This window comes from Bidens hawaiensis, unplaced genomic scaffold, assembly GCF_021521415.1.
Source record: "Bidens hawaiensis isolate Kalapana, Puna unplaced genomic scaffold, B.hawaiensis_p1.1 tig00039960_1, whole genome shotgun sequence".
Classification (NCBI taxonomy): domain Eukaryota; kingdom Viridiplantae; phylum Streptophyta; class Magnoliopsida; order Asterales; family Asteraceae; genus Bidens; species Bidens hawaiensis.
Genome location: NW_027497028.1, coordinates 1 through 71,862, shown reverse-complemented (window position 1 = coordinate 71,862; position 71,862 = coordinate 1). Strand labels below are relative to the sequence as shown.

General features: G+C 35.9%; 6 protein-coding genes and 1 pseudogene across 8 annotated transcripts; 2 read left to right on the top strand and 5 right to left on the bottom strand.

The window, feature by feature from the left end:
• The first annotated feature begins 536 nt into the window (after positions 1–536).
• Positions 537–3,465, top strand: LOC143591633 (uncharacterized). The gene is made up of 3 exons (XM_077071784.1): positions 537–2,002; positions 2,131–2,344; positions 2,734–3,465. The coding sequence occupies exons 1-3, from the start codon at positions 581–583 to the stop codon at positions 3,312–3,314; spliced, it is 2,217 nt and encodes a 738-aa protein (XP_076927899.1). The 5' UTR covers positions 537–580; the 3' UTR covers positions 3,315–3,465.
• Positions 3,466–32,724: 29,259 nt separating this feature from the next.
• LOC143591641 (putative histone H2A variant 2) lies at positions 32,725–34,778 on the bottom strand. The gene is made up of 3 exons (XM_077071793.1): positions 34,620–34,778; positions 34,394–34,526; positions 32,725–33,186 (listed from the first exon to the last, which is right to left on the bottom strand). Exons 2-3 carry the CDS (start codon positions 34,511–34,513, stop codon positions 32,890–32,892), a joined length of 417 nt encoding a protein of 138 aa, XP_076927908.1. The 5' UTR covers positions 34,514–34,526; positions 34,620–34,778; the 3' UTR covers positions 32,725–32,889.
• Positions 34,779–36,325: 1,547 nt separating this feature from the next.
• On the bottom strand, positions 36,326–37,676 carry LOC143591643 (uncharacterized). The gene is made up of 2 exons (XM_077071795.1): positions 37,300–37,676; positions 36,326–36,785 (listed from the first exon to the last, which is right to left on the bottom strand). The coding sequence occupies exons 1-2, from the start codon at positions 37,674–37,676 to the stop codon at positions 36,326–36,328; spliced, it is 837 nt and encodes a 278-aa protein (XP_076927910.1).
• Positions 37,677–41,151: 3,475 nt separating this feature from the next.
• On the bottom strand, positions 41,152–43,598 carry LOC143591640 (3-ketoacyl-CoA synthase 11-like). The gene is made up of 2 exons (XM_077071792.1): positions 42,837–43,598; positions 41,152–42,023 (listed from the first exon to the last, which is right to left on the bottom strand). Exons 1-2 carry the CDS (start codon positions 43,440–43,442, stop codon positions 41,232–41,234), a joined length of 1,398 nt encoding a protein of 465 aa, XP_076927907.1. The 5' UTR covers positions 43,443–43,598; the 3' UTR covers positions 41,152–41,231.
• A 4,103-nt stretch (positions 43,599–47,701) lies between these two features.
• On the top strand, positions 47,702–55,215 carry LOC143591632 (uncharacterized; annotated as a pseudogene). Its single transcript, XR_013145728.1, has 16 exons — positions 47,702–48,126; positions 48,811–48,913; positions 49,007–49,076; positions 49,170–49,208; positions 49,870–49,987; positions 50,072–50,129; positions 50,227–50,338; positions 50,443–50,559; positions 51,168–51,227; positions 51,355–51,374; positions 51,465–51,530; positions 52,366–52,533; positions 52,947–53,204; positions 53,273–53,485; positions 54,211–54,482; positions 54,702–55,215. The product of XR_013145728.1 is annotated as an uncharacterized LOC143591632 (transcript).
• A 696-nt stretch (positions 55,216–55,911) lies between these two features.
• On the bottom strand, positions 55,912–59,425 carry LOC143591639 (tryptophan synthase alpha chain-like). The gene is made up of 9 exons (XM_077071791.1): positions 59,167–59,425; positions 58,197–58,343; positions 58,035–58,100; positions 57,854–57,962; positions 57,675–57,751; positions 57,499–57,576; positions 57,314–57,391; positions 57,137–57,196; positions 55,912–56,181 (listed from the first exon to the last, which is right to left on the bottom strand). Exons 1-9 carry the CDS (start codon positions 59,377–59,379, stop codon positions 56,047–56,049), a joined length of 963 nt encoding a protein of 320 aa, XP_076927906.1. The 5' UTR covers positions 59,380–59,425; the 3' UTR covers positions 55,912–56,046.
• Positions 59,426–67,036: 7,611 nt separating this feature from the next.
• Positions 67,037–69,741, bottom strand: LOC143591638 (NADH dehydrogenase [ubiquinone] flavoprotein 2, mitochondrial-like). 2 transcript variants are annotated; one of them, XM_077071789.1, is made up of 10 exons: positions 69,576–69,741; positions 69,465–69,497; positions 69,318–69,383; positions 68,442–68,558; positions 68,267–68,344; positions 68,083–68,188; positions 67,898–67,944; positions 67,573–67,650; positions 67,425–67,490; positions 67,037–67,329 (listed from the first exon to the last, which is right to left on the bottom strand). In XM_077071789.1, the coding sequence occupies exons 1-10, from the start codon at positions 69,639–69,641 to the stop codon at positions 67,222–67,224; spliced, it is 765 nt and encodes a 254-aa protein (XP_076927904.1). In that variant the 5' UTR covers positions 69,642–69,741; the 3' UTR covers positions 67,037–67,221. The 2 variants fall into 2 exon arrangements, with proteins under 2 accessions (XP_076927904.1, XP_076927905.1); XM_077071790.1 differs by having other exon boundaries at positions 69,465–69,501; positions 69,589–69,656.
• Positions 69,742–71,862: the final 2,121 nt, after the last annotated feature.

Genomic DNA, 71,862 nt, shown 5'->3' with positions numbered 1-71,862 from the left:
AAATGGTTGCGGATATAAAATCTTTGGGTTTTCTTTGGTACAAAAATAGATCTAAGATAGGGGTAGTGGATTGGAAAAGATGGTGTTTATTTGATGTAACGTGATTGTTGTTTTTGGTTTTTGAATTTCAGCGTCTTTCTCCGTCTTGGTGATAGTCGTTGGTTGTGTTTGTTTTTAATGAAAGTCAATTTTCAAAAAAAAAAAAAAAGGACAAAAGAAGTCTAACTTAAGCATTAAAGTAAAACCACTTATTTTGGTTTGTTTAACAAAATTGTAAAATAGATAATAATAGTAGTAGAATTTATAAATATAGAAGATAACAAATCTGAACATTACCCCACCCCCGTGTCTCCCCTCACTTCCGTTGCTCTCCCTCTAAATGAGCAGAAAGCGGGAGTTACAGATAAAGCATTAAAACAAAAATAAAAACAATAAAATCTTCTTATTCATTCATCAAGTTCTCTGCAGCATCAATGTAAAAGCAGTAAAGTTAATATCACAGTGTGTGTGTGCGTGAAGATACATTACAATATTCACAATTTACAATATTACCTCACCGGCGTCGGAATCTCGTCGGAAAATGATGACGGGGTTAATCCAAGACCAGAATCTCGAGAAACAAATAGAGAAACAAATTGGCTGCATGTCTGGCTTCCTTCACATCTTTGACCGTCAACAGATTCTGGCCGGAAAACGTGTTTACTCCACCAAACGCCTCACTTCCTCACCGGAATCCGTTAAATCCGTACAGTCTACAGCAAGTAGTAGAGAAATCGAGAATCCAAAACCAAAGCCAAAGCCGGTGCCGGTAGAGCCGCCGTCAACGCCACCGAGGTCACCACTGCCGCCGAGATCGCTACTGCCGCTGCCGATATTCGAGCTGAAAGACGGATCGTATAAGAATTCGTGGAAATTTTGTAAAGAGATGCCGAGGCTGTCGCTTGACAGCCGAGCAACGGTTGATTCGAAAGGGAGTTTGTGTGCGAAAGAGATCCGAACGGAGAGTCTATCAAATAAAAGCTACGATAAGCAGCAACGCTCACCGAGTGTCATTGCGAGACTAATGGGACTCGGTGAGCTGCCAAGCTCACAACAAGCAAGTGAAGAAGAATCTATTAAGAAACCCGAGCTGCGAAGATCAGCTTCGGAGTCTCGGGTTTCACGAGAGTTGTTTAACTCAAGGTTCATTGATGGGAACAATGTTAATCAAACTAAACCGTCTAGTGAAACTAACAAGGTTATTGAAAGTAATAGTAATAGCAATAATTTGCTACGAGCTCAAGCTCAGAAGAATGAAGGTGTGGTTAAAACGTCTCAACGGAGGTTGTCTCAGCAGAGGCGAAGCTTCTTCGATTCAGGCGATGTGTTCCCTGAGACGGTTTATGATACCGAGAAGAGCTTGAAGCTTAGAGGAATTGACGAACAAACGAAAGATCTTGAAACATTGAAGCATATTCTCGAAGCGTTGCAGTTTAAAGGTTTGTTACATTCTAACAGACCTGTTACTAGAGACAGCCAACGGAACTTCGTTTATGATGATTCAAATTTGGTTAACACGAAGCCGTGGCGGTCGGGTGCACCGAATCGGGGATTTGGAAGTGTGAATAGATATTCCGGCGAGATATCACCGTCGGTCAGTCCAAGAAAGGATCGTGGAGTAGTATTTGATCGGAGCGGAAGGAGTCCGGTGAGAGGTAGAAACTCTCCTGAACGGAGCGGTAATTCGATTGTAAAGAGAAAATCGTTGAGTATCGAAACGGAGAGGCGAATGTACGCATCGTCTGATTCGCGAAGAAATTCGCCTATTAATTCTCCGAAACTTACACCTAAACGCAGCGGATCGGATATGTATTCTGGTACAAATCGCTCTCCGAGAAACAACCGATCGACAGAATCCGCTTATTCGAAGCAGCAGAAGGTTACTAGAAACATCCTTTTGGACGATGAATCATCATCTATTTCGGAAAGCTCAGGCAGCACAACTTCTCATTCCGATCTAGAGGTACACAAACATTTCATAATAAATGTAAACTTTCATTAATTCAAATATATCGGATTACAATAGAGAATCAGGTAACCGGACAACAAGCCGCACAACGCGTTACTAATTCAATTTAACGTTTATCGCAGAGATCGAAAACAGAGGAAAACCGCGAAGGAAAGAGTCTATTAGCAAGATGTGACAAACTACTACACAGCATAGCCGAAATGAACAGCATCAACGAGTCACACACGAGTTTCAATTCAGTCATACCGAGTCCAGTATCTGTCCTCGACTCAGCGTTTGACAAGGATGAAACGTCATCTCCGTCCCCTGTCATGAAACGCACCGTTGATTTCAAAGGTACGCACACACAAATCTACCATGACGTGGCACGATCTCATGGCTAATCATATCACTTCTTTTATTCCTTACTTTGATAACAGTGTCAGTACACTAAACAGTAAATACATAGGTCTATTTTAGCAGAATAATAATAATAATAAGTTAACATGTGCCAACGGCTGCCGTCACGTGACCAACGCAGTCTAACTGGTGGCTTACGACGGCGTCGTAAAGTCAAATTTTCATTGAATGTGCGTCAGTGTTTAAATTTTGGACAGAGACTGATACCAGTTTTTTCAAAATCAGTAATTGTGTACTTTTAGGTTTTCAGTTTTCACATATACTGTGGATTATGCATTTGTTGTTGGTAGAGTCGACTAACTAATTCTTTGTTTATTACGTGACAGATCTTACCGTTGATACGGAAGATGACATCTGGCGCTCGATTATTTCGAGTGTAAATTCAACCAAAGACGACGAGTTTGAGTTTATGGTCGGATTAATATCTGATGATTATGATTTCAAATACATTTCGAGAATACTCCGTGTGTCAAAACATTTTTCGGACTCTTCAAGCGCCTTTTATTTTCTCGAAAAACAATATTATCGCAACGAAAATGGCGCAAAACTCAAACGAAAGCTCGTGTTTGACGTGGTCAACGAAATCATCAACGAAAAGCAAGAATTACCGCCGTGGAAAACAACAGAATCGAACGGGTTCGATTCCGCTAAGCGAATTTGTTCGGAGTTCGAGAAGATCCGTGAGGTGGAAGCCGCGGATAATTTGTTAGATTTGATATGTAATGTGCTCAAAAAGGACCTTGCGGGAAGCAATGGGTGGGTGGATCAGCCCGTGGAGGTATCCGAAGCCGTACTGTACATCGAACGGCTGATATTCAAGGATTTGGTTAGTGAAACCATCCGAGATCTCGCTGACTTTGCCGGGAAAGCTATGTTGTTCGCGCCAAGAAGGAAATTAGTTTTTTAGATTTTAAAATAAGTGGGATTAATGCAGGCAGGAAAGAAGGAAGAGAGTAATCCGTTTAGTTTAATTTTAGTTTTAATTTTCGCGCTCTTTTTTTATTGTTATCATTTTATAAAGTCGGTATGTTTTTAATATATTTGTTTTTATTTATGTTTATGTTATGTTTGGATGGATTTTAAAATAATGATTTTAGTGAAGTATAAAAAGGAAAAGAAAAGATGCATGAGTGGGGCAAATTGGACCCGTGATATAACGGTCGCTGTTGGAATCTCTCTGTAAACAGAGGGACTGAAAATGATAAATAAAGGAATTGTATAACATGGGAGGCAGTGGTCTCGACAAGACTTTGGAAAAATATGATGTTTATGTAACTTAATATATTTTTTTATGTTTGGTATATATTTCAGACAATGTGAATTTCTTATAATAACAACAATTTAGTTTTAGTTGGTTAAAAAAATATTAGAACCACTCCAACATGTTATGTACTGATGTTTATGGTCAGTGTTGATGTTAGGATGTCGTTGTATTTTAAAGGTCCTAACCCTTGTTGAGTAGAATGTGTGGCCAAACAACATACGTATAACTATACATGTCTTGTCGTAAGCATTTGACAAGTCATCTTTGACTCGGGAGGTTTAGCCGATAAGATCTTGTAAATTGTAATACAACTTCAACAATAATAAATTGGGTATTCATCTTGTTGTCTATAAGGATGTGTGTGTGTGTCTTGTATATATTGTTAATTCATTCACAAGTAGTTTACTAACAAACATTACACGTTTATAGTTAATTTATAAATAGTTAATGAGACTTGAGCAACGATGTAGAAGATGAGATAATTACATTTGAAAAATATTTCGGTGGTATTCCTAGGCCAAAGCAATTGTAAGCACCATAAGCTACACATTAGAAGGTACATAAGGCCGATGCATGCTAATACTTGGGTTGTTAACTCAGTCACGTATATGAGAAGTATAAGCATACATATAACATATAACATATGCAAATACAACACGTATAAAATATAGTGAGGACTAGAATTCTACTCGCAAAGAAGTGGTATCAAAAGTATGAAGAAGCAAGAATAAACCCAAACCTCAATGAGCCAACCAAAAATTGGTTTTGTCTGGTAGACCAAGTCTATACGAGTATCGTCATGATTAAATATAATAATCATGTTCGATCAACAAAGTTACTTTTTATTGTTATTTGGCATTTAAAATTCAAACATAGCTACGGGTATTCGGGGGTGAAGCTCAGCTTCACCTTGGGTTCATTTGGTTTGGTCGGTTACATCGTCGTCGATAGAATTGGGTTAATTCTACATGCCGAAAGCGGTCCCATGAAGCTGAAGTGAAGGAGCCATCAACCAATCAAATCTTTTCCTTTTTATTGTTTTATATTAATTTTTATTTCTTTCATCTATAAATCTTCATACACCCCTAATAAATCTTTAAAAATCTCCACAAACTCTCTATTTTTTACATTGTAATGTATCATTGGTTGATCTTTCTCCATAATTCTTCATAGCATTCACATCTTATCCCCTTACATAATAACTTGATTTGCATAACCCAAAATCGATTTGATAAACACAGTATCTAAAGCAAGATATTGCTTTGAAATTTGTATCTATCTTAACTTAAATACCTACTAAAAAAACTATATCTTATAATGTTGTATTATACCATTAAATGGGTTTATATTTTACAAGTACTTTATGTATTATCTAGTCAAAGAAAAGAAATTAAATATACAATAATAACTATAAGGGGACCCGGGGTGGTTCATTTCTCATCACACACCACCACCAATGGTGGTGTGCCACATCACCAACCCCAAATCCATCACATGTGATGAATTTTACAAGGGGTGGTGTTCATTTCTCATCACACACATCTCAACGGCCCCCTCCCATTTCCAAGGGATACATTTCCTCGATAAACACCCATCACTTGCATGATGGCCATCACGCAACACTCCCCCTCACGCTTGACAAAAGGACCGGCGGCGGTGTGCTAAGAGCCCTCACGCGTAATGGGTGGCTTATCACGCGGTGCCCCATCCCCCTAGGGTGAAACAAAAATGTACCATGTAGACAAGTACAAGGAATGCCTGAGAGTTATAACTGTGGGCCTGAAAAGCCCATTGACTGAGCCCATCACTTAGGACTAGGGGTTTCTAGACTTGTGTGGCGGGCCATGCAATTTATATCATGATTTGGGTAACAAGGACAAAGAGAGTAACATGTAATGTTGGGAAATACAATGTAAGGTGACTTTTCATCATACATGAAAACAACACCACTATCTTCAGAGTTAATGAAACATACGATTAATGTCCTGTCTTTTTACCAACCCTTAACAAATTTCTTTTTCTTGTCAAGTCAGAATAAAAATAATAATATGTATTATATTATATATAATTTTAGTGGCCAATGGTTGTTTTAGTTGTGTGTTATTATTGAAGTATTGATTTGGTAAAATAAAGTAATCATCTAAACTCTCTTAAATAGTATCTAATAAGCGAACAATGTAAAATGCAGTAAATAAATTAGTTCATCATGTTTAAAACTTGGGGCGTAAATGAGACAAACTAGATGCCACTCTTAAGCTAATCGCGATTGACTCGATAATAGCTCGAATGCAGATTAGTCTAGCATGCTTGGACTTAAATTGAAGGTTTTTAAAGAATAACTCAAGCCATATAATTTCTTACGTGTAAACATTATAAGTATGATATATATAACTATAACTATACATGCATAAAAGTAAAAACAATTACATATTTCATAAATAATAATTGAGTCGAGTAAAAGTTGTGTGCTGAAATCAAGATTTAGAAAACTGAACTAAACTCTAAACTCTCTTAAATTAAGTGAGCCAAGCTTCGGCTTAGACGTTTCACCCTTACTTCTAAACTCAATCTAATTTTACAAAAGTATGTAACATTTTACATGTGAGTTAAGTACACTCTCTCCTTGTTTGTTTCTTTGGACTTTTCATGTATCATTTCTAGACATACTTTTTTTTGTTGTTATTTTAAACATATGCATTACTACTCATAAATCATAATATATCAGGTTTTGTATGCCTCTTAGACCGTCCGTAGTCGGCACGTTTTGTAGGCGTTGCAGCCTATAACGCCGAGGGCACACCCCCCCCCCCCCCCCACCCCGCAGTTTTGGCTTTTTTTTAATCGTTATACATATAACGCGTAGAATGGCACCAATATCAAGAAACTAGCTGTTGGAAATAAAATAAATATTATCTATATATTAACTCATACCAAATCAAAACTTATCAAACTTATTAAAAATCACTTTCAATATATTTTCTCACAAAAAATTCACTATATAAATGGATCCTCCATCTATATATAAACGGTTTTTCAGGCCTGACCAACAAGCTGACGACGAGGCGGAGGAATAGGCGGTTACGAGTGCGATTATGCTCGCGACAACTTATTTGAGTTCCGTTACGAGTGCGATTAGCTCTCCACCACCCCCCGTTTCAAAAAGAGCATATATCGAACGAGATCGTACCGAAGCCAACAACTGGTTGATGGCGGATTACTTCTGCGATTCGTCGAGATACAAGAACCCGAAGACCTTTAGGCGTCGTTTTCGGATGTCTAAAAATTTATTTATGCGCATCACTAGTGATTTGGAGCGTGAGCTTGATTACGTTAAGCAAAAGACGGACGATCGAGGGACGATAGGATTCACGGCTATTCAGAAGGTTACGTCAGCCGTACGCGTGCTCGCCTACGGAAACACGACTAACATCAACGACGAGTATTTAAAGATGGCCGATAAAACAACTCGGGACAGCTTGAAGTATTTTTGTTACGGTACGTTTTGTATTTTTTTAAATAATTATATCACTTGTTTACTTTAATCAATTATTTTATAAAAGTTGTGTAAATATAGGAATATTGAAACTATATGGAACACATTATCTGAGAGAGCCAAACTGTAACGATCTACAACGTCTTTACGAGACACATACAAGAGTGCATGGTTTCCCCGCATGATAGGGAGTGTAGATTGCAGGCATTGGGAATGAGCTAATTGTCCAACTGCATGGCGAGTTCAATTCACACGAGGTGACCAAAAGAGACCAACGGTCAGCCTTAAAGCGATTGCTTCATACAACCTTTGGATTTGGTCGGCATTCTTTGGTGTTCCCGGTCCCAACAATGACATAACCGTCTTAGAGCAGTCTCTTGCGATGGAGAGTTACATATCTGGGACCGTTCCCGTCGCTTCGTTTTGGGCTAACGATAACTTCACTTCTACCATCATGGGTACTATCTGGGTGATGGAATATATCCAAAGTATGCGATAATCGTTAAAACATTCAGAGACCCGATGGATGAAAAAAGACATTATTTTAAGAAAGTGTAAGAGTCTGCGAGAAAGGATATCGATAGGTGTTTTGGTGTTCTTCAACAACGATGGAATTTTGTTAAAATCCTTGTCGTATATGGTCTTTAGAAAGAATGAAATGTGCTATGTATGCGTGTATCATAATGCATAACATGATCATCGAGGACGAGGAAAGAGCAATATGTCCAACTTTCATACCGGATCCGGATCCATCACGGACTCCGGCAAGTATGGAGCAAAGACTCGAAAACTCGGATTCCGTTGCGGTCAAGAGAGATACTTAACGCACTAAAGGAGGATTTGGTCCAACATCTTTGGATGTATCGGCCTTTGCCTGGTGAAAACGATGATCAAAACGAGGGCAACAATGAAGACGATGATGAAGACGACGACGACGATGACGAAGACGATGAAGACGAAGAGGGCGACGGCGACGAGGACGAAGAGGGCGAAGACGACGAGGACGACAACGACGACGAGTAGTTTTTTTTTATTTTAATGTAATATTTATTTAATAAAATATTATTGTTATTTGATTATTTTTATTAAAAAATTAAAAAAAAAACAAAAGGTGTAAAAGTGATTGTGCGTCACATGACGTATAACGTATGGGGGTGGAGAGTTATAACTACACCCTTTTTTTTTATAAAAAATCATAACTCTATAACACGTGTCAAATATGTATGTATATCATTAAAAAGTTGTTTATGTATTATCTTAATTTAGATGTAGTTAGACATGAGACTGGTTATTGGCTTATATGTTTAAAGAGTAGCGTCCCCACAAAACTTTTCTAAATATAACCGATTGATGGACAGTTATATATCAAGTGAAAGATGGCATACCTAGTTAAAATTCAACCAAACTTTTAATTGTACCTTCTGTAATGCAGCTTGTACGATTGTCTATAGTGTAACATCGTGAAAATTTCGAGTTCAAAGTATCAACATTTCAAAATCTAGGGACTAAAAATTGCAAAATTCTAAAGTTGAGGGTTAAAATGAAAATTCTGATTTTTCTACCCATCGTGCTACGCGATAGGTCATCAGAGAGACCCATCGCGTACCGCGATGGGTTGTCTGACAACGAGACGCGTGGCAATCCACGTGTCAACACGTGACACACCAGTCGCCACGTGTCCCGACACGTGTCCACACGTGGCACGACGTCCACCACGTGTCAACACGTGGCACAACCACGTGGCGACACGTGGCAGACCTACGTTGTGACTCACGTGGGATACGTCGCGGTACACGACGGGTGCCCAGGAGCCCATCGCGTACCGCGATGCGACACCAGATTTTGCCTATAAATAGCAAGGTCGGGATCTCACTCTTGGCACACCAAAACCTGCTCTCCTTTCTCTCTCTAACATCTCTCTACAATGCCACAATCATATACTCGATTTGCCTAGATAAACTTGCCTTGTTTCCTCGTAAAACGTGTCCCGAACCTTCAATTGTGTATCAACGATTCCTTGAAGTTTGTGCCGCCTTCCACCCTCATTCATCAAGAAGGCGTTGTTGTAATGGCAAAAAGTCCCAAAAGACGTGTCGACGAGTGTTGAAGTTGGCATATCAAAGTTGATCGAGAAAAGTAAAGCGGCGTCGGAGTGCTGCTCATTTCTCTAGAGTTTCTATACGCCACTTAAGGTTAGGCGTAATATCGAATTTCAATATAATTGAATATTATATTCAAGGCTTAAGCCTTAAGTCGAGGTTATACTCGATGCCTCGATAAAAGAAAATGAAAACATAACAAAGAAATGAATGAATAAATGATTATAGAATATTGTGATAACATATATATGTGTGTAAGTATATATGTATATTCTTTGTTATGAAATATTATTTAATGAATAAAGAGTATTCATAAATAATAAAAGAAAAGAATTACGTTTCTTGGAGAAGAAGAAACGTCGGGTTTTTATATAAACTAAAGGTTTATAATTTACTTTTAAACAAGAGGTTTTCAAGTAAATAAGAATTGAACTAAAGGTTCAATCGAGGATTGAGATAAAAGACTAAAGGTCTTAAGCCGGATCGTGTATCCGACTAACAAATATTTATACTCGTACTATAGGTGCGAGATAAAGAAAGAGAAAGACCCTTGGACGGTGAGTGAAGCCGATCCTAAAGAGACAAGGTGAATACGCCCCCAAACTTTTAAAACTTGTTTTCAAAATAAGTCAACTTGTTATATGAAATTGTTTACAAGGAACTTTGTGTTCCTAAAACCGTTATGACTATGGGTATAAACCTAGCCCTCAGGATGTGGTATACATATGTCTGGATCCTTACAAAGGTGGTACTATGCGATGAATGGGCATGATCGCACCACCCTTGGTCGTAGGACGCTCTCCTGCAGGGAGTACGACCGTTGTGTGTATTTACGAGTACTTAATGAAGTCGAACGCTGCGGTGTTTGTGAGGTGACCTAGTGTAGAGGCTCTAGTTTATAATGTGTTATTTGACTTTGTTATTCCTAAGCCACGTTGGGCCGAGGCAGGCGTAGTCTCGTGGGGTAATAAAGTAAAAGAGTTATTTTTGTGTCAGCGTGTTCACCAGCATTCTTTGCTGACGTATTTTCTTACATTTTGCAGGTGAACAAGTTTAGCACTTGGAGTGTCGAAGTGCTACTAATGTCCGATGGCTCGGATTATTTTGTAATAACTTAATATGGTGGTTTGTAATCATAAACACATAAATATTTTTTAATAACTTAAACTGGTATTTTATAATCCCGTCTTTTGAATGTATATATAAAAGTTACATTTTCGATCCTTAAAGTTTATGAGTCTTCCGCAAACTAAACGCAACTCTGACTTATTTACAACTATGATACCAACTGTTGGGTCACACTCCTAGGCCTTAGACGGGGGTGTGACAGGTTGGTATCAGAGCCATCGATCTTAGCAAATTGGGTATCGTAAAACAATACCCAAGCTTCGATCCAAGTTTAGGAAATAATTGTTTATGTGTTTAGGGATAAGATAGGCTGGTAACCTTTCTTTCCCACTCTACATTCTAAACCACCCCTAATATAGATGTCGTTTAAAGCTCACATCGAAGACTTTATGCGCAAGACAAAGGAAGCTGGAATTGCCGAACCCTACCCCGAAAACAACATGAGCGAAGGGTACTATGAGGCGTACTTTAATTAAAATGTGGAACATGACCTGACCAAACCAGTGTACTACCCCGGAAGTCGACACTACCCAATAGATGTTCCCGATAGTCCACCAAAACAAGGAATGGAGCCACCAAGACATTCAAACTACCACCCACCGACATTACCGATGTATCAACCTTCCGAAGTACCGACATACCATCCAACAGAAATCTTCACTTACCAACCCTCGGAGACACCACAATGCTATCCAGCCGGATACCTACCAAATTCTCAACCATCCTCCGAGTGGATGAAATATCTCTCTGAACAACAAGAGTGGCATGCCAGAAGCTCCACTCTCAATGAAGTCAATTCCCAACCAACCAATAATGAAGGACCGTCTCGTAGACCCAAGATGAGGGTAATGATGCCTACTGAGACTTTCCAGAGGATCTCAATAAACGATGAAACCACACAACCCATGGAGGAAGATGAACCGGAAGAAAAGGAACCAGAAGAAGAAGAGGAATCCGAAGAAGAGGATCCTAAAGAAGAGGACCATGAGGAAGAGATTGAGGAAGAATCGGAAGAAGAGCATCATGAGAATCCAACGAAATGGCAAGCCCAATGGAAGGATCAATCACTTCCCAAATTGCAAGCTATGGTTCTGTGGATCCATATGTTCAGCATCTTGAGAAACTTAGGAATCAAGCTTCATCAAGCTTTCCACCATTTCAAGGTGAGATTCCGTCAATCCAAGAACAAGCGGATGAGATCCGTGAGCAGAATCAAGCTGCCAAGACCTACCTCTACCTTTCATCCACCATGGATTATGTTCCGTATCCAGAACCAAGGAACCTTTACGAAATGGTGACGTTGGGTTACCGTGACCCACCTCCGCAGTATGGATACCCCAACATAATCCCACAGTCATATGAAGAACACCTGGATCGCGCATTACACGAGACCGATGACTGGAGGAAGAAGGTAGACGAAGAGGAGAAGAAAAAGAAGAAAGTCGGAGAAACAATCATTCGTAAATGCAACAAGATATCGAAGGTTGTGAAGAAGTTCTTGAAGAACTGAAGATGGTGGCCATATGAAGACTGTGTGTAAAATAGTCTTGTCTGTTATGTGTAATATAAGTACGAATAAATAAAGAACGTTTGAAACGTTCTCTTGTAATGATAGGACTAGTTATATATATCGTTGGAACGATATATATACTTATGTGTATATGAAATATACATATCCTTTTGTGATATGTAAATATGAAATAAAATGTGTGTTTAATATGAGAAATTGCTAAATTTCAGTTAAAAAGGCATATTAAGAAAATATGTCTGAACAAAGTAACAACAATAACGCTCGAAATGAGAGAGATATGAGAAATAAAGGGAAAGGTCCTGAGAACGAGCGAGAGGAAGAAATTCCTGAGAAATACATGAATAGAATCCAAAAGATGATTAAAGATGCGGTTAGGGAAGAATCCGCGTTTAAATCTCAATCTAAACAATCTAGACATTCTCGAACTGTTAATCCTTCTGTTCATCCCTCTCGAAAATCTGAAAAATCTCATTCAAACCCATCTCGTGTTGAAGAGAGTGTTCATGAGTCTAACGCCGATGGCGGAATTAGACGTGAGTTCAAGAAACTCAAGATTAGTGGTTGTACATTCGAAGATTTTAAGTACTATGGACCGAAAGAGTTCCATGGTGACAAGGGAGCCATCACAACCGTGAGGTGGCTCGAGGAGATAGAAACTCTTGTTATCACAAGCAAGTGTTCTGAGGAGGAAAAGATCCAATACTCCGCTCTCATGTTCAAGGGTGAAGCGCACGAGTGGTGGAATGCGCTATTGTTGAGTAAGGGAAGAGAAGTGATGTACGGCCTGACGTGGGAAGAGTTTAAGGCCATGGTAATAGGGAAGTTTTGTCCGATGCACGAAACTGATCAAATCCAAACTAAGTTCCTTAACCATAAGGTCGTAGGGACAAGCCTTCGAGAATACAATACCAAATTCCTTGAATACTGTCGCCTAGTTCCCCAGCTGGTTAACCCTGAGTCCAGCAAAGTCACTCGATACATATGGGGACTGCCGCGGGAAATCCGCGACATGGTAAGGTCTCACCTACCTCAAACCGCTGACTCTGCTATGGAGTTGGCTGGGTACTTGATGGGCGGCATGGTCCGCAACAAGGAAGAGGACAATAAGGTGATTCCAACGACTGCACAAGGAAGGACTGGTGGAAGTTCCAACTTTAGAGGCAAGGGCGTAAACCGAAACAACTCTACGCCGTGCAAAACATGTAGGAGATACCATAAAGACCGATGCAAGTTTTCCCCGTCTCCTAAATTCTGTGAGTCCTGTAATCGTACGGGACATGATGCTGCTAATTGTTGGAAGAAGAAGATGACTTGCTTTAATTGCAAGGAGATGGGCCATCTGAGTTTTGAGTGCCCAAAGAACAAGCCTACTACTGGTGGTGAAGGTGGAAGTGGCCAGAACAAAGAGGGAAACGCTCGAGTCTTCGTACTCGACACAAAAAGGGCCGCTGATGTGCCGGAAACCATAACCGGTACGTTTCTAGTCAACGACACCTATGCTAGAGTTTTGTTTGATTTGGGTGCCAATTTAAGTTTTATAGATTATAGTTTCTGTAGTCTATTAAACAAACCTTTAAAAAAAATTAGATAAAACTCTAAGCATCGAGACTGCTAGTGGCGAAATCGTTAAGATCTCCGAAGCCCTTGAAAACAGAAAAATACTTTTAGCTGGTTATATTCTGCCTATCTGTTTATTACCTATGAGTCTGGCTGGTTTTGATATTGTACTTGGTATGGATAGGTTATCCGATAACCATGCTCGTATCATCTGCAATAGCAAAACTGTTGAACTTCAAGCCCCTGATAAACGAACAATTCGAATTGAAGAGGGCAAAGACGCTGGCCAAGTTAGCATAATCTCCATGATTAGGGCTAACAAATGTTTGAATCAAGGATGCCTCGCATTCATGGCCTACGTCACTAAAGAATCAAAGCCAAAAGAAATCAAAGACGTTCCTATTGTTTCTGACTTTTCTGACGTCTTTCCTGATGAACTTCCTGGAATCCCTCCCGATCGTGAAGTAGAATTTAGGATCGATCTCATTCCCGGTACTGCTCCGATCGCCAAAGCTCCGTATCGCTTAGGGCCAACTGAAATGAAGGAGTTGAAGAAACAACTCGATGAGCTTCTTGAGAAAGGTTTCATCCGACCGAGTTCGTCGCCTTGGGGAGCGCCAATTCTATTCGTCAAAAAGAAGGATGGTTCTATGCGAATGTGTATCGATTATCATGCGTTGAACAAAGTTACAATTAAGAATCGTGATCCACTCCCATACGATGATCTTTTCGACCAACTCCAAGGTGCTAGCTATTTTTCTAAAATCGATCTTCGTTCCGGCTATCACCAACTCAAGGTTCAAACCGAAGATATTCCGAAAACCGCATTTCGAACAAGGTATGGACATTATGAGTTCACGGTCATGCCGTTTGGACTCACTAATGCCCCAGCTGCGTTCATGGATATGATGAACCGTATTTGCAAGCCATACTTGGATAAGTTTGTTATCGTATTCATCGACGATATACTTATTTACTCTAAGTCTAAGGTTGATCATGAAATTCATCTCCAAACTTTGCTTGAGATCCTTAGAACCGAGAAGTTGTACGCCAAGTTCTCGAATTGCGAATTTTGGTTACACGAGGTGCAATTTCTTGGTCATATCATTAATGTCAACGGTATTCAAGTGGACCCCGCTAAGATTGAAGCTATCTCTAAGTGGGAGGTCCCGAAATCGCCAACCGAGATCCGAAGTTTCTTAGGTTTGGCCGGTTATTACCGTAGGTTCATCGAGAACTTTTCTCGAATCGCCGTTCCCTTAACTTCCTTAACTCGTAAAAATATCAAATATGAATGGGGAACGAAGCAACAAGAGGCGTTCGATATACTTAAACAAAAACTCACCCAAGCACCTATCTTGGCTTTGCCAGAAGGTACTGAGGATTTTGTAGTCTTTTGTGACGCATCTCACTCGGGTTTGGGATGTGTACTAATGCAACGCAAGAAAGTAACGCCTATGCCTCTCGTCAACTCAAAGTACACGAGAAGAACTACACGACTCACGATCTAGAGTTAGGTGCCATAATATTTACACTTAAGATATGGAGGCACTATCTCTATGGAGTAAGATTTACCGTGTATACTGATCATAAGAGTTTAAAACACATATTCGAACAAAAAGAGCTTAATATGCGCCAACGACACTAGATGGAAACGCTCAACGACTATGATTGCGAGATTGTATATCATGAAGGCAAAGCCAACGTTGTGGCTGACGTCTTAAGTCGTAAAGAGCACGAAAAGCCAAAAAGAGTTCGAGCATTGTGGCTAGAACTTCAAATTGATCTTTTCGAACAAATAAAATCCGCGCAAACACAAGCGATCAATGAAAACCAAATCTCCAACGAAAAACGTAACGGCACCATTGACTCATTAGTCAAGGGTGACGATGGTATCCTTAGAATGGGAAACCGAATTTGGGTACCAATCGTTGAAAGTTTGCGTGAGAAAATCTTGAATAAAGCTCACAAGTCAAAATACATGATGCATCCCGGAAGTGATAAGATGTACCACAATCTAAAGGCGAACTATTGGTGGAATGGAATGAAAAGGGATGTCGCTTCGCATGTTGCGAAATGTTTAACTTGTTTAAAAGTTAAGACTGAACACCAAAAGCCTTCGGGATTGCTGCAGCAACCCGAACTTCCCGTTGGAAGTGGGAGTTAATTACTATGGACTTCATTACCAAACTCCCGAAGACGACTCGACAACACAATTCTATTTGGGTGATTGTGGATCGATTGACGAAATCCGCACACTTTATACCCATCAATGAGTCGTACTCTATGGATAGACTAGCGCATATCTATGTAAACACCATTGTCGCTTTGCATGGAGTATCGTTGTCTATAATATCTGATCGAGACAGTCGTTTTACGTCTCATTTCTGGAAAAGCTTCCAACAAGCTCTTGGTACGAAATTGAATCTTAGCACTGCCTATCATCCGCAAACTGATGGGCAAAGCGAAAGGACAATTCAAACGTTGGAAGATATGCTCCGCGCTTGTGTGATATATTTAGGCGGAAGTTGGGACGACCACTAACCCCTAATGGAATTTTCATATAATAATAGTTATCACGCAAGTATTCGAGCCGCACCATTTGAGTCGTTATATGGTCGAAAGTGTAGAACGCCCGTGTGTTGGACTAAAACTGGAGACAACCAATTGTCTGGACCTGAGATTGTCCAAGAAACAACCGACAAAGTTCTCCAAATCCGAGAACGACTTAAGACGGCGCGTGATCGCCAAAAGAGCTACGCCGATGTTCGTCGTAAGCCGTTAGAATTTCAAGTCGGTGACAAAGTGTTATTAAAAGTCTCGCCTTGGAAAGGAGTTGTTCGCTTCGACAAGAAAGGAAAATTGAGTCCTCGATTCGTTGGACCTTTCGAGGTACTTGAACGAATCGGCACTGTTGCATACCGATTGCGACTGCCCGAGGAAATGCAAGGAATACATGACGTATTCCATGTTTCGAATCTGCGTAAGTGTTTGACCGACGAATCTTTGGCTATGCCATTGAAAGACGTAGAAATAAACGAAAATTTAAAATTCGTAGAACGTCCAATTAAAATTGAAGATTTGAAAACAAAGAAATTGAAAAGAAAAACTTTGAAAATTGTGAAAGTTAAATGTGACTCGCGTAGAAGGCCCGAATATACTTGGGAACTCGAATCAGAAATGAAAAGAAAATACCCACACTTGTTCGAGTAAAGCAATCTCGAGGACGAGATTTGTTTCAAAGTGGGGAGGATGTAACATCGTGAAAATTTCGAGTTCAAAGCATCAACTTTCCAAAATCTAGGGACGACATGGCACGACGTCCGCCACGTGTCAACACGTGGCAGACCTACGTTGTGACTCACGTGGGATACGTCGCGGTACGCGACGGGTGCCCAGGAGCCCATCGCGTACCGCGATGGGACACCAGATTTTGCTTATAAATAGCAAGGTCGGGATCTCACTCTTGGCACACCAAAACCTGCTCTCCTTTCTCTCTCTAACATCTCTCTACAACGCCATAATCATATACTCGATTTGCCTCGATAAACATGCCTTGTTTCCTCGTAAAACGTGTCCCGAACCTTCAATTGTGTATCAACGATTCCTTGAAGTTTGTGCCGCCTTCCACCCTCATTCATCAAGAAGGCGTTGTTGTAATGGCAAAAAGTCCCAAAAGACGTGCCGACGAGTGTTGAAGTTGGCATATCAAAGTTGATCGAGAAAAGTAAAGCGGCGTCGGAGTGCTGCTCATTTCTCTAGAGTTTCTATACGCCACTTAAGGTTAGGCGTAATATCGAATTTCAATATAATTGAATATTATATTCAAGGCTTAAGCCTTAAGTCGAGGTTATACTCGATGCCTCGATAAAAGAAAATGAAAACATAACAAAGAAATGAATGAATAAATGATTATAGAATATTGTGATAACATATATATGTGTGTAAGTATATATGTATATTCTTTGTTATGAAATATTATTTAATGAATAAAGAGTATTCATAAATAATAAAAGAAAAGAATTACGTTTCTTGGAGAAGAAGAAACGTCGGGTTTTTATATAAACTAAAGGTTTATAATTTACTTTTAAACAAGAGGTTTTCAAGTAAATAAGAATTGAACTAAAGGTTCAATCGAGGATTGAGATATAAGACTAAAGGTCTTAAGCCGGATCGTGTATCCGACTAACAAATATTTATACTCGTACTATAGGTGCGAGATAAAGAAAGGGAAAGACCCTTGGACGGTGAGTGAAGCCGATCCTAAAGAGACAAGGTGAATACGCCCCCAAACTTTTAAAAATTGTTTTCAAAATAAGTCAACTTGTTATATGAAATTGTTTACAAGGAACTTGTGTTCCTAAAACCGTTATGACTATGGGTATAAAGCTAGCCCTCAGGATGTGGTATACATATGTCTGGATCCTTACATAGGTGGTACTATGCGATGAATGGGCATGATCGCACCACCCTTGGTCGTAGGACGCTCTCCTGCAGGGAGTACGACCGTTGTGTGTATTTACGGGTACTTAATGAAGTCGAACGTTGCGGTGTTTGTGAGGTGACCTAGTGTAGAGGCTCTAGTTTATAATGTGTTATTTGACTTTGTTATTCCTAAGCCACGTTGGGCCGAGGCAGGTGTAGTCTCGAGGGGTAATAAAGTAAAAGAGTTATTTTTGCGTCAGCGTGTTCACCAGCATTCGTTGCTGACGTATTTTCTTACATTTTGCAGGTGAACAAGTTTAGCACTTGGAGTGTCGAAGTGCTACTAATGTCCGATGGCTCGGATTATTTTGTAATAACTTAATATGGTCGGTTGTAATCATAAACACATAAATATTTTGTAATAACTTAAACGGGTATTTTATAATCCCGTCTTTTGAATGTATATATAAAAGTTATATTTTCGATCCTTAAAGTTTATGAGTCTTCCGCAAACTAAACGCAACTCTGATTTATTTACAACTATGATACCAACTGTTGGGTCACACTCCTAGGCCTTAGACGGGGGTGTGACATATAGGTTGGATTTTAGATGTGGTACACCTATTAGCACAATTTCTCCTTTGCAATAAAGAGGTTGTAGTACGTAATAACTGCTTATAGTTAATTGTTCACATACTTTGTTGAGTTTGTTACTCGAAATAAACCAATAACCAAACTAAGATGTTTATATTTTTCTACTAAAATTGTCATCCGAGTCGCTGTTTGTATTATTATGAAATGGTTCCATAAAAATTAATTCCATCGATCAAAGGAGTTGCGACGCAACTTATTGTCCGTTTACCTGACTACTTGTCTCTCGATTGTAATCGGATCCTATAATAATCAATTTGTTCTATTACTCTTTGCCGTGTCGGCTCAACCATTTTGGAGGCCTAAAACGAGGCGAGTATTCGAGGCCTTTTTCGAATTTGATTGTTTCAAGCAAAACAGTTAACCACAAATATGTTTGTGTTAATTTGTTCTAACTTTGGTATAGTTTTCACCATTTAGTATGTTTTTTGTCGAACTTTGGCCTAAAATGGATGCCTTATTCAAGTGAGGGTCCAAAGCCCTAGCTTGAGTTTACTCCATCTAGAGACGGTCTTTACTTTAAGGATCCCAAAATCTTAGCTTAGATAGTCGTTATTCATCAGAAGGCCAATAGTTTAATTACCGGTATCAATTTTGTAGTAGTTGTGTTCCTCCAAGTCGTTGAGGGTTTTAGTCTTAGGTTATGTGTTGTGATTGAAGCCATCACCAAGATTCATCCTATTATATTGCGCCACAAGGCACTTACTGGACCTGATCCTTCACCCATACTCACCCGCACCCCTCCTCACTTGAGCCTATTATGGTGATTTTGTCGTTAGCACCCACCCCACTCACCTATAGCGGCCATGAGTGGGCTGGCGCCTAATCGTTCACACCCCTTTTTGGTAAAAGGTGTTGTGGTGTTTGCGAATGACATGACTGAAGCCCCATATTCATCCCCGTACCCCCCCCCCCCCCAATTCTTTCACAACGCATAATCTTACGATGTGTGATTGCTATGCAGTATTAGCCATTACACTAAAAGGCATGTAAGGTATGTATCGCTAAATATATTTCGCTACCCATCAAGTCTTATTTATAGAGATTTAGTTGTTCTATTATCTTATTTAACACATAAAGATTCAAACACGTTAGATGATTCATAATCGAATGAGTCAACAATTACATCTCATTATATGGTATTTTTGACAATGCCACTTACAAAACGATTCAAAATAAATTTAGAACACGTTTCACATACAAAAGAAAATCATTTTAACAAACTTAAAATTATTTTGCTTACAATAAAATATTCATACCATAAACGCATTTGAAGCATACTTTTCACAATTTTTTACAAACAAATAAAAGCCATCCTTAGATCTCATAAGTCATAACCATTGAATATTTAGATGTCGTTAATACTCAATAGTAATGGTATAGGTCCAGTTGATGAAGGTCTTTACATATTGAAGTAACCAAGATTGACGGTCTTTACACATTAGTCAAGAGTTGGATACTTGAATGAGGCAACATACCAATCTATATACCAAATCATTAGGGTTTAATAAGGTAATCTGTGATTACCCTAGAACTATCCAAGCCCGTGGCTCGCAACTTGTTTGATAAGAGTTTGCTCGTAGCTCAACTCGAGCTACTTAGCTTGTAAAGATATTTGAGCCGTCGGAAGCTCGCAATGATAATTAGCATCCTTGATTTTTCTTTTATAGCAGGTAATGTGAGACTGTGTTACTGTTAACTCATCGAACAAGTTCACCTTAAAGACTAAGTCAACTTCATCGAACCACAAGTTGAATACAAGCCAAGTAAATTTAGGTTTCTAACTCAGATCAAAGATTATGGACAAAATCACAAACTAACACGAGTTGAGTAAATCTAGAATCGTTGATAATGTTGACAGAGTAAGTTGGATAAGTTTTTACACAATGAATACTAGTTATAGTTATATTGTGGTCCTTAAATTTTATGAATCCTCATTCTTTGATCTTGTTACATGTAACACAAGTACAAAACGTCGCATTGATTTAACTAGTTTTATATTTTGATTTACATTTTATGGTCTTGTTAAATTTAAAAAATAAAAATACAAAACATAATATAATGTCAATGCTTGTTATTGTTAGTTAAACAACAATGTAGTGTTAAAGAGATGTGTTAGTTAAAACCTTATTGCCTATGCGACAATGACATGACACTCTAACTAGCAACTTTAACATGTTCCATAACAACCGGCCTTAAGTATCATACAACGAAAGAAATACAAGTTAGCAAATAATTTATTATCCGATTGTGTGGTCTTTAAATTCTTGTGAAATCCCCAGCATTTTACTATTTTAATATTGTTACATGTAACACACCAAGTACAAAACGTCATTTGCTATAACCTTTTATTTTCCACCTTCACTTGTGTCAAATGTGAAGTTCATTATTAGCTCATTAACTACAAAATGCAAAGAAGTCGTAGTTATAAATTTTTATAAATGTTAACCAACGACTGGGTATTAATTTCATAGTGGGACTCTGCCTTAAATACATGTCTCTCATGTGTATGTAAGTTATTAATAACCGTAATTCAATATGGTTCCTTTATTGATGTTTTTAAGGAAAATATGTAGGTAGAAATGAAAGTGGGTTTAACTTTTGAGAGAACATTAAATTTATGGGTTTGTGGTTAATCTAAACTGTTTAAGATCAGTTTAAAGTTGAAATAATGCATTTAGCTAGATGAGTTTGAGCTTGTTCGAGCTGACTCCGTGAACATGTTTAGCAATTAGCAACTCGTTAGGTTTGAACAAAGATCGATTGGTTTGCACGCACTTGTTTGACCAATTTATTTTAAAATTAATGTTTTATGTTTTAAGTTAAACTGATTGAATAGTTTATACTAATCTCTATAAGTTAAAAGAGATGAATATTAGGTTTAGTAATTTAAACGTAGTTGTTTTATATGCATTTGCATTTTGGTTTTAAACATGTGACTTTTGAGCATTAATGTGAAAATAAAACAAAATTTAATTAGTTAAACATGTCATGTTATGTCAACCCTCGAACATGTGTGTCACTTTTGTTCATATGACTGCAAAGATTTTCAAGTTCTTGTCTAGTTTGACATGTCAACTTGTGAACACGACACGTTTAACAGCTCTAATCTCTCATATTTCCCATAACATAAGATAACACAATAATCTTTTTGTTAAACTTTTGTCAATTTTAAATTAATCTTCATGTAAATTAACTACTTTCTCCATACATTACAATTTTTTTTCGCTCTCTCTGTCACGAGCAACAAATCTGTGGACGGATATAACTATATGATGATGTAGTGACACTAGAGTTCATTTTACATATAGTTTTTAATATATATTAAATGTTGAATGAACTTGTAGGTTTAGGTTTTTGAATGATACATTCAAAAAGCAGCATGCCAATGAAACAACATGACATACGGTTAAATTAGTAATCAAACCGTCCCTTCGTTGACATTGCTCGGGGTTTAAACCTTATACTCCTACTTTTTTTTATTATATTTTACGGGTGGCATTCAAAGTAAAAGATAACCAATTACTCGAATGGTAAATCAAAGAACTTATATCTACACTAAAAAAACCAAAATATATTTGTGGCTCGACATGATAGAAAATCCCTCTTGATAGTCATATGAAAACTGCAAAAATGTGACCCTAACGGAAGCCATTGTCCGCCCATCTAAAACTTTCTTCCTTGTCATTCTAGTCAAGTCCCAGATCGATAATCAAACAGGAATAAACAAATAACTCTTGTTTATTAATCAGAAATTTAACTCAAAAAACTGATTACAAACGATCAAACCCTAACTCGGTTTGACTTTTGATGAACCCTAACTCGGTTGCACAACTCCACAATCTCTAATGTCTAATCATAACTCGGTTTATATAGACTAACTTAACTTGCTAGCAAACACATTACCACATATAATAAACCTTAATTGTAACCTCATAAACCCATTACATAATAATGAATCTCACGGGCCCAATAGGTTCAACCGGTCACCTACACGTGGCGGGCCTATTAAGTTGGAAATTACTTCAAACATCTAGCCTTCTTCAAATCACCAAAATGCAAATGCATATAAAAGCAAAAACACATTTTGTGCAAACTCTTGCTTTTGAACATCTAACCGCATACGAACTTAGTATTTATGTCAGAATTGTTAAGCACTCAAATATTATGAGCAATTTGGGGATTTGAATCATGTCGCAATAAATTACAATTTACATGAATATGCTATGGAAACATGATACTAATTATAGATGGTATTAAGGATCCGTCCTAGTCTTGGGTAGGTTAAATGTCAAGTTGAATGGCCTGGTTTCATTTCTTGTATAGATGTCTAAGGTTAAAAGGTTTATTATGATTTTAAAAAACTAGAAAAATAGTTTGTGAATTAAGGTTTAGTTTTATCTCTAGTGTATTTGTTAAATTTGTGGTGCAGTAGTAAGTATTTGTCATTTGATTTCCCTCTATAGTTCTTATGTCCGAATATTGTCTCTACTAGTTTCATATTATAAACTCTTACAGTTTAACCTGATCCTCTTAGCTAACAGGATGTTGGTGGGTCTCGTGAGTTTTCCGCTTAAAAGTTTTCAATACTGAAAAAGAAAGGTTTTATGTTAAAGTAGTGAACCGTTTATATCGGTAAAAATTTGGTTTGGATTTTGTCTCGATGCACATCTCCCAAATGAATCATATGCTAAAAGCTCTCGTTTGTGTACCCGACTTTGGACAAAACGTGACCGGTGACTAGTCTCTGTTAGAGGTGCACAAAAAACCCGAACCCGGAACCGGACCCGAAATAAATACCCAGAACCGGTTTTTCTAATACCCGGGTTTTTAATACCCGAACCCGAACCCGACCCTACCCGTAGGGTACGGATAGGGTATGCATTTTGGCACTAAAACCCGAACCCGAACCGGACCCGATTTGTACCCGGTAATACCCGAAAACCCGATTTGTATCCGGTAATACCCGAACCCGGAACCGAGGTTTTCCAATACCCGAAACCGAGTATTTCAAATACCCGATGTATACCCGAAAAATACCTTAAAAATACCCGAATAATACCCCTAAAAAGTGTAAACTTTTAAAAAATCCAATCTATATAAAAAAATACCGGAAAAAAACCCGTAAATAGAGTTTTTTCAATACCCGGTTCTATACCCGACCCGAACCCGATGCATAGGGTATGATTTTTAGAGACAATACCCGACCCGAACCCTACCCGATTATTACCAATACCCGATCATACCCGTACCCGGTCATACCCGAACCCGGTTCTATACCCGAACCCGGGTATTTAGAAAACCCGATTTGTGCACCTCTAGTCTCTGTAATTCTCATTCCAATAATGGGCTTTAAATGGGCTGTATGACAAATTGGGCCCTATTTCAGTTGTACTATCTAAGAAAACTGAAATATTAATTATGGATGACCCACGATTTCAGAAAATTAATTCACAAAAACAAAATTAAAAGATAAAAGCTACCACCAGAAGGATAAGCATGGGGTCTTTGCCTTCTCAAAAGGGTACAATTCTGCCATCATCAGTCATCACATGCATTTGCTATGCATTACTACATGCACCATACTATTATTATTTGATCCTGATTCTTAATAAACAGTATATAAAAGTGGCATCTTTTTAACATTGGATAATGTAAACCTATAGTAATTTCTTTTATTAAGATTTTTATTTATAAAAGCAATTATATATGTTATTCAATTCCGTTTAAATGACTAGGATATCATATCATTGATCACATTCTTTTTTTTTTCATGTCATCACCCTTTTGCGTGTTATCACACATCCATCATACAAGTCGGCAGTCGCATAGGTCTCATGTGCTCGTATGGCGTAGGTGCTTGAATAGACCAAAGTGTTTGTGAATACCGAAACCCTTTATAGAAGGTTAGGACTAGTAAGGACATCGTTTTATTTCATATGCGTACTTCACATATTCTTGATATGTTCACATGTGAACAACATAACATGTGGGTTAAAAAGATATTTTTAGATATTTTGAGCTTTAGAGATATTTTAGATATTTGCAAGCTTCATCCAGCCTTTTATTCTCATTCAAGCCTCCAAGTAATCATATATATGAATCGACTTATAACGCATGTATGAATTAACATATAAGCATATAACTTTAAAGTTCTCACTGTTTATGATTCTCATAATTAAGACCTATTCTATACCACTCAAGTCATACGTCCATGCGAATTTTGGATGCAACACATTTTTATAATTATATGTGCATGCTTCCAAATTTCACTGGTGTGTATGAAATGTGTGATCAACCTTAAGATGTAACATTGCGCCCGACGGAGATTGATGTTCCACATTTCAAAATTAGTTTTTAAAATGCATTGCGTAATATATTAAGATCGCCATGTTATAAATATGTGTGTGTTTATTTATAAATAATAACTTTTTACGCAACTTGTGAGTTGTGATCAATGACATTGCACAATCTTATGTAACATATGCCATAACTCCCAACAATTATTGCATGTACACTTTGATACTTGGTATACAGTTTGACAACAACTCATCATACTTCCAAATGAAGCGTGTGTGATATTGTGTGGTCTAATTCAGTTAATTATCTAAATAGAAGCTTAGAAAATTATTTATAAAAAAGATAAACATGCCACCAGCTACACGACATATCATATGTGGAGTATTTCAGCCACTGTTAAGACTTAAGACTACCTTGGATGACCGTTTAATGAACTAACTTTAGGGTGTAGCTTTACAATAATCATTTAATCATCTTATTGTTTTAACAAGAATGCATGAGGTGTATGTAATCTATAATCCACTCGTGTTCACTCCATTCCATTCTCTTTGACCATCACCAACATGAACCAACTGAACAATTCCTCGGTCCAAAAATGAACCGAGTGCATATTCTCGCTTATCCGGCTAACCAAACACAGAATAAGCCGCACCTTTCAAAAGTGAACTAAACTGATATAACCATATATTATATATTTAAATTTTTAAATGTTGGGGTGAGTTATTGTAAAAACACAATGTTTCCTAGGAAGCGTAAGAATGAAAATGAACCGAGTGCATATTCTCTCTTATCCGGCTAACCAAACACAGAATAAGCCGCACCTTTCAAAAGTGAACTAAACTGATATAACCATATATTATATATTTAAATTTTTAAATGTTGAGGTGAGTTATTGTAAAAACACAATGTTTCCTAGGAAGCGTAAGAATGAATGTGAGCTCTTAGATAATCACATCCAATAGTCCAGATTAAAAGTTACCAAAAGACCATATAGTTTCTAAACTTTTGCCTTCCCATATAATTTATTAGGAGTAATATTGTCCAAATGTTTTACGAATACACATAACCGCCAAAACCATATGTCAGGAGTGTGCAATGATTATGCCTACTATGTAGGCTTTTCCATCAATTTTCAAAATTAAGTTCAAAAACATATTTCACTCATCGTTGGTAGATATATCATCGTCCAAATCAACTGTGTCTCAAAGGAAATCTGATCGTAGTAATATAATAAAACATAATCGCCTTTAAAAAAGTTCGCAGTGTTCAACAATTCAAAGGCTTGATGCTTGTTATTGTGTGTAAGAGTTGGATATGGAATTCAATAGTTTTGTTATAAATGAAAGTATATTTTATGATTCACTGATTTTGTAGGCATATAGTTTGTCAGATTGAAAGGGATTTTTTTTATGGCCAGCCACATATGTTTAGAATAAGGTGTGTTTAAAAGGATGTTGTTTAAGTACTCATGCTTGTTAGGGTTTCGGATTAAGATCATTTAAGCAGATAAGAAATGTAAAGATTGAGGAATCGATTTTTGATAAATGATGTTTTGAATACGTTGGAAACAAGATTCACGTGAAAATCTCATAATTTTAGGAGTTTAACTATATAATTATTATTTTATATAAATTGAATGGAAATACAAATTTACTTATATACCCTTTAGTTTAATTTAAGAACTTGTCAAAATTCTATTAGTTTTTACCAATTTTAGGAAATTGTTTATTCTTATTTAAACCCTTTTCTTTAAATGTTATATATATATATATATATATATATATATATATATATATATTTTTATAGTTTATAATTATTATTAAATATTTAACTGTTCTTGTTTTAACTAAACCTATGTACACACGTGTTATATGTTTAAGTATTATTATGCAAATGATGTGTTTATTATGATTACAAATTCTGAAATTTTGTAAGTGATGTGGTCCCCTAAAACAAACACTTTATTGACCAAACAAATTTTCTACTTGTCAAATCATGAATTAACGCAAGCAGAATAATATGCATTCGGGCCAAATGGTCCCATGGCCATTATAAGCCCAAGCATTTGCCATTTGGTTCAACTTTCAACTGTATGTTATCCTCGTTTTAGTTCGAATAAAAAAGAATAATATATTTATAAAAACTACAACTATGTTTATTAATCCCATGATGAACTAAAATATAGGTTTCTATACAAGTTTCTATTTTTAAAGTTACAATGCATTTAAAGAAACGACAAGTTTTCAATTAGAGGTTAATATAACATTTTTTTTCTATATTTGTGCTAATTAGATTACTAGTGAAAGTTTAGGAGTTAAAGTAATAAAATGCACGGACATTGACGGCAGTAGAAATGCTCAACCAGATTGTTAAAAAACTTCTTGTATAATTCCTTAATCTTTGATCAGCAGTTTTCTTTGCTAATAATCTCACTCTGGATGTATCAATCAATCAATCAATCATACCCAGTAAAATCCCACCTACAGCAAAGCTATAAGTAGGGTCTGGGGAGGGTGGGATGTAGGCACACCGTACCTCTATCCAAAGGAATAAAGAGGTGGCTTCCAGAGAGACCCTCGGCTCTAAGTACATGTGTATGAAGCAAAATAAAGGAAAACAAAGTTTAACAGTTATATAAAAACTACTAATTATAATAATATTAATAATAAGATCACAGTTTAACAGCTATATAAAAGCTAATAATAATTATAATAATAATAATAATATATGTAAGGGAAATACCGTTATGGTATGTGACCTAAATAAGTTAAGTCTAAGCCCTAAGGTATTCAATTCTCTCTAAAAATCCTTAACTTTAATTCTACTTCTCCACGAATTCCTATCCTCAACCAAGTCCTCGGAGAGGTTTAGGTCTATTAAATCATGCCTAATCCTCTCATCCCAAGTCAATTTCGATCGTCCTCTACCCCTCCTCCCCTCTATAGTAATGTTTTCTACGGATCTAACAGGATTCGTCGTCTGTCTTCTCTTTACATGTCCAAACCATCTCAATCTCCACTCTCTTATCTTGTCTGCTATGTTCGCCACCCCTAATCTCTCTCGAAACACAACGTTTCTTATTCGGTCTAGCCTTGTGTGACCACACATCCAACGTAGCATTCTCATTTCTGCTACCTCCATCTTCCGCACTTGTGCCTTCTTGATGGCTCAACAATCTGTTCCATATAGCATTGCAGGTCTAACTGCCACCCTATAGAATTTTCCCTTTAGTTTAGTCGGGAAACTCTTGTCGCACAATATACCTGTGGCTGCTTTCCATTTACACCATCCTACCTGAACTCGGTGGGTCACATCACTGTCTAATTCCCCATCGCTCTATACAAATGATCCTAAATACTTGAACTTCGTTACCTGCGGGACCACCTGACCTTCAATTGTGATCTGTGCGTCTTCATTGTCGTTTATCCCACCAAAATCACAGTGGAGGTACTCCGTCTTAGATCGGCTAATCTTTAAACCTTTTGTCTCTAAGGTTGTTCGCCACTCCTCAAGGCTCATGTTTAGATCTTGTTTTTTCTCAGCAAGTAACACAATATCGTCTGCGAACATCATGCACCACGGGAGAGTCCCCTGAATCGACTTTGACAACTCATCCAAGACTACTGCAAAAAGAAACGGGCTCAACGTTGACCCCTGGTGAAGACCTACCTCTACAGGAAAGAAATCAGTATCCCCCACTGGCGCACGGACACTTGTTTCACTCCTGGTATACATATCCATAATTATCTCTATGTATTTCCTGGGCACTCTTCTACCTTCCAAGCACTCCCAGAGCACCTGTCGTGGCACACTGTCGTAGGCCTTTTCTTGGTCAATAAACACCATATGTAGATCACGCTTCTTCTCCCTATACTTTTCCATTAATCTTGGATGTGAAAGAGGTTATTGACTTATTGCTATAAAATTTTGCTAGGATGGTAGCGAGCGTCATAAATTTAAATTTCTTTATACTATGGTAGGGATAACATATGCTCCTCTCTTGTTGATAAATGAAAGGAGTCACCAATACACAAAAATATTATAATTCACTTTAGAAATTTGGATCTTATATTGCTAACTGAGGTTTGAAATTGATTAATATGCTTACTAATAAAGAGTAGATCTTATCGTGTGTTTTTAGGTTTTCAAGGGGTGAGTCGAAATGTTGGAATGAATGAATAGTTAAAATGAGAGAATGAAAAGTGGGTCAGAATACATGCAATGACACAATCGAATCATGGACCGTCTTATCATCTTTTTTCTCGAACTAATGTGTTGTAATGAATTTTGGTTATGAGTTTTGTTCGTTTGTACGTGTTTTGCACACCCATGTTTTTTGTGGTTGTTGACCGAGCCTTGTGTAGCAGGCTTAGTCTAAAGTGACCCAATGTAATGAGTTCTAAATTAATGGTAAATTCAATAAAATTGGTCCAAACGTCGGGTGATCTTTAGTTTCCTTTTCACATATAACTTTAGGAAAAGGGTAACAAACTAACAATATTATTTACTTATTTCTTTAAAAAAAGTATCTCAAGTTGGTTGAATGGTTGTTAAGCATAACCCTAAAAGCTATTCCCTTTTATTCGAGTCATATAATTATAGAACTACAAATTGTCAATTTTGTACAAAACAAAACTACATAATCTGATCCATATGTTTTGATTCATCATTAATGTGTGTAAATATCTATTTTGATTCGTCATTAATGGGTATGGATGAACTAACTTAGATATAGATACAAATGTAGGTGGTGAATTACTACTGAATGGCATGTTTATTATCAACAATATACTCACACACAAATATTATTGCGTCTAATAAGTAGATAACTAGTTTTAAGCAGATATACATGCATATGCGGTTCGTGTGTGTGAGAAGGAGAGAGGAAGACAAATATAGGCGGCCATAGGGTTTTTAGGGGCTCAACTTGCTAGGCTGGAGCTCAGCTCGTTTAAATTACACAGAGCTTGAATAGGGTTGAGAGTAAGTGAACGAATGTGTGAGAAAGAGAGGGGAAGACAGAAAAACATGTGGCCATAGGGTTTTTATAGAGGTACAAACGAGTTGAGCCCATCTCAATTAGGCTCAAGCTCGACTCGTTTAACTTACACATAGCTCAAATCGAATTGAGAGTGAGTGATTGAACGAGCTACAATCTAGTGACACAACATATGGCAAAATCGCACCTCTTCCAACCAACACCTCCATGGTTGGGGTTTTGCAATGACTTGCCAAACAAACACGTTAACTTTAATCGAGTTTTATATATAGAGCTCAAAACTAGCCGAGCTCGACCTTTCTATAAATTAAACTAGCCAAGCTCGAACTCTGACTCATTTACATAATTTACATCTCAGGATATCATGAGTCCACGGCATTTCTTTTTATATATATATTTTAATATGATCACAAGAAGGCGTTGATATGTATGATAATATGATATCGTTCGTGATTTTGTGACCTAAAAGTTGGCAATGGTTACCCCCCTCTTGAAGCGAGCCGTGGTTCAATTAGGGCTTCAAACGAAATGGCCCAAAACCAACATCTACCGTTCCGCCTATACTGCCAACCTTAAAGGCTTAACACACAAAGATTCGACACATTATCGGTGGTATGCTTTCATTTAGAGTTAGTTAATTGTTTTGTTTTGTTTATTGTAATCGTTTTTTAATTTATAATAATATTGTTTTTGTAGTTGAGAACTTAACTTTCTTGTCGATTATGAGGGATTCTAGGTCACAATGATATTATTATTGTTTCTTATTTTTGTTGTTGATGTGCATTATTAGACATTTGTGTCTATATACTTATTATTATTATGATTAAACAAGTGAAACGATAAATGAGATGCAATTTTAGGCCCATTTTTTTAAGATAGAAAGTAGTGTTTACATCAAGACAGAAGCAAACGGGCAACAAACTGCACCCATAGATGATCAAATACCTTTATATTTTCTTTGACGATCAAATGGTTCGTTTGATATTTCTTGATTGGGATGGCCCGTGTTGTAGGTAAGGCGGTTGGAGGCACGAGGTGTGCCTTCTGAAGTCGCGGAAACAATAGCGGCAGAGCTTCATGAATATTTGAAGTATGTTTCTCTATGATGTGTCTCAAAATCCGAAGTGGAGGAGGTAAGAAATTTCATCTTTTCTTATTTGACATAAGCGTGTTTATTATTTTTTTTGAGATATACGTGCTAGTTCTTTTAATCAATTTGTGTTAGATAGGTTTCTGCGTTTCAAGAAGCACTTCTTGAAGCATGTCTCTCATGCTTTGAGAGTCGGATACGAGGATCCCAGGTACCAATATTCCATAACCACTATGCTGGTTTTTTAGCTTTAGAACGAACTTAAAGAAAATACAACCGAACTATCGAAGCATTCACTAAACTAGGAAAACAGTAAAACACGAGATCAAAGAAATAACATACAAAAAATCCATTATCTAACACACACAGGTAGTAATAGTCATATCAACTTCAACTAGAAAACTTGCGGTGTTCTAGCATTAATATGCACTTCCCCTAAGTGCAAGCTTTTGGCCCTTTCAGGAACCACAACACTTGAAGGATTTATGCATGTATATCTGAAAATGCCCTTTTTCTGTTACTTTTCTACCATCTAAATATCATGCTTTGTTGACCCGATAAAAGGGTTAATTTTTATGTTAATTAACTATTTGTAGAAACAATAATATGAACTTTTGTTTTGATGAAATGATGCAGGAGCGTCATTTCTTAATGTTGCAGCATCGAGTTGATAAGCTAGAGGCCAACATCAAACACCAACATAATCTACTACTCGACAAACAAAAGCTTGAAATTCTTGAACTCGCCAGGGAGCATGCCAGTGTAAGTTGCCATAACTTTTATTTAAGCCTGCTAAAACAAATTGAATCTGTTCTGACCCGAATGGGCTCGGGTTATAATGGGTGGTTCCAAATAGGAAGTATCAAAGTGGGCTCGGTCGAGTTTACTAAATTATTTGCATCATTAAGACATGATTATTTTACTCATCAGTACTTGTATTTGTAAACAGGACACGCATGAAATAAAATCTCAATTTGCAGAAAAAGAGTATAATCTCATGAAGTACTGCATGGGAACCCTCTTCACGATATCGGTTGTTGGCTTGGTTTTAAGTGTGTTATAACTTATCACTGTGTTTTTATGTTTGAATACCTATATTTTATAAGACTATTATAACTCCTTATAAGTATAATGTTTAGTACCAAGTATGTTTATTAATGTGCTGTTTGTATTAGCACTATAAAAACTATCATCTATAATTAACTTTTACAGTACTTTTCTTATTAACACCTCGCATACGTGGAATTTTAGGATCTTGTTCATGAACGGTGAACGAACACAAAAGAACACCAACAAGGCAACAATGTTTTATATGATTTGTCTCACCGAATGGCAAGGTTAAAAATTTTCTATATTATAAGATTAAAAAAATTTGTTAAAAACATTAGAAACCGTTAATGAGCAAACATTAACAAGCATAAAAAGACAAAAATGAGCACATCATCAATTGTACACAACTGGACTTCACACCAAACAATTTAAAAACAGTTCACAGTTTTGTTTACAACCTTAGTTTTCACCCAAAACTGAATCATAACCGAGCATTTCAATCTTTAGATATCCAACGGGAATAAAGTTGGTTAATATATGATTAAATATGTTTTTAGGTTTGATCTTGTTTGGTTATTGTTAAATATTATATTAGGTTTTTCATGTTTAGCCCAAGGACACCACTGTTTATAAATCTATCAACAATAGTCAAACAAATGACAATATTAAAAGTTTAAAACACATCCAAATAAGCCAATGATTTAACACAAACATACACCAACCCTACAAATTACACAAATTAAAATGTCATCACATGATCAATCATACATTAATCCTGGATACACAATCACACATACTAAAGTCAAACTTAACAAAAGTCAAGAACTAACACAAAGTTCTAAACTTTTTAAACATCAAGAAACAATATCTAAACTGGTCAAGCTGGTTCATTGACTCATTCTTTAGTGGTTTTGTTGATAAGTGATTTGTGAATGTGAGGGATAACACCACCACCAGCAATAGTACCTTTGATCAATGTATCAAGTTCTTCATCACCACGAATCGCCAGCTGGAGATGACGTGGCGTGATCCTCTTCACTTTCAAATCCTTGCTGGCGTTGCCCGCCAGCTCAAGCACCTCGGCTGTTAGGTATTCAAGTATTGCAGCTGAGTACACTGCAGCGGTTGCTCCTACTCGCCCGTGTGCAGATGTTCTTGATTTGAGGTGGCGGTGGATTCTACCAACTGGAAACTGTATTTGAAAATACAAAAAATAAAAAAAATACTTTGATTAGATGTAGCAAGACTGTTATTATTAGAAGGTCAAACATGTCGACATGTAAACAAAGCAAATGAACATGATAAAAGCATTTTTTATGTTAGTTCATCTAACTTTAACCGAACAAACAATCAAACACGAAAAATTAAACTAATATGGTATTCTTGGTCATCTTTATTCGTTAATAAAATGATTATTTCAGTGTTCATTTAGCTTCGTTTGTTAATAGTATAAACAAACGGTTCACAAACATAAATGATCAAACAAAACTAAGAGCATTGACAATGGAACCCTTGTCCATATACTTTAACTAAAATACACATTATTCCATAAAAATTATTCACATTTTATAATCACCCGACATACGATTCTCAATATATACTCATAATCAATTAAAAATAACATTCATCACTCGTGACCGCATTAAAATAATGGTTGGCGGATGAATTGATCACACAATTGGGAGTTAAAATGGACAAAATCACATAATTTCCTTATAATCTGGTATAATGTGGAATCCATTGAGAATGCTCTAAACATAGATGAAAAGCATAATTGAGCGACAAAACTTTAAGTAAATATGCATATAAATCTGCTGGACCTTACATTTATTAAAACGATACTAAATTGTAATGGGCCTAAAAAATTCAACTTAAACAAGCATTAACTAACAAACATATATAAACATAAAAAAACGAACACAAATGAACAAACATAAAAAAACCAACAAGACATGTGTTCATGTTTGTTCGTTAAACTAAATGAACAAAAAGGTTGGTTCATTTTTGTTCATTTATTAAATAAACAAACTTCCACCCAAACAGTACACTGAACAATTGAAGCATTTAAATTCTTTTAACAGTTCCAGATATGATTCCACAACTGTATTATATTAAAAAACTTTATCTTACTTGTTCATCTTAAAATTGTCCAGTTTTAACAAATAGTATTCGAAATCAAAGTCTCTAATTGGCAACACTACACGAATTTGAACGATTATTTTTTTATATAACCCTAATTTTATTAAAGCAATAATACAGTAACATAAACAAAATTCTTAACCAGAAAAATGATTGAAATAAAATACAACCAGATTCAGGCACATAAGCAACATTAATTCAATAATTTGAAAAAATGTTAATATTTTACTATAAAAAATAAGGGTTTATTAGCTTCAAACCTGAAGACCAGCTCGAGAAGACCGAGAAGTAGGTCTCTTCTTATCTTTATCCTTAGCTGCCGCTGCCGCCGCCGCCGTTGTCTTTCCGGCCAACAAACCCTTCCCACCTTTTCCCGCCATTGACTTAGCAGACCTGCAAACACAATTTATATAAAAATAAGATCTTGAAAACAGGGTAAACAGTAACTTTGAAGAATGAATTAATAATGATTAATTAACACAAAACCTGAGAGGATTGAAGTACAGAGGACAGAAGAAAGATGTGCGTAAAAATGGTTATTGGATTCTTGTTTCAAGATTTATGGGTTTGAAGAGTTTTTAATTGGCGGTAAAAGCAAGTGGTGGGAAATTGAATTCTTTTTAAAATTTTCACACTCCCTCCTCTTTTTTTATGACCAACGAAATGGTTTTTCAAAGAGTAGTAACTAATACGTATTATATAAATTGACTTATAAATAAATACGCTTTGACTATAATTCTTATTAATGAAATGATCAACAATATTTTTATAGTTACATGCATTATTATGTATAGTTTTATTTTAAATAAATTAATACGTACCATTTCCATACATAAAACTACTAGTTTTTATCCCCGTATTACGGGGATTATTTTATATTGTTTGATCTAATATTTATTTATTTGTTGATTTTATATTATTTTTATTGTATTAAAGTTAATAATATACTTATGGTTTGATGATAAATTGTTTCACAAATAAATGAGATGTTATAACTCGGATAAAAAAGTTATGTCACTCCATATGGTTTTGATGAGACCCAAGACCCGTTTATTTTTTTACTATAAAACTGGATTTTTAATTATAAATAATATTTATGAAAGTTAATAATATACTTATGGTTTGATGAGACCCAAGACCCGTTTATTTTTTTTACTATCAAATTGTTTTTTTAATTTAAATAATATATATATATATATATATTAAAATAAATAAGATATTAATTTTTATTATATCCTATTTTATAGGATTTTTACATCAATAATTTGGTAAGAAATATTTTTAATTTAATGAGATGTTATAACCCGTTTAAGGAATATATGGGTTTGGTAAGACCAATACCCATGAATTCGGGTCAAATGCATGAGAAGTCTCCATTTAAAAATTAAGCAAATCTGGTGACTCCAAAAAAAGGGGGAGCAACCACATAGCGACACGTAGGATTTTTATATCTTCGTTTATATATATTATTATAGATACATAATAATGTATGTAACTATATATAATGTATAGTATTATTATGGATGGCTGGTGTTTGGTTGTGGTATTGATAGTAAGTTATGAATATTTGGGGAAGAAGGTGATGGTTAAAAAAATAAAAATTTTATTTATTTAAAGTCTAAAATTTTAAGTCAATTACACAAATAACCCCTGATGGGGTAAAAAGATTAAATTGCCCTCACATGAGGTGCGCATGACTGGAAGAACCGTGCAACGTTTTTTTTAACATAATTTTCTTTTAGAACAGCAACAATTATATAGAAATTAAAGGATCTCCAGCAGGAAGCTGGGGAGAGCCCAATAAAACAAAACAGAATTCAAGCAAACTCAAAACATCAATAACTCAAAACAATAGATACAGGAGACTTGATCCAATCTAACCAAGCAAACTCCTTGAGCGAAGACCGATGTTTAATCCAACCAAAGAGTTCAGACTTGATATTTTCCACTACTAAGTCCGTTGACAAGCACGTCTGTTTAAATCTACCCTCGTTCCTTTGCTTCCATATGAACCAAATCGAAGCGAAAATGATAGCCTTCAAAAGCCTCCTTTCTGATTTTAACCTTGGTTGACTTACCACAACCAAAAGTTGATCAATTGAATCAAAGCCCGTGACGTCCCACCCGCACCATAACGAAATCACTCTCCAGACCTCCTTCGCTCTTTTACATTCCAGAAAAACGTGATCCACCTATTCGTATACCGAGACACACGTATGGCATTCGGGAGAAACCGAAACCATACCTCTAGAGATTAGATTAACCGCAACTGGAATTCTATATTTCATAAGCCTCCAAATAAAACAATTAACTTTAATCGGCAACCACCTATCCCAAAAGTCGTTCGAAACCCAACCAATCCCATATAAAGCTTCCGCCATAAACCCTCTCAAACGTTGAACCGAAAACTTACCAGAACTGTCCCCAATCCATCTCCACGTGTCCGCTTTTCCAGTATGGAACTTATACGACACCACCATTAGCTCCAGATCAGCAATATCGGAAACAATTTCAGCAGACAATCTGGATCTTGACCAGTTCCAAACAGTATCAACCAGCTCTGCACTGATCGTCAACACTCTATCACTCACCAAACAACCTTTATGAAGTTCCAACGCATATAAACCTGGGAACAAGTCTTTCAAAGCGAACCTGCACAACCAAATATCAAACCAGAACCTAGTGCTTCTGCCATCACTCACCTCTTTAACAAACAAACTATTCAAATTCATTCTGAAGGTGGAAAAACATCTGCCGATTTTATAAATTTTTTGCCAGGTGCTACATAAGGATAGCCTTGCCATCTTACCGTCCTCATGTAGCCGAGTCAAGTGAATAGCATTTAAACATCTTGCCCACAACGACTCCTTTTCTATACGCCATCTCCACCACCATTTAGCAAGCAAAGCCAAATTCATGACGTTTAGGTCGCCCGCACCCAAACCCCCATAAAGCTTTGGCTTTACAACATCAGCCCAGGCAACCCACTTTATCTTCTTATTTACCCCTGTTCCTCACCATAGAAAATTCTTTCTGATCTTTTCCATGCTATCAATCACCTTTATAGGAGCCCGAAATAAAGAAAGTGAGTATAATGGTAAACTTTCAAGAATAGCTTTAACTAATGTGAGTCTGTCCCCAAATGAGAGAGTGCTAGCCTTCCAACCATTTAACCTTTTCAATGATTTGATCCCAGTGCCTAGATAAACCCATGTTAGCCCCGACCGGCAAACCAAGAAACGTGACCGGTAACGAAGTCGACCCACAGTGAATGATTTCGGCCATAGACCCTACCTCATGGTCTGTAACCCCAACCCCAAATACCTTGCTTTTTCCAAAATTAACCCTTAGTCCTGAAGATAAATGGAAACATCTTAATAACCGCGCTAGATTAATCGTGTCCCTAACACACCAATCGCCTAAGAACATCACATCATCTGCATACATCACATGAGAAATTTCCGGGCCATTATTAGGCAAACGAATCCCTTTAAATAAATTCGCCTCTACCGCCGATTTCATCACCGCATTTAAACCTTCCATAGTTATGATAAAAAGAAAAGGGGCTAGAGGATCACCTTGTTTTACCCCTCTTAAAAACGACTTCTGAAGTTGGCAACCCATTAACTAACACCGATGCCTTTCCCGAAGATATACTCGATTTGATCCAAGACCTCCATTTGTATCAGAACCCTTGTTGCTCCAAAATAGAGTCGAGGTACTCCCAGTTTATAGAGTCAAACGCTTTGTCAAAGTTAACTTTAAACAATAAACATTTTTTGTGACATATTTTGGTCCATGAAATTACCTCATTAACAATTAGTTGACCGTCAAGGATATTTCTGCCTTTGACATAAGCAGTTTGTTCCACCCCGACAATCAAAGGGATCACTTTACGAATACGAATTGCAAGCAACTTGGAAATTACTTTAGACATACATCCAATCAAATTAATTGGACAATAATCACTTATAGCAATGGTATCCTTTTTCTTCGGGATAAGAGAGATGAAAGAGGAGTTACACCCATTTTCTAAGAAACCAATACTTTCAAACTCTTTCACAAAATCAAAAAAATCTTTTCCCATAACCTCCCAGAAATGTTTAATAAATTTGAATGTAAACCCATCAGGGCCAGAGGTTTATCATTATTGCAAGCCCACACTGCATCTTTCACCTCTTCCATGGAAAAAGGCCTTTCAAGCCAAAGCCTTTCCTCAACCGGTAATCTAATAAAATTGTTGTTGCACAGCCTTGGTCTCGCATGTACCTGCTCATCAAATTTATTAGCAAAGAAGGAGAAAATACCTTCTTTAACCAAACCCGGCTCGCTCTCCCAGTTACCATTAATAGAGATACCACAAATCGTAGATCTTTTAATACTTCCATTATTAAAACCATGAAAGAAGCTGCTATTCTCGTCACCCTCCACGTCCCATCTCACCTTGGCCTTCTGACGAAGATCTAAGTTCTTTCTCAAATTTATTTCAGATATTTTCTTTTTAGACTCAACCTAAGAGCCCTCTCTTCATTAGAGATTCCCAAGTTTTCAGCGTGTATCTCTAAATTACCAACTATACCTTTTAACAGAGTCAATTCCTCTTCCTCAACGTTCTTGACCCTAGACCTCCAACCCTTTATATCCCATTTAAGAGACTTGAGCTTTCTCATCAGATTGAGCTCTTTAGAACCACATGGTCTACCGCTAGACCACGAACGTACTACAATATTCTCCAAACCGTCGTGAGACAACCAAGAATTAAAAAACTTAAAGGGAATCGGGCCATACCGTTGCTCTTTAGCTGAGAAAAGTAACGGGCAGTGGTCTGAGAAGTCCCTCGGTAACGCAGTGACCGAGCCCATTGGCCACCTGGCAAGAAAGTTCTCGCACACAAGGATCCGATCAATTTTACTCAGGTGGCACCCGTCATCGCTCATCCAGGTAAACCTCCGACCGCCCATGTTATACTCGGATAACCCTGCTGCCAAAATGAAATTGTTAAATTCAGCCATGTCCGAATCACAACCTGACACATGCAATCTATCTTCCTTCACACGGGTCTCATTAAAGTCACCAAGAAAAACCCACCACCCCGAATGAGCCGATTTAAATGAAAGAAGCTTAGACCACAACACCTTCCTCTCAGCCGAAGATCTTGAACCGTACACATTTACAAAATTTATGCGAGCATCTAGCCCTACCCACATACTAGAAATTAGCATAAAATTTGTATCCTTTTCCACCTGCAGACAATTAAAAGAAGCAGGATCCCACATACAAAACAAGCCTCCAGATCTACCACAAGCCCCAACCGCCTCAGAGACGAAAGGGGAGTTACCCTACAAGGAGCTGAGCCTGAAAGGAATATCCAACGGGTTGAACAGTTGGGACTCATAACAATTGAACATTATTGTTCCTCCTAAGATTACGGATTCAATCCAATTTTTCCACCCCAGCCCCTCTGCAATTCAAAGTCATGGAAAACACCCTCTCCAACAATACCTGCCATTCCGAAACCAACCAAATTACCCACCTTCATTGTGCTCATGACTTCCACCCCAGTCGAATCCACAGAGGAACCCTTCTAAATAAAGAATCCCTCTAGACATAAACAAACAACTCATTTGTGGATGGTCCCCCATTATTAGGCCCTACTAGAATCGGCCCACTATTGTTCCCAGGTTTATATGCATTGGAACTTCTTAAAGGTCGTTGTTTGGTGAGTGATAGAGTGTTGACGGTCAATGCAGAGCTGGTTGATACTGTTTGGAACTGGTCAGGATCCAGATTGTCTGCTGAAATTGTTTCGGATATTGCTGATCTGGAGCTAATGGTGGTGTCGTATAATGATGTTTTCTGTAACACCCTTGGCAAACACAACATCGTCACACTCTTAGGCTATCCCACATCGGCCGTGGAAAAGAGAGATCCTTAGTTCATAAGTAATGTCCTGCCTCTTAACATCACCAACGCGTTTTGGGCAACCAAAAACAAATCCGTGAGCTCTTCGTGGGCAGAGCGGACAATATTGGTGGTGCGAAGGGTCGGGGTGTTACAGTTGGTATCAGATCCACTCTTGTGCCGTTCGGGATGATCGGACACGCCTCATCGAGGACAATGAGTCCAAAGGGGGGTTGTTTGTAACACCCTTGGCAAACACAACATCGTCCCACTCTTACGCTATCCCACATCGGCTGTGGACAAGAGGGATCCTTAGTTCATAAGTAATGTCCTGCCTCTTAACATCACCAACACGTTTTGGGCAACCAAAAACAAATACGTGAGCTTTTCGTGGGCAGATCGGACAATATTGGTGGTGCGAGGGGCGGGGTGTTACATTTTCTGTCATTAAGTTTGTCAAATGACGTCCATTGAAAAACTGTGCAAACATAAAGGACGTCTTTTGCCATTTTGTCTTGTTTATAAGACCATATGCTATGGGGCGCCGAGGAGGGGCTTTTTTGGGCGACGAGGGCGCGGAACACCGCGGTGGGGCGCCAACGAAGGCTGGGCGGCGAAGATCCGGCCATTGCAAATTTAGCATATCGAAAGACTTTAACGTGTAAAAAACTGTTGAGAGACTTAAACGAGAAAAAACATAAACTATGTTGGTTGTTTATGGTAGTTGTCTATAGTTTTACAACAATCACAACATTATTCCATGTCTTCAGTCTTTCGAAAAACGGTAATGGAATGTGATCAATCATTAAAATCTCATCCGCCCATGGATTCGCCATGCATCCAACTATCCAAGCATACGACATATTTGGTGTTGTGAAGAATATGGTGCACAACTTACAACTGCACATCATGTATCCAATTGTCGAAGTACATGGAATCCTCTTAGCACACAAGACCCATTTGTTAGCAAACATTTAATAACCGAAGCAATATTTTAACCGAAGAAAACACATATTTAAAACTATATATATTTATTCAACATTTCAACTTATTATATATTAAAAAAACAGCAATACAACCTTTGCAATATAACACAAAATAATTAATAAAGTTTCATTATACACGCCGAGTTATTTAAATCCACAAATACTTTCGCAATAATAATAACATGATTCCATCTTTCTTCAATTCATTCGATCACTTCGAACTTTCGAAAAACGGTAACGGTCCATCATCATAATCCACATGAACCGGGAACCCATCAATCTCACCCGCCCACGGGTTCGCCTCATCATAACCAACTTCCGTTATCGCACGCCACACCACACTACTACACTTAAAACCCGACCCGAACGCCATCTGCCAAACCCGGTCCCCTTTCTTAACCCGACCCTTAGCCTCCGCGTAGGCCAGCTCATACCAAACCGAACTACTCGAAGTATTACCAAACCGATACAACGTCATTCTAGAAGCTTCCATAACCGTCTCGTCAAACCCTAGATTCTTTTGCAACTCATCCAACACTGGCTTCCCGCCAACATGCGGTAAGAAGTGGTTTACCGCGACCGAGTAGTTCGGTATGTACGCGGGAAAGTTAAAAAATATTCTAATAATATAGTTTGTTAAATATTTTAGTTTTTCGGGTAGAGGAAGAAGCGGGTTGCCGAGGGCGGTGACGTTGGCTTCGACGACTGCGGATGCGGCTTTGAAGAGGTGTTTGGTGACCGAGATGCCGGTGAGGCCTGCGGTGTCTTCTTCGCGGATGATGCAGTTGTATGAGAGGTCGGAGTGAGCTTCGTTTGTGTGGACGGTGTGGAGGAGTGAGTATTTGGAGTTGTGGCGGTCGGAGCGGCGGTTGGAGAGGAGGATGGCGGCACCGCCCACGCGGAAGAGGCAGTTGGTGAGGAATTTGGAACGGTCGTCGCCGAGGTAGCAGTTTTCGGTTATACTTTCCGCGCTTACTACCAATGCGTAGGTATTGTCATGTACCTGTCACACACGCTATAGTAACTAAGTTTCTAAAGTGTTTAATTAAAAATGTATATTAGAGGTTCTAATAATGTAATTATTATTATTTTTTGTAATTAACATATATATGAATCTTATTTATGTTTACTTATTATTTTTCAAATTAGCTTGAGTAGAACTGTAGAAGCTAATGATGAAAAATAAATATTTACAAAATAATAACCAAGTTTCATTATTGTTTAATTTAAGTTAATTGAATAAAGAACATAGGAACCAAGATTACAAATGCGTGACATTTAGATCATCTAATTTTAAATAAATTTAACATTTAGATCATCTAATTTTAAATAAATTTAACATTTAGATCAGTGGGGAAGGTTAACGTACAAATGAAATTAACGTGCTAGACGTGAAAATCAAGTAGAACAATTTTATATACAAGTAAAGTAATTATGTAATTACATTATAGAGTAATTATCATAGAGTAATTATATAGACTCTACTGGTATATATAATTATTCTACTTAATTCTCACGTTTAACACGTTAATTTCATTTTATTTGATCTAAACCCTAAATCACTAAATGTTAAAGATTTTGATATTTTTACACGAGTGAAACACCTAACAAAAAATGGGTAAATTCATAAAAACTTGGAATGTCTTTATGTGAAATTTGGGAAACTTGGTTCATTTGGTGAATTTTTCCTTTTATTAAGAAGATTTTTAGTCTCAAGCTCGTATAACCTCGACTTGATTTAATTCGAGCTTTTAGCAAGCCAGTCTTGATTAACTTAATTACGCCCGAGCTTGTTTACACCCTCACACACACTAACCTTAAGGAGTTGTTCCGCAAGGCCAATCGCCATGAGTCCTGCACTGCAACCCATCCCAACAAGATTGTAACTGATGATATCATCTCTAAGCTTATACCTGTTCACAATCATACTAGAAAGAGATGGCATAGTGTTATAAATACAACAATTCGCAACCACTATCCCAATATCCTCACATCTTACACCAGTTTTCGCCAACAATATATCAATCGACCCAAAAACCGACAGTCGCATCTCCCTTCGTGATTCTTCAATGCACGGGTTTGCAACTTTTGCCAGATAAGCCTCTGATAAATAGGTTGAGTCTCCGAGTCCCGCCTTCCCAAACACCTTCTTCATGAACTCCAATACTTCTTCTGAAAAATAGCCACTTTTTTCGGCTTTCTTGATCATGAACTCCTTTGTACACTTTTGAGTGTCTGGAGGCTTGTAACATGCAAAGTCTACCAAGTAAATGCTAGATGAAGTTATTTTGGTCATGTAAAACCTTAGTAGAAAAAGACATATGATTAATAAGGTTGATAACATCAGTTTTGATTCGAGATCGAAGATAGAATGCATATTGTAATGTGGGAGATTGTTCAAGGTGAAGTTGATGATGGGCATGATGTTTGAAACTTAGGGTAACCAAGAAATGATTTCGATCGGACGAGTTTATCTGTGAAATGATTATATGGATCTTGATGGTGTTTTGAGAGTTTCATGGTTAATGTCGAACTTATAATGAGTAGTGATTGTAGCAATGTTACTTAATTTTGGTGTGATAGTGATGCATGTACAATATTACAATCTCCATATGTGTATTATCTTCTTACATTATTGCATATACAATTACACCTTAAAGAAATGGAACATGCAGGTGTCATCACACCATACTAGTTATTTATTAAAAAAAAAGTTAATAACTTTTATTTTACTAAAAGTATTTCACTAAAAGTTTTATTGTTTTAATACAAATCTGTGTTGATTATTTACGTGGGAGGCCTTGAGGGTGGGCAATGTGGGCGTCCGGCCTGGACACGTATTTTTATGTGGCTCGACCGGGGTACTCAGGCCCGGGCCTGATTATTTAACCCGACTGTGTGTTACATATTGATGTTAGAATCAATTAGACACGCCTCAGAGAAAGTTGCTAGTGCCATTTTTGTCATTGCATGCATGCATGCATGCATTATTGTGAGTGCGGATGAAGAAACCCTAATTTCTTTATATTTACATTACACTTGCTATCTTAGTGTAAATGGTGGCAGTTTAGTGACGCACACATGATTTTTTCTGGTGTTTTTTTTAAATGTATGATTAATCAGTGTTGCTAGAGGGTTGGATGCATATACTACACCAAATATCGGTCCCTAGTGACGTGCCTTTATGTATGGTTAGTTATAACAAATAGAAAAGGGGGCATGAATACATGGCCTTTCTCATATGTATTTGTTAAAATTTACTTGCTTATCATAAGCATGACAATATGAGAAATATACATGTCAAATAGTATGAGAATATGCAAACTGATTTCCATGTCTATACCATATTTGTGATTATTAAATCCCTAAACAAATTGATGGAATGATCGTTGTGATTCTCCATGTGCAAATGTTGATATTGGCTTTACAACTATGTGATAATGTAGGGAAGTTGATCACCTATGGGCTGATATTATAATTTCTTGACAATGTGGTTTTTAGAAAGATATTAAGTCACTGGGCCCGGTCCAGTAAGTTGTTAGGCCATGGGCCTGTGAATCATTAATAGGGGTTCATTTGTATATGGTGAAGTTAATAGATATATTCATGAGTTGGGCACACTTTCTCAATTTTCTTGTATCTTGTACTTGTTTAAATTATTATTATGTGATTCAGTGATTGTGTGCGTATATATAGCTTTAGTTATGTTTAGGTGGTCCTAAAATCACTAAAGTTGATTGAACAACCTTGTAAAGATAAGGTCGCAATTGAACGGGTTGAATGTAGGGCAACCGGTTATGTTCTAGTACGGTTCATAGTGGATTTGCCTATTTTCCAAAATTATGAATAGTTATAGTGTTTAAAATGTTGTATGCATAAAAGATTTGGTGTGATAATTCATAACACGAAACCCAACATGTCAGGTTTTAGGTTGGTCGGTCAAATTCATTAAGCAAACTTGTCATATTTGGACCGTTTAGATAAATGAGTTACACATGTTATGCTTGTGTTACGTGGTTTTATGCATGAAAAATTAGACATAAGTTTAAACATAACATAAATTTGATCCACTAAATATAATAAAAATCAGGAAATTGCTACCTCTATTGTAAAGATAATTCATTTTTCATTGCCAAGTACATAGTGCTCTTGTGAAATTAAAAAATATCATTTTAAATATAAAAAAGAATCAGCAACTTTAGAGAACTCATTGTAATTGTTCCAGTTATTAAGGACTAAAGGTTGCATCCGTGCTTGGGCTTAAATCTTAATGGATGCTTTGCCTTTATAGGCTCTTTGAAAGTTTTATTTTGGAGGCCCATGATTATAAAATTCGTATTTGGTAAGAAAGAAACATCTATTGGGCTTAACCTTGCATAGGTAGCATATGTATGGTAAGGAGTAGAGCCGCAGTAGAGGTGTAAGAAAACTGGTTTCACCCGAACCAGTTCATGAACCGACCGAAACCGCCGGTTTTGGTACCGGTTTTGGTACCCGTTCTAAATTGAACTGACCTGGACCAGGTCGACATCTCTTGCTCCTAAACCGGTTTCTAAACCGAACCGGTTGGGTTGAATTGGTTTTGACCAGGCTTGACCAAACCGGTTCGGTATGAAAAAAACCGGTTTGTACACCTCTAGTAACTTAGTAAGGAGTAAGGACTAAGGGTATATGTAGAGGTGAAATAATATGTCAATGTGTACCAGTTTGTGAACTGGAGCTTCATGAAACGGGTCCTACTTTTAAAGCAAACACAGGTTTGTTGTCTCAATTTGATAACCATCTGTTGAAACCAAAATCGATTCAAGCCGGACGATCCTTTTGCACTTGAAAACTGGTTTCAAACATGAATTAGTTTGGGCAAAAGTTCGTTTTGACCATCTTAGACCAAAACTGAAACAATTAGCCCACATGATATCCAATATACTTATCTTATTGATGTAATGATGTTGTTGTCCCCTACACAAATACATAGCGAGTCATCGTTGGCAAAGATGTGACGCTTGCTATCTCTTAGACTGACCATGTTTTTCTTTATTTATACGTCGTACTCTATAACTAAAAAATGTACAACTTGTTATTATCTATTACCTTATCCTCCTTCCTAGAGTGTTTGCATTCTTGCTTGGGACATCCTTCAGATTCCATTTTGTCATGTCCTCCATTTTTAAGCATGCTAAATAAATCTCTACATAAATTTTGTAACTCATAAGGTATTTCAAAATCTACTAGATTGCCGTTTCTTTCCATCATTACTCCATCTGTTGTATCTTTGACACTTTGTATAATACCCTGAAAAGATTTTAAGTTTAAAATGTTAAAATGTTGACATTGAAAGTGATAGACCATAATGTCATTAAGCCATAGTAAATATTAGTGCTTAAAGTGAAAATTGGAAAAATGGGTGGTAGCATATCATTACCTTATATATAGATCCGCTATTTAGCCTTACCAGAAATAATACAGTGATGACCTATGACGAATCATGATACCTTTAACTTCTTGCTTGATAACTCAACATGGTGGTGAATCACCACCAACCCCTTGGTGATACGCTAGCCACAAATATTTACATATCAGTTAAAATTTAACTCATGTCTAATGAACCATAAATATCATACGACAACGGACAATAGACCATCATTGTTACCTTAACAGTCATTTACATGTCCATGATAGCAACAAATATGATTAAACTCATGTACCTAAATGTGACAAAGTCAAATCATAAACATAAATACGATTAAACTCTCACTCATAGATAAATGATAATATTAACAAGCAGTGGCGGAGCCACTCATACGGCACCGGGTTCGCCCGAACCCATTCTATTTTCGGTTTTATTTAGAGCGTATAGTAGTTATTAACGAACGAACCCATTCATTTTTAGCGACCGAACCCATTCATTAGGCAACGAAAAGGCGAAGAAAGCATATCAGAATTTTTCCGGTGAACGGAAGGAACGTCGATGGAGGAATCGGTAGCTACGTATATTTGCTGAAAAAGAAACAAAGCACTGATACCATATTGAAAATAATGTTTTCAAATTTTGTTTTATCTTACTTTGAGAGATAATAGTATATTAGCATGTTAAGTTTCTAGGATTTTATTCTTCATATATTGATATTGTAGTTTTTATTTTATTTTTATTTAACCGTTACTATATATAATTAGAATATTTATTAGATTATGTGATTTTTGTTATAGGTTTTTCTATTCTTTCTCGCAAATAATTGAGTGATTCCTTTTACTTTTCATTATTAGATTTGTTAAAATTTCTAAATTTTTTTCTTTAATCACTTTAATTTTTTAAAGTTCGAATCCCACTTGTGTCATTTTTGGATGAATAATGGCAATGAAATATTTGAGCTATGTCTTGTTTTTGTGTTTCTAGAGTTTTAGTTATGGTAGAATAATTTTTGAGTTAAAAGGTTATATATCGTCCCATCAGCAAATGTATGTTATGTGACCTGATCCGACCTGAAAACTTTGACGCTGGATAATGATAAATTAATTCTGTAAATGATAGCGAACTCATAAGAAAACTTTTATGGCTCGGCCACAATTAACAAGCTATTAACATACGTACCTAAATGTGACAAAAGTCAAAACATAAAATAAAAACCTTAATTAATTAATTATGTTTCTTTCCTTCACTATCCCATTTTCCTTCCGATCCACATCTTTGCGATTCAAATACTCGTACACGAAATCTATCTAAAATCAGTCTCCAAATCAAACATTCATTCCTACAATTTCTTCTTCAAACAAACAAAGCATTAGTCAGTCATCAAACAACACTCCTTTGTCTGTCTGTCTGTCGTATTAGTCTCACAAGAACCATCTTTTTCACAAACCCATCAAAACCCAGATCTTAATTCACCTCAATCACCAAACCCTTTTCCCAATTTTCCCAAAAAATATTAGGTCTTCAGATCTTATTAAACCCCTCTGTTTCTTGATTCAGTTGTATGGCATTTGCAAGATAAGATAATATATATGGTTATCCGGTTCAGATCAATGAAGCGGTGGATCGGTTTTGTTTTTGTCATCTTCTGCTTAACTCCTTCTGGGGTCTTTGCAATTGATAATAATTTCAATCAAGCGTAAGTAATCTCACTTTATTGAATATTATTTTGATTAAATTGTTAGCAGTATTTTTTTTTGTTTATGTTAGCTAGCATCATATTTATGTGAAAGTTCTAGGTTTGACTTATAGAGTTAAACTACAGTTTTTGATAACTAGATTACATGATGTGTTTGAAATTTATTGTGATACATATGTGTTTTCATTTTTGTCTAAGTAAGGTCCTAAGGAGTGTTCTAGGTACTTGATTTTTATTCGTAGATTTTTATTTAGGCCTGTACATGAACTGAACGGACACAAACGGAGCATGTTCATGCTCGTTCGTTTAACATTACTGAACAAGCGATCGAACATGAACAAGTAAAGGGACATAATGTTCTTGTTTGTGTTCCTTTGTTAATAATATAAACAAATGGTTCATGAACGGAAACGAACGAACGCAATAAGTGCACATAGATGAATGAACAAATGTGTAAGTTTAAGAGTAGTCAAAGTACTGGTTTTGATAACTTTTGACTTAAATGTATGAAATGCCTTATTCTGTAGAACTGAATGATTAGTAATATTAAAGTCATCGATATATGATGTTAATCCTTTATTGAGATGTTTAAACTAATTGTTTAACCATCTTGTTAGGTTATTTAACATTTTACATATCATCCTTGACTTCAAATGTAATTATTATAATCTTATTTTGTTACAGATTTCCGATAATTGAACCCGATCCTGGTCATACAAAGCTTCGTCTTTCTAGTGAAGGACTCGAAGCTATTAAAAGAATAACCAACCCTATTGCAGCCGTTGCTGTAAGCTTTATAATCTAGTTTCATATTTTTATTAACTTTGTTTTATAACTATTGGTACACTTTTTTGAAAGGGTGTCTTGAATTTTTCGATAGGTGATTGGTCCATATCGATCTGGAAAGTCTTTTACACTTAATCAGCTTCTTTCACTTTCTTGTTATGAAGGTATGAGCATTATTACCATATTGCCGCACGCAAATTGATATTTGTTTTATTTTTTTGATGAAGTTACATGCTTTAAGGTTTGACATATTGCAGGTTTTGGTGTTGGCCATATGCGTGACACTAAAACGAAAGGTATTCATTGTAAATTTAAATTATTAGGATTCTTTTATTATAGTATATAATAAAATGGATTTAACATTTTCTATTTTGACCTGTCCCAAAAATACAAGGTTTATTATTCTTTAAAACGGTTCATTTTTAACTTTATCTAATTGGCTATTAGCAAGGTTACAAGATGTATCTGAAATTGAATTTTATTCATAAGTGTTCTCATTTTATCTAATTAAGGGCCATTTTAGGTACTTTATTATTCATTGACTTTTATTGAACTAACTTATGTACATTTTTAATTATATTTATATATATATTTTTATTGTAATTTATATATAACATAGTATATGCTATTATTTTTTTCATAGGTTTATATATAATAATATAATAAATATTATCATATAAATATCTATTTAGTACATTAAATTGAAATGCTATAAATAACAGTCCCGTTTTGGCTTGCGAGCCAGCTTGAGCTCGATAAGTGAAGCTATGGCTCAGGCTCATTTAAGCTCAGCTTGATTGGAGCTTTTAACAAGCTGATCTCGAGTAGCTCACGAGCCTGATTGGCTTGTTCACACCCCTAGTTACATTCGCGCTATTGAATTAAAAATTTATCTTTTGTAAGTTTTCTAGTTAAGAGTGCTTTCATGTTGCTTACAGTTTGTTTTATTGTTTATAGGAATATGGGTGTGGGGAACTCCGGTTGAAATGGATATTAACGGAGTGAAAACGTCTGTATTTTATCTTGATACTGAGGGATTTGAAAGCATAGGGAAATCAAACGTCTATGATGACAGGTGTCTTAAAAAGTTTTATTTTTGATCTTTTTTATACTTTTCTTAATGCTTTATAACAATGAATTGTTTTTTATGTTTTTTCAGGATATTTGCTCTTGCTACAGTTTTGAGTTCGGTCCTTATTTACAATTTACCTGAAACTGTTAATTTGTTTTCCCTTCTATTTATTTATTCATTTATTAGTTTTTTCAAACTTGAAAACATCATTTTAGGTTTATATTTTTTATTTATGTTTTTAGATACGTGAAGCTGATATATCAAGATTGTCATTTGCGGTTGAGCTTGCTGAAGAGTTTTATGGAAGGTTAGTGTCTTTTTTTAAATTATATTTTCATTTGATGATTATTTCTAGTTTAAATATGCGTTTCGAAAACTAATTATTATTTTTTTTGTAATTTCTTGTGAATGAACAGAGTCGAGGTAAAAGTTTGACCAACTTGGATGTCTTCTTCAAGTGTAGATTCTTTATTTTTTATTAAATAAAAGGGTAATAGGCTGAATAATATTTTAGGGGCAAGATGTGGCGTTTGAACCAGCTAAATTATTGTGGCTTATACAGCGTGACTTTTTACGTAAGTTAATTTTATCTCTTTCTTTTTATGTAAGTTAGAGGTGGAAATATTGATCCGATATATTTAAATGTGTTGATTTGGGTTAAGTTTTACGTTTAATTAGTCAAACAGGTTAAGCTAAAAGATTAAACGAAAAAGAAAAAAGGTCAAATGTGTAATAATTTGGTTAATCTTTAATTAAGAAAAAAACTTAGGCCGAAAGTATGAGGCCCAAGTTCATTATTTTTTGTATTTTTGGCCCAAAATTTTCAATCTCAAATGGCAATACCAAAATGAGAACTGAACCCATTGTGAAAGCTGAAAAAGGAAGCAGGTCAAATGGTTCGAAAGTTGTTCAAAGCATACATGTGTCTACTCTCCTAAAACTTATTTTTATTATCAAAAATGTATCATTACTTTAATAAAAGTTTTTCAATAATATATAGTATATTAGTTATTAATGAAATTTAAAAGAGAACCAAAAGGTGTTCACGGGCACCCTTTTGTTGTAGTTTCATCTTTTTGAAATCCTATATGAAAGATCATATTTTTATTATAAATTGATATACCATATCTTTTGCACTATAACCTATTACTCTATTAGTTAACATTACTTTTATTTGTTACAGAAGGAAAATCTGTAAAAGAAATGGTAGATGAAGCTCTACGACATGTACCTAATTCTAATGGTTAGTTTTCTTCTTTTTCATACTAAAAATAGATGTAATATTGTTGTTATCAGTCAATTATTTAAAACAGAGGACTTTTTATTAGTGTTATTTATATTTCTAATTATTAATGCGCTTTGTTTTTCAGGTGACAAAAATATTGACCAGGTATCAACTTTATTCAAGTTTTTGTACACATGTGTTTTAACTTTGAATTATATAATTCAATATTTGAATTTGTTTTTGGTGTTAAATTAGGTCAACCAGATTCGAGACTCACTAGCTATTATGGGTGATAATAGCACGGCTTTCAGCTTACCACAGGTACGGTTTTTATAAACATTAATCTGAATGAGTCAATACAGGGTCAGTTCGGTAATGAGTCAAACGGGTCACATTTTGGTGTGGTCAGCTGGTTTGAACCTGAATACTTGATCAACTTTTATCTTATATACAATAAATATTTAGTGTGTCGAATATAGGGCTGTAGACAAGATGAGCCGAACTAAGCCAGAGTGGGCTTGCTTTGATCGTCTACAAAGCAAGCCTTGGCTTGTTTATCTTAACAAGCTGAACTGTTGAGCTCGAGCTCGGCTTGCCAAAAGCTCGAGCCAACTTGTTTACTCAAAAGAAGAGAATTAAATGTTTTCTTTATGATTTACACACACTCACACATATCATGTATATAAACTTAAATCAATTTTTGTAACATACACATAATGCAGAATTTATAATTTATATATAAAAATATGGGCTTTGCTTTTAAACGAACCAACGAGATTTTTCATTAGAAAAATGGCATACGGCTTTAAAATGCAAAGTAAGTGTGTGTGTGTATATGCATGCATGTGTATTTAGGCTTTGATTTAAACGAGCTAACGAGCAAGCTACAAGCTGACCTTGGCTTGGGCTCGGTTTGTTTACAGACCGAGCAGGTTCGGCTTGGCTTGTTTAGAAATCGAGCCGATTTCAAGCGAGTTGCAAGCTTTTTGATCACATTAATCAAATATGATTATGAAATTTAAGTTATGTTAATAATGAACTAATGTTTGTAAATATCATGACTTAGGAGGTTTCATGCATAAAAAACACATTTTTGGGTAATTTTCATTAGACAAATTCATCATTTTTTAATGTTTTTATTCTTTATTCTGAGCAGCCGCATCTCCAAAGGACAAAACTTTGTGATTTGAAAGACGAGGAGCTTGATCAAACTTATGTTAAAAAGAGAGAACAATTAAAAGAAGTGGTTAAATCCGTTATTCGTCCAAAAATTGTACAAGGCAAAACACTTAACGGGAATGAATTTGTAGCGTTTCTTGAAAAGGTGTGTTTGTAGCGTTTTTTTGTAACACTTAACGTGAAAATGGGTCTTTTTAAGTTAATTATGCAGATGGTCTCTGTGGTTTTGTCAAAGTTACATCTTTAGGGTCTAACGTTTAGAATTTTGCAAGTTTGAGGTTCCTTTTAACTTAATGTAAAATGATGATTGCACCCTTGTAATAAAGTTTGGCAAGTTTCTTTTATCTAAATTGTAAATTAAAGGGTCCATTTATGTAGTTTACCTAAAAAATAATAAATAAAGTAATAACCCCTAACCTCTGGTTATTCAAGGGTAAAAGAGTCATTTTACATAAACTTAACGGAAGTTAGCCCTAGACCCCAAACTTGTTACATGGACAATTTGTGTAATTACTCCTTTAATTTTTTTAAAACCCTACATGTTTTGTTTTTTTTTAGATTTTGGAAGCTTTAAACAAGGGTGAGATTCCATCTACAGGGTCGCTTGTTGAGGTATTTAACAAGAAAATATTGGAAAGATGTTTAAAGTTATACGAGGATCGTATGACAAAAATGGTTTTACCAGTTTCCGAGGAATCTTTACAGTCCATCCATGAATCTTCTAGAACCGAATCTTTGAAATCTTTTGATGAACAACATTTTGGTCGTCATCACGCCAAGAAATCGGTTGAAGCACTCCATCAAGATATTGAAAAGGTAAGAACTTTAGCATTTTGTTTGCACGATCTTTAATAGAATTCTTATTATTGTTATTTGTTTGGCAGATGTTTAAGAATTTTGTGATGGCAAATCAATATCAGTCTTCAAAATTGTGTGAGTCACTATATACATTGTGTGAGGACAAAATGGACCAGTTACAAGTTCTCAAACTACCATCAATGGCTAAATTCAACGCGGGCTTTCTTCAATGCAACCAAAGTTTTGAAAAAGTGTGTGTTGGGCCTTCTAAGACAATATATGAGCAACGGATGGTTAAGGTTGGCATATTCTTTCTTTTTCTGTTAATGTTATTGTTATTAATATACTATCGTCATTTATAAAGACACATATATCAATGTAGAGACGTGTGAAGTGCAAAATGAGTTCGGTTGAAATGGGTCCGCTCTAGTTGACCCACCTCTTTTTTGACTTTTTTTATGATTTGTTGTTAGTTTGTTAATCGTAATTACAGAAACTTAATTTTCACAATAATAATAATAATAACAATAATAATAATAATCTAGTTCTTTAAAAGAAAATGATTTAGGAGATTGTATGCTTTAAAAATCTACTTTGGCTGACTTTCAACCCTATTGATCATCTCCTCTTGTCATCAGTTAAATGCTTTTATGTGATCCATTTATCAACCTGTTCCTCAAGGGTGAAACCGGTTGGGTTGAAATGGGTCACTTTTTTATAGAGCTCAAAATGGGTCGCCGTTGGTCCGGTTGACCCATAATCTCATTTTTGACATTTTTTTTATAAATTGTTAGTTTGTTAACGTGATTATGAAATTATAATTCCGATTTACCTGTTTTTATTAGCTAAAATTTTCATGTGATCAATTCGAGATAAAAATAAACCCAAATCGACCCATTCATAAGTAAACATTTTAAAATCTGTCATCTCTAGTTTAAACAAATAATGACCAAAGTTTTATTTACCTTTTGTCGCGCTAACCATTTTTCTTCTTTTATTGAATGTGTGATATGTTAATGCGCAGATGATGGGAAAGTCGAAGTCTTTGTTTATAAAAGAATATAATCACAGATTATTCAACTGGTTGGTGGTCTTTTCTCTTGTGATGGTGATCGTGGGCCGTTTTGTTATTAAATTCATTTTGCTTGAAATGGGGGCGTGGATACTTTTTATATTTTTGGAGACATACACGCGGTTGTTTTGGTCACCAGAATCTCTTTATTACAACCCCGTTTGGCATGGCATTGTATCAACTTGGGAAACACTCGTTTACAGCCCGATTCTTGATTTAGACAGGTAAAACAAGAATTTATTTTTTTGGTTAAAATTGCTAGTTTTTTATTTTAATTTTTTTAAACTAAAATTGTTAATTCCTGCATTTTTAAGCAATTTGTGTATTATTTGTTAATTGTATATAATAAATACCCTCTACTATGTTTTGACTTTTGCAGTCAAACATACTGTTTTTTAGTCAAACATAGATCTTTTATAATATTCGAGTTTTTGTTGGTACAGATGGGCGATACAAATCGGATTTATTGCATCAATATTGCTAATTTACTGGCGATGTTTTGTAAGAAGGAAACGTGGGCCCCATTCTTTGTTACCGTTGCACAACAGTTCAAAAGTTCGGGATAGATCAGAATAGTAGAGCATGGTAGCATATTGACTCTGAAAATGTGGGAAGAAAGCTGTGAATTTTGTGATGTGGGTTGGTGGTTGATATATGAATGTGAATCGGATATACGTTTAATATGAACTTATAGAACATGTAGCAGTTTTGAGTTGAAAGGATACATGTAACTTTTAGAAATTTGAAATCATTTGTATGATTGCAGAGGCACCAATATCTTGTTTAAGTTGTGCCTGTGCCTGCTCAATTTATGTGACATAACGCTACCAAAATGCATCCGACTTACTGGTGTTTTTTTTTCTTTGACTGTGTAGCAGACTAAAATCCTATTATCTTTAGTACACTTGTAAATTCTATCATGTTATGCAATTTTTATTGTGAGCATCTATGATATTCTTTTCATTTTTAAAATTCAAATAACTACAATTCTTGCTTAGTGTATCCGTGCGTGTTGCTTGTACTAAGTTATCTTTTAAACTTTCCCAACATGTGAATATGTAAGAACTCGTGTCATGATCCTTAGCTATCGGTTTTCTCCGGCTTAACCACGTTCTCATGGGATTTTTTTTAATCGACTACATGTTGAACAAGATATGATAGTGTACATCTAAATGTAGCGTTTAAGGGCTGGTTGCAAATTAATTTATTACCTAGCTAAAAGGATAATTGAGATGAAAGAATGAAAAGAAACATTTATATTAATAAATCTTGAAAATACCTTTTTTAAAACACGTAATCAACTTTTTTATATATTAGGAGTTTTGAAACTTTCTTTTTGTTATGAAAACCTTTTAAAAGCCTTATAAAAAATAATGATTTTTTCAAGAGTAGAATATGATAGTTTTATATCTGATTATTCAGTTTTCATTCTCGTTTTAAACCAAATTCAAATTAAGTAATCAAATTTTTGGTTCTACAAAACTCATTTTGATTCCCATCTTGTGAAACTTCAGGTTATCGATTTAAACCAAAAACCTAACTGCATTATCGTTTAGTTTGTTTTCAGTTTCTACCTGAATATTCAAACCAATAGAACCGAAACCCAAACAAGAGAACAGCCAAACTTGCAGAGTAGTTGGTGATTGTGAGATTTATATAAACTACCCAATTTCCATCATTTTCAACTTGCATAACAGAAATGTCCAACAAAATTCCATAAATTATTTAAAGACCAAACAAAATCTGATTAAAAATATAACACAAGATTCATTTGGAGTTGTGTTGCTATCAAATCAATGCGGATTTTAAAGATTTTGTGAATTCTTCTAGCTTTTTAAGGCCTTCTTCAGGAGATCCTGCATCACCTAATATTTTGACCATAGCGCTTCCAACAATCACCCCATCAGCTCCCCATCCAGCCACCTGCATGCGATAACCAACAATTAAACCCAAAAATATACCATCTCGTTGCTGACGTGGCACCACATCCTTTTTATATGTTATTAGATTAATAAATTTAATAGTACATGTTAACCCGTTTTGACCCATTATCCAAGCCACCTACTTTTAGCCTTTTAGGGGTGTCACTTGGGCCGGGCTTGTGGGTTGAACTGTTAAGCCTGAACATGGCCCTTATTTTTTCTAACACAACACAAAACTAAAACGAGATTCACAGGTTTAGGTTTCATATGAACGGGTTCAGGTCAGTTTTAAGTCGACCCATTTTAGTTAAACGGGTCACGTTCATGTCAACCCAGCAGGTTCACAGGTTGACCCGTATAGCCCATTAATTTATTTAAATGTGTTTTTTTGTAATAAATTAAATTGATTGGGTACCATGACAAATTAAAACTAAGAAATATGACATAAACTTATATAATTAAAATGCAATTTTTTATATATATATATATTAGCATTTTTTGTTGTAAAAATGTAAATTTAAAGTTTGGGAAAGCAAAAACACGCAGGTCCAAACACGACCCAAACACGAGTGAAATAAAAAACTTTCAGGTCAAACGGGTCGCATCGTGTCAGCCGGAAACACACAGGTCTTGTCGGGTTTACGTCGCTGACATGATTTTTGGATTTGGATCGTGTTCAGATTCGGGTCAAATTTTCGATTTCGTGTCAGGTTGGGCCCGCCAACTCGCAAACATGACCCGTTAACACCGCTAAACCAACCCTAACCCGGACACACTTAAAATCTTATAAACACTACACGACATGTTTAACCCGTTTATTGACAGGGTGTAAACAAGTCATTAAATTTGAAGTACGTTGAACGGGATGGTGAGCTTTAAGAAACGGGTTAATCAGTATAATTAAACTAGTTAAATAGGTCAAGCAAAACAAGACCCGTTACTTTGGGTTGACTCACCTGTTTCACATGCTCAGGTGTAGAAATGCCAAATCCAACAGCCACAGGCTTACTCGATTCCTGTCAAGGATCAAATAAATATATAATATTAAACAGAAAATTCATCCAGCCAAAATATTAATTTACATCTTATTACTTAGATATAAAAAAAAAGTTAATAGTCTCAACAGAACAAACCGCTTTAATTTCCTGCAGAAGAGATTGAACTTTCCCGCTTACTGAAGTACGAGCCCCCGTCACTCCAATAGAACTCACCTATATTACATTTTTTGTAGTTTTATCACAATTTGTCACCATTAAAAGATGTTTATAGCAGTTAAATTTAAATAATACAACTGGTTAAAAAAATTAATGAAACTTACAAGGTACAAAAATCCCTCGGTAGCTTCAACAATTGCTTTCATTCGTTCTCTTGGAGTAGTAGGCGTTGTTAATAACACCTTAACAAATAATGAAATTTAGTAACCTAATACACATTATTATATTTAAATACAGTGTATAAAAATCAAAAAGTAATAAGTAATATTATGTAACCTACCAACTCGATGTTATGTTTGGAAGCTTCTTGTCTTAACAGCTCGGTTTCTTCCAGAGGAACATCTGGCACCACAAGCCCTAACAACACACACAGTTGACCGATCAAACCACAAAGACATCGTCGACTATTATCTGTATATAGAGTTATAATCAAGTGTGATCTAGCTTATTATAAGTTACCATGCACTCCAACTTCTTTCACAGTAACCATAAACTTCTCCACTCCACGTTTAAGAATTGGGTTGTAATAAGTAAACAAAGCAATCGGACACGATAGTTGTGGTATCACCTAAACAGAGTTAAAATTATTAACACAACAATTATAAAAAAGTTACAAACAATCATGTTTGATAAAGGGTACCTGTTTTAACATATTAAGAATTGAAGCAAGATTTGTGCCTCTTGCTAATGCCCGTGTGGCTGCAGCCTGCATGAAGAAATATAAAAATAAATATGAATACAAAATGTAGGTTTGGAAATTGTGTAATAATTAAAGATTATTTAACAAAATGATGCATTTAACCTGAATAACGGGCCCATCAGCTAATGGGTCAGAATATGGAACACCTAATTCAATAATATCTGATCCACAAGCGTCGAGTATTTTCAGTGCTTCTGCTGTTGTTGATAAATCGGGGTCACCGGCTGTGATATATGGAATGAATGCTACCTTTGGAACATACAAGAGTTGGTAAGAACAGTTTACGGGTGGAAATTTTGAACCGTTGAGATATTAACGGGTGAATCAGGTTATGTTTATCTCTAACATGTCAAACTGGCATAACAATAAACTTAAAAACATCAAGAAAGAGAACGTGTCAACTAGGTCCCGCAAGTGAAAAGTCACCTGAAGTGTATTCTTGATGCATAAGTCTCCAAGATCATTTTATATAGAAAAATACTTAATTTTGCAATTACATTTGACCCTTTTATGAAAGATACATTTGACCTTTTATAAAAGATCAATAACTTTATGCAAAAATGACTGAAAACATACCTTTGCGATTAAGTTTGACCCTTTTATGAAAAATCAATAAGTTTACTAAACATATACTTTTGCAATTACATTTGACCCTCGTTATAAAAAACCAATATACCCTAACCAAGTCAGTGATCCATGTTTGGATTTGTGTATTAAGTTTTCTTATTATTATTTAAAGTCAAAAGTCAAAGCACATAAGTCAATGATAAATGCAAATGTAAAACAACGTAACCACAATTATCTGAGCACATACTATTTGCTTCTATATTCTTTGAGTTACAATAATAATAATAATCAATTTGAAATGACACATCCAAATAGAAAATTAAAAACCCCTAAATTCAAAATTGAAAACCCTAATTCAACAAGCAACCACATTGCAATCGAGAACCACAGAAACATTAATACTAACTCAACAACCAATAATAATAATAATCAATCCGATTAACGAACAATCAACGAATAATCAATTATAATAAAGCCTAAGAAAAATTAACCTAAAAAAACTTACTTTGCCGTCGTTTTTGAGTTTGGTGAAGGTGTCGGAGAGTCCGAGAGTGGATGAAGCGACGGCGACAGTTGTCATCGGAGACTTGAATGATTTTGATTTCAGAATGGAGTTTGGAGAAGAATGAAGACGAAAGAGAGAGTGTGGTTTGGTGGTGTGTTGTTGCAGGTGGACAACTGAAACTGATGATTTGGTAGCAGCAATGGACAAGTACATCTTTGTTGATTCTGATTGATGCTATTTGCGGCCAGAAGGAGGGGTTTATATAAAGTTAATTACTTTCTACTTTGGATGGGATTTTGTTATTAAAGTTACATTAACCAAAAGTATTTTGTCATGAAATTAGGGACTATATCTATGTGTTCACTTGATAATAATAATAATAATAATATTCAAACTTATCTTCTTTCTTATTCATATGGATGAACGTTACAAAATATCTTTCTTGGGTGGGATTAAAATTAAATTTGGACGGATTCCTTAACATTTTCAAAATTTTGATCGGTCAGTTTTTATCTACGTGTCAGATTTTAATTGGTCGAGAAATCTTGTCAGAATGATTACCAAAGTGTCGCTTAATCCATATCTCTTGTGATATTTTGGTAAAGTTTTAGATTTTTTTTTCTCTCTCTCTCTTCAAATGGTCCATTTTGAAAATTTTCCTCAATAAAAAAAGACCAAAAAATTACCAGAACGACACACACCGGTTAACTAAACCTTCCAAAATTTAAGATACAGTCTCTTATAATTCGATCAACCAAGCGACCGAGGTTGCAACCTTCCATCATGCAACACGTCACACCACTAGTGATTCATCTTTATTTATTTTTTTCTATTCCTCACAATTAATTTCACCGCTAATTTGATTATTGTTTAATAACTAGTATTTATGTTTTTAAAAATAATCTAAACACACCGTCTATTGTAAAACTAATCATAAACCATATTTATTTAAAAAAAAAGTCGGGATAGGTTTATGAATACTTGTGAAAATGAGTTAGGTTGAGTTGTGTCGTTTAAAGAAAATTATTTTTATAATGAAATGTTGGGTTAAGTTGGGTCACAAATGTAGGTTGTCTAAAGAATTAGGAAATCAGTTTATTTAAATCTTAATATTTTAACTAATATGTTCATTAATATCAAAAATATATAAATGTGAAACGGCCAAAATTAATGACTTAAATAATATATCTTAGAAAAGTGTAAAAACAAATCTGAACTTTGAATAAATAAAAACGGAAAAAAAGTTAAGATTAAGAAAAATAAAACTAAACTTTGGATCTAAATAGTTTGACCGAAAATATATATGGAAAATAATATGTTGTAGTTGCACAACCATTATTTTGGAGGATACCACAAATCTTACAAAATAAATATTTTTCTAAAAAGAAATCAGACTATAACTTATCCTCTGATGATAATCCATACAATTATACAAACAGTTTAACCAAGGGCAAAATAACTCGCATGATTATATATACAGATTTAGACTCGTGACAATAAGAATATCAAAATTAAACGTATTTGTAAATTGTCGGTATATCTTACTGTCATTCTATATTTTGCAATTTGCTGAAAACTAAATCTTAACGAACACATCAGGACCATCATTCCATACATATACCTAGACGTGCACAAAAAAACCGGTTCCGGAACCTAACTGGTGGAACCGAACCGGAACCAGTTCCAGTTCCAACCCGGTTGGTACAATACCCGGTTTGGGTATTTTTGTACCCGAAAATCGTACCCGGTTCTCATATTTGTATGTTAGTATCAGTTCCAACCCGGTTCTTAATTGTAACCGGTTCGGCTCGTACCCGGAAAAACCGGTTCCGGCGGGTTTTTTTTGAAGAGTCAAACAAAAGTCAAAGTAGCCGTTGGAATTCCAACGGTAATATAGCCGTTGGAACCGGTTTTTTAGCCACCAATTAGCCGTTGGAACCGGTTCCAACGGTAATATAGCCGTTGGAACCGATTTTCGAGAGACAATAGATCCGTTGGAACCGGTTCCAACGGTAATATAGCCGTTGGAACCGGTTTTTGATGCCCAAACCTATATATAACTTGTTTTCCACCACTAATTTCACCACCAAACTCAAAAACAAACTAAAATACTACTCCTTTAGCAAACCCGTTCCGTTACCCGACCATCCAACTAAATATTATTATGGCACCCATCAAAAAAACTAACAAGAATGCTAAGAAGAGTGTTTTTGTTGTCCCCGTTCCTGATACGGAGGACCCAAGGGTTGTTACGGTAGTCAACCATAACCGCAACCAAGACATATAGAAGAATTGGGATTTGATTGTGGATGACGAAGGTTATCAAAAGGCTCGTTGCAAACTATGTGGTTCAATATTAAAGCATGATTCCAACTCGACTTTGAGAAAGCACATCGGAAGCCATATTGCAAGGCGTTGAAAGGGATTGGCGCGACCGATCAAATTGACTTGGGTAAAGATGGTACACTATTTCGTTACAACACGACTCAAGTTCAAGATAGAATGGCAAAGTTCGTTATTCAACGAGGTTTGCCGTTTAACCACTTTGATGACCCAGAGTTGACGTCGTTGATTCGCGAAACTCTACAACCGAGATACACACATGTAAGTCGTACTACCTTAAGACGTCATTGTATCAGGTTGTGGGAGTGTGCTAAAAAAGAGTTAATCGAGTCTTTTCATTCTTTAGAAGCCATGGTTAGTTTAACTACCGATGTTTGGTCGGCACCACACGGGTTGCCCGAATCATACATATGTGTCACCGCTCATTGGGTTGATCCGTTGACATGGCAATTGATGAAACGCACCATCGCTTTTGAAAACTTTCCGTTCCCACATACCGCCGAAAAATTGTTTGAATTACTTGATGTAGTTATAACGACTTACAACTTGAGAAATAAAATATTTTCGATTTCGTTTGACAACGCTTCAAACAATACTAAGGCGGCTGAAAAATTTATCATTAAATATTCACCACCTTGTTTCGGGGATTTTTTTCATGTCCGATGTGTTGCACATATCATCAACTTGGTTGTTCAAATAGGTCTTGACAATGAAAACATTTGTGATGATTTAAAATACTTTAGACTTATGTTACAAGATGTCTTCAAAATTGGTAAAAGAAGACATCTTGAATATAAGAACTATTGCAAGTCGGTTGAAAGAAAGTATTTGGGGCCGAATTGGGACGTTCCAACCCGTTGGAACTCAACTTGTCATATGTTAAAGTGTGCTTTTGCCCAACGCCAAACTTTACAAGCTTTTCATAACAATCTTGTTGAAGAACGCGAGGCCGGTATGTTTCCGGAAAGTGTTTGGGTCCAAGTCGGTTATTTGTTGGAGTATCTTGACGTGTTCAAAAAGTCAACAACAAAATTATCGGGAGTCTATTACCCTAGTAGTTGTTGGGTTTTGCAAGAATTGTACTATATGTCTTGTGTTTTTAAAAGCTTTGCGGAGAAGAACAAACTCTTCGAAAATATTGTTGCGGTGATGAAAGAAAAGTTCATAAAATATTTTGAAAACATACCGCCGGTCTTTACTTGTGCCGCCGCATTAAACCCCTATTGGAATGTTAATGAGGTTGAAACAACGATTGAGGAAATATTCGACAACTTAGGTATGCACGAGATTGACCCGAAGTTGTCGACGGAAGCGAAGGACAAGTTCAACAAAAACCTTCAAGACCTTTATGACCATTATTTTCAAATGTATGGTCCAAGCACGAGATCGTCTTTTGTGAAAAAAATAACAACTAGTAGGCCGTGCAATGACCCACTTATAAACTTGATGAATGGGATTCGTGAATCGGCATCTAAGAGGCAAAGAGGAAACACACCAAGTAGCGAACTTGGTCGATATAGTGGAGCAAACTATGTTGAGGGCGCAACAGTCGACGAAATTCGCAATATTGATTTGTTGGCTTGGTGGAAAGGTAAACAAAACGAATTTCCCATTCTATCCGCCATGGCTCGTGATTTGCTTGCCGTACAAGCCTCAACGGTTGCTTCCGAATCGGTTTTTTCTCTTAGTGGGAGGGTGTTATCTATACGAAGAACAAAACTAACTCCCGAGTCTCTAGAGGTTTGCATTTGCCTAAAGGACCATTTGGATGCGGTGGATCGTGTACAACACAAGACGAACTTTGAAGACGAAATACCAATAGAGCGTCATATTCATGATGAGGAGGCGGAGGACGGGGTGTAATATCCAAATTTTTCAGATAATAATTATAATAGCTAAATTTTATGATAATAAAATAAGATGATTATTTAAATTATTATGGTTTAATAGAAATTGTATTGAATTTAGAATTTCGTTGGGAACTCAAATTTGATATGTAATCAAATGGTATTAGAGATAAGATAATATATATACGTGGGTTAACTTGTTAACGATATATATATATATACATATATATATATTATCACTTATGATTTGAGTAAAGATACCATTAAGTAGAATTTGAATATTATTATTGTAGTATATCGTTGCAAACTCATATAAATAAACAATTTAAATAAATAGATAGATAATAAGCACACCTAATCCTAAAATTTCAAGATATAATTTTTGAGCTAGTCTTATCACCTCCAAGTACATCTATGCAAAGCTACAACAAACTCATCATATTCATCAGGATGAACCTCTTGTTAATCACCTTCTTTTTAGACATATATATACTCTCAACACATATTGCTCTCATGAAAACGATAAACAACTCTGCCACCATCAATCGTTTTTTTTTTCCACTCCGGTTCTGTCGCCCCAAGTCACCGGCCTTCGTTTGCTGTTGATTGCACAACCATCTAGAATGCTGGAGTCTCCGTCAACTATCTCGAGTCTGTTTGGTTCATGAACATGTCGTCGGGGTCTCCGTGTTACCCACCACCCTGCGTCGTGTTCGGATTTGTTTATGTTGAACTACTATGACGGAATTGAGAATTCGGATCCACGCTAATCCCATCTATTTGTTTTTGTCCGGCGATGCAAACCTTGTTTAACTAAAATATTAATGTTGCCGTAATAATGGTTTTGTATAGTGGGAAATTACCTTGTCAAACTGTGTACTGTTAACATTTGTTTGTAAGTACCTACACGTGCATGTATTCATGACTTTAGTATCTTGTCTAGTAGTTCTTTGGAACATGACGTGTATAAACAACTAAGTTCTCAATTGAATATACTAGCTAACACCTATTTATTTTCGAATGTAATTTATATTAATAGATAAATTAACTAGAAGGTTAATTGATTTATTTAAGGGTTTTTTTTTATAATAAAAGCAATACTTAGATCATAAATATATATAAGGTTCTCCATCGCCGGATCATTGGTTAACCAACGAACAAGAAAACTAATTTGATGTTTCACGAATCTGAGTTGTTAGATATAATTAAAGTGTAGGGTCTTGATCAAATTAAGGGGGCTCGTTCATTTTTGCTTTGCTAATTTAAGGTACGGTTTCTGTTTTTGTTACTCTTAGTATTAATTATAGTCCGTTACTTTGTAGTACGGATTCTTGTTTCTGTCACTCATAGTATAAATTATATTCTGTTACTTCATAGTACGGATTCTGTTTTTGTTTCTTCTTAGTATTATTTATATTCCGTTACTTTGTGGTACGGTTTCTGTGTTCGTTTACTCTTAGTATTTATTATATTCCGTTATTTTGTAGTACGGTTTCTGGTTTCTGTCACTCATAATATTAATTATATTCCGTTAATTTGTAGTACGGTTTCTGTTTTTGTTTCCTCTTAGTATTATTTATATTCCATTACTTCGTAGTACGGATTCTGTTTTCGTTTACTCATAGTATAAATTCTAATCCGCTACTTTGTAGTACGGACTTTCGCTATTTTATATTTTAGTATCACCTAGTTGTCTCTACCGATACGACTCGGTTGGTCTTTAGATATTTTATACATCATCGACTTTTTATTTAGTTTTGTTCAACTATTTGTTTTGGTTACTAGTTTTGGTTAGAGAGATTTGTAGCATGCAATAGATTTTATAAACTCGTACTCATTATTGCATGTTCCTATGGATAATAATATGAATTTCTGTTAATATGTTATATGCTAGGCAGTTATATTGCCTTTCAGGTTTAGTACTCTGTTACCCGAGCAACACACTTTTCGTGACAGTGCGTAATCAAAGTTCACGGCGTCTCTGAAAGTACTCATGTAGTACCTTGGCCACTTAGAGGCGTATAGATCGATCTTAGCTCCGACTCCTGACTCCTGACTTCTGTTTGAGATGGAACAATGTGTGCACGCCACCCACACCGTCTCCTTGGTGCATGGACTAGCTAGCTGTGTACCCCTCTGTTTAGGCTCTGGGTGCTTCCGTATTACACGACCTATTTATTTTAACATCATCGTCGTGTATTTTAGTAATTATATTTTGTTTCGCTATATTTCTGGTCCGTTTTGATATGTGTATACGCATTTGGTTAAATTTGAGTATATTCAGATTACGTCCCGATCGTGTATCGGATTATGTTTCGCATCTAATTATAGTTCGGTCTAAAACGTGGTTTTACATCCGCAATAGTTTCAGTTTTATTTCAGTATGTGTTTTGTCTTATGTATGCCTTTACATGTACTATTGTTCTCTCCGTTACTGGGCAATTTTTGGCTCAGCCGTATTTTCTTGTTTGTGTCTGTCTTATTTGCTAACATGTAATTCGGGAAATCGGGGAGATCAGTGATGAGAGTAAAATGAAGCTCAAGAATAAGGACTTGATTTAATTTATTTAAGCATCTAATAAATTTGACTTAGAATTTCTTTCAGTGTTTTTAACTCTTTTGGTTGCCATGGGATTCTTTTCATTTCATTTAAATGGTTTTGTTTGGTCTATGATATCTGTAATAGTGACACGTCAGCCTGCTCCGGGTTGGGGTGTTACACGGGGTTTCTTCCGATAACGAAGACGAGGGTGAAGACGAGAATGAAGACGAAGAAGAGTTGTAATTATTTGTTTTGGTAAAATTATTTGTAACTTGTTCAACTAATATTTAGTTTTGATTTGTTTTATTATAATTACTTTTGTTACTCATGATTAATTTTTGTTACTTTTTTAATAACGACGAACATTTTATTTATTTAAAAAATAACTATTACAAACATTATTAAAACATAAACGATACTAAACATAACAACTAAAACATAAAAAACAAAGTCCGTCGTTTTAATCTGGGAATACTTATTTTTGGGTTGTAGAGCCGGACGACTCTCCCACTTCCGTTTTTTTAGCTTCCAAACTTCTTTTCTCTCGACAATACTTATTCGTATGTTTTCGTAATGTCGAGTTGGACCCTGCTTTAAGAAACTTCGAGCAATATTTGCAACGTGCCAACTCATGTGAGTCGGTCATGAGACACAAATCATAATGAACCCAAACATCGGGGCATCTTGTTGTTTCGATCACCATAACAACGTCATCATTAGTTGCCATTTGTTGTCGGTTTAAGGTTAATTGTGGTTTGGAGTGTGTTTTATAGTTTTGAAAGTGGTTTAACAAGTACACAAACAAACCTTGCTATTTAGAGTAAAAAAATAACCTATTTATAGTTAAAAAACCGGTTCCAACGGTCAAAAACGGCTATATAGCCGTTGGAACCGGTTCCTAACGGCTATGATATTTAAATTTCAAAAAAAACCGGTGGAACCGGTTTTTACGTAAAAACCGGTTCCGGTTCATACCCTACCCGGTTCTTAAAAGTTAGCATATCTGGGCATCGGTTCGGGTCAGGAACCGAACCGGTTCTTGATTGGAACCGGTGCCATTTTACAACCCGGTGTGAAAAAACCGGTTTCGAACCGGTTCGGGTTTTCCAGTTGAACCCGATTTATGCACCTCTACATATACCACAACAACATGCATTACATAAACAGTTTGTCAAATTCAACATCCAAAAATCTTGCCATGTTTTGCAAAGAGTAAATCTGAACAGACGAAGTTCAGTTACACATTTCGGTACAACAATCAACACCTCCAACCGACAAATTATTAGAATAGAAGATAAACATTTAACGCAAATATAGCTCGTCTTAGCATGCATCTAGGTCACGACATGGGGGCGGTTTAGGCTCACCCAACAACGTAGTGTTCCCACCTTCAGGCCCACAGTTGATCCTTTGTGGGTTCTGTGTGCCACGCTGCCAAAACAAAACAATGTAAATAATTATGGTAATGAGTCAAACGGGTTGAGTTGACCCGCAACATTTAATTTTTCAATTTTATGAATTATTACCGGTGGCTTCTCTCCACGCTTTAGAGCCTCGACTATCTCTACAACTTTCTTCGGTGTTACGTCTTCCTGTTTGTTTAAAAAAATCTAACTTTATCTGGTGGTTTTAAAAAGAAATAAAGAAAATAAAAAGATGGTTAAATATGCTTACATAGTAGTTATATGTATATCCTTCAGACCCATTTGAATAGTCTGCAACAGTAATCATAGGAGCATTGACACAACAACCCTGCATATAGTAAAACAAACAACAAAAGCCATCAATTTATTAAAAAGTTAACAGATAAAAATTTCAATAACATGCCACCAAAAATTATGGCTAATAACTAATAATCCAATTTATCGAAAAAAATAATTTAGGTTGAGATTTAACTCCAAGAAACTTCTAAGCCACCCAACCGGTTTCACCGGTCTATTCATAAAGCACGAAACTTTGAGTTTTCGGCATGTGCAAAACATGAAAAATGCTGACTTACCATGCATTCCATTTCTCCAACAGAGAATAGTCCATCTTTTGTAACCTCTGGGCATATCATAAACAAAAAGACAGTATATTTAGAATCTACATGTAACATGCTTAAATGCTAAACGGCTTTTAAAAAACGGGCCAATAGGTTTCCAAATGGCTGCAAATAATTTAATAAAAAAGAAAAAAACTAACCGTTTCGTTTAACTCCCAAATGCTTCAATAATGCATCTTCAATATCCCGTGACCCACGGATCATGCAAGGAGTTGTTCCACATACCAAAAGATGGTATTTTCCAACCTAAAAAACCGTTTTCCATATTTAAAATTCCACATTCAGATAGAAAAAAAATGTCAAAAAATGATTTTGAATCCTTACCTTTGATCTGTTGAACATTGAATAAAATGTTGCAACCTCATACACACGGATAGGAGCAACTTCTATCACTTTAGCCACCTTTAGCATGCATCAGATTGTAACATTAGTGTAAAAACCAATAAATATTATTACTCGCTAGTAAATTGAAAAACCAGCTTTCACGGTAGCAACATACTGCATTCATTGCTGAAACAGGGAGCCACCCTCCATGCTGCTGTTGTGCAAGATCCAGCAGAGGAATGACTGCTGATTGCTTGTAATTTGATGGATAATGAGACAGTATCTCTTTCACCTGCATGCAGCAAATAGACCCTAGAATTCAAGATAACAAACACTTTTAACAAAAGCAAATATAGGTCCATATCTTCTTGCGCCTAGACCCATTTTCCATGAGAGGCCCAATATAAGTGCTTCTAGTTGCCTAGACCTATTGGTATTGACGATGGATCAAGAACACTGATCATTTAAACCATTATGTTTTGAACTTTTGGTTTTAATTTTTTGAACATTTTGGTATTTGAACTTTTAGTACTTTACTTCGAACATATTGTTATTCAAGTTTTGGAATTACATTTGAATCTTGACTCTTTTAGATCTTTTGGTACTAATTAGACGATATAAAATGTTATCAATCCTTTCCGTTTATTTTATATGAAGAATAGTATTATTTTTCTAATACATTATATATTTCAATTCTTTTTATTTAAGCTCTCACTTTTTATGTGCCTTGCGCCTTGAGTGCGTCTAGCGCCTTTGATGACTATGATCCAGATGCATAATTCTTCCAAAAGTCAACAATTTCATTTACATAAATCCACTTAATACATACCAAATCAACTAAATTATGAGTAAACCAGATACAAAATATCAAGGAATCTAACGTGATTCTTATGCTTATATCATCCTACAATATCGGCCTACCCAATTAAGCTCAAAAATAGTTCCACAAAAATAACATGTTTTTAGAACTTTAGGCCACTTTCTATCCCTAATTCCTTGTTAATAATAACTCGTAAAATCCGAATAACAAGAGCATATGATGGCAAGTGACCTTAGGTTTATTAGCTTCACTGAACTCCCATGGAAGATCAGGGTTATTATCGGGAGAATCAAGGTGCTACACACACAATCAAATCCATAAAACATTAGAAAATGAAACATATACATATGAAAACAGATCAATTTAATTAAGACTTACATAGTTTAGGGCAGTGGATAACGATCGAGTTGTCTGAAAAAACCAATTAATAGATTTCAGATAATGATGCGATGAATACAAAATTGAAGGGAATTGAAAGTAAAAAGAGACCTGATGGAACTGACGGACGGCTTGACGGATCTCGGACAGACGTCTGGATGCCAATCGAGCCAACATTTTTGAGGTGTGACTGACGGCGAACAAATTGGGGGTGGATGTTTAACGTCTACGCACCGTGACGACGTTTGTACTCGTGGCTTCCACAATTCCACGTGATGATCTATTTTGGGTCATCAAACTTATTGGGCTTGGGCTAAATGATGTATAAATATCATTTAGCATAAAAATATTTTTTGTTAACCTTATTAACCTTGAAATAAACATTTTTTTAACATTAATTTTGTTAACCTTTTGAAATTAATCGGTTTCTAAATGGTTTCGGGCAATGTTGCAAAAGTCACTAGGCGGTCCCTAGACGGACGACCCCCTTAGAGGGAGTACTCGGGGAGTAATCGAATAGTACTCGAACATGATAAATTTAAAGAAAATTAATTTTTTGGGTAATATATATATTTCAAATATTATAAGTTTACTAATATTTATAACAAAGTAAGTGAATATCAATATAAATAAAAGAAATACAAAATTATTTTAGAAAATGTTAATCATTAATTGTTTTTTTTATTTTTATTTTTTATAGAAAAATTACTTATATTCTTCCAATTTTAGAAACATAGATATTACATCAACATAGCAGGTATGCGGGCAACAAGCTGCGCCGCCACCCCTGTAACACCCCGACCAAAGGCGGATTATACATCGGGGCGCCACATATTGCTTCATTACTCGCGACACTATTGGTGTCAATATTTATTAATACACATTTTATCGCGCACCAGCGCAGCGGGGAAAATAAAGAACATAAATCAAACATAAATCAATATATTATAAATTATAACATTCAAATAACATAAACTTGTCTTGTTACATTTTAATCTAGGTCCAAAACAAAAGTAAACATCCTATGTGTCCTCAAGCTTCAAAGCAGCTACTGTAAACCTGAACATGTGTTAAAATAAACGTCAAACACTTGCGTGTTGGTGAGAAATCAAGTTTAATAGATAACCATAGATAATCATAGATAATCATAGATAATAACAGCAAATCTGCGCACAACACGCGTATGTCTAGAGTTTAACAAGGGTGTAATCAGATTGTGATCAAGCCTAAGATAGTTCATAGATCATAGTTCAATCCATGCTCCCAATTGAGCATAAAAACGAGAAAACATCTGTGCAAGTGTAAACAAAGAAAACCGTAAACGATAGGTCCTCCCGTGTTCAACTAATGGTACCAACGGAACTGCGGAATAGGCCGAACAAAGCGGTTAATGATACACATACAAATAAACAGCCAAGTAAACGTCCTCAACACATGGGATACTGCGCGACTAAAATTTCATAAACAGTTTAAGACTCAGTTTTGTATGAACACATGAACATCCCAAAGCATTTAAAAATAAAAAGGGATTAGATACGAGATAACTCACTTGATAAAGATGCGATGTAAGATAATGCAAGAACCAACTCTTAAACAAGCAAAGTTAACCTATAATTAAAGATTATGTTTCAACGATCGGTTTTAGGTCTAGGTAATAAGTTAGCATAATTAATAAGTAAATTATTATATATAATATATTACCGGAAAAGCAGGAAGAACAAGGAGGAAGACGGAGGCAAGAGAGGAGGCGGCAGGAGGACAACGGCAGAGAGCAAGAGGGAGGAAGAGATAATAAGTGTAGTGTGTGAAGTGTTAAGAAAATAGTATTATATTTATAGGCAAACCCTAGGGGACATAAACCCTAGAAAAGATCTCCAAAAGTAAAAGAAAAGATAACAGCAAAAAGATTCCAAAAGCAAGATCTCAAAAGATAACAAAAGATATCAAAAGCAAAAAGTAAAAGATCTCAAAAGATATGGCAGCAGGAAAAGAGGAAAAGCAAAAGGGAAAGCTGTCAGGGAACAGTAAAAAGCATGGGCGGAGACAGAAAAAGGTACAGGTTAAGCATGGCAAAAGCAGATCCTCAAAAGATAATGTCAGTCACTTTATCTGTCAACCAATGGGGTTGGTGCGCATGCTGCGCCGAAAGTAACTTTTCAGACAAAGCAGATTAGGTCAACAGCTCAAAAGATAAGACAACACAAAAGCAAACGGCTAGATTTAAACAGAACTCAAAGGGTTCAGCGCGAGAAGGCTGAGTGCGCGAGCGCGAAGGCTGGCACAACAATCCTTAGCGCGCTGCGGGAAGAATCACAAATCCTTAGCGCATCTCTCTCAACAACAACAACGGATTAAGGGTTAAATTCGGAAAAATTTTCAAAAAAAATTCTTTTTTTGG

Bases quoted from the DNA above. Each gene is read 5' to 3' on its own strand.
- LOC143591633 (XM_077071784.1), top strand. From the start codon at position 581: ATGATGACGGGGTTAATCCAAGACCAGAATCTCGAGAAACAAATAGAG. The intron at 2,003-2,130 runs GTACACAAACAT...CGTTTATCGCAG, and splicing joins CTTCTCATTCCGATCTAGAG to AGATCGAAAACAGAGGAAAA. The intron at 2,345-2,733 runs GTACGCACACAC...ATTACGTGACAG, and splicing joins ACGCACCGTTGATTTCAAAG to ATCTTACCGTTGATACGGAA.
- LOC143591641 (XM_077071793.1), bottom strand. From the start codon at position 34,513: ATGGCGGGAAAAGGTGGGAAGGGTTTGTTGGCCGGAAAGACAACGGCG. The intron at 33,187-34,393 runs GTTTGAAGCTAA...TTTCAAATACAG, and splicing joins CTTCTCGAGCTGGTCTTCAG to TTTCCAGTTGGTAGAATCCA.
- LOC143591643 (XM_077071795.1), bottom strand. From the start codon at position 37,676: ATGGAAGGTTTAAATGCGGTGATGAAATCGGCGGTAGAGGCGAATTTA. The intron at 36,786-37,299 runs GTTGGAAGGCTA...TTGGTTGTGCAG, and splicing joins ATCATTGAAAAGGTTAAATG to GTTCGCTTTGAAAGACTTGT.
- LOC143591640 (XM_077071792.1), bottom strand. From the start codon at position 43,442: ATGCCCATCATCAACTTCACCTTGAACAATCTCCCACATTACAATATG. The intron at 42,024-42,836 runs GTTAGTGTGTGT...CGTGTGTGACAG, and splicing joins TTGCGGAACAACTCCTTAAG to GTACATGACAATACCTACGC.
- LOC143591639 (XM_077071791.1), bottom strand. From the start codon at position 59,379: ATGTACTTGTCCATTGCTGCTACCAAATCATCAGTTTCAGTTGTCCAC. The intron at 57,577-57,674 runs GTAGGTTACATA...TTATTTGTTAAG, and splicing joins CCAAACATAACATCGAGTTG to GTGTTATTAACAACGCCTAC. The intron at 57,392-57,498 runs GTAAGTTTCATT...AATGTAATATAG, and splicing joins CCGAGGGATTTTTGTACCTT to GTGAGTTCTATTGGAGTGAC.
- LOC143591638 (XM_077071789.1), bottom strand. From the start codon at position 69,641: ATGTTGGCTCGATTGGCATCCAGACGTCTGTCCGAGATCCGTCAAGCC. The intron at 68,559-69,317 runs GTCACTTGCCAT...TGCTGCATGCAG, and splicing joins GTGAAGCTAATAAACCTAAG to GTGAAAGAGATACTGTCTCA. The intron at 67,491-67,572 runs GTAAGCATATTT...TTAAACAAACAG, and splicing joins GATATACATATAACTACTAT to GAAGACGTAACACCGAAGAA.